The sequence below is a fragment of the Nicotiana sylvestris genome, chromosome 8 (assembly GCF_000393655.2).
Source record: "Nicotiana sylvestris chromosome 8, ASM39365v2, whole genome shotgun sequence".
NCBI classification, from domain to species: Eukaryota; Viridiplantae; Streptophyta; class Magnoliopsida; order Solanales; family Solanaceae; genus Nicotiana; species Nicotiana sylvestris.
Window position 1 is genome coordinate 200,455,331 of NC_091064.1, and position 72,089 is coordinate 200,527,419.

The 72,089-nt window shown below is 38.0% G+C and overlaps 2 protein-coding genes across 2 annotated transcripts; both read right to left on the minus strand.

Annotated features, from left to right (window-relative positions):
• Positions 1 to 24,755: 24,755 nt before the first annotated feature.
• Positions 24,756 to 25,708, minus strand: LOC104225648 (ethylene-responsive transcription factor 2-like). Its single transcript, XM_009777493.2, has one exon. It carries the CDS (start codon positions 25,588 to 25,590, stop codon positions 24,862 to 24,864), a length of 729 nt encoding a protein of 242 aa, XP_009775795.1. The 5' UTR covers positions 25,591 to 25,708; the 3' UTR covers positions 24,756 to 24,861.
• Positions 25,709 to 52,730: 27,022 nt separating this feature from the next.
• Positions 52,731 to 53,993, minus strand: LOC104246744 (ethylene-responsive transcription factor 2-like). The gene has a single exon (XM_009802620.2). It carries the CDS (start codon positions 53,671 to 53,673, stop codon positions 52,828 to 52,830), a length of 846 nt encoding a protein of 281 aa, XP_009800922.1. The 5' UTR covers positions 53,674 to 53,993; the 3' UTR covers positions 52,731 to 52,827.
• Positions 53,994 to 72,089: the final 18,096 nt, after the last annotated feature.

Sequence of the window (72,089 nt, forward strand, 5' to 3'; positions counted from 1 at the left end):
AAGAAAAAAAAACGTTTAAAGAATTTTTTACTTTTGAATCTCTATATAAATCTTTTATACATTGATACATATATAGAGTTACTTGATTTCATTTATCATATAGTCACATATTTTGTTTTGCTAAAATTTTCTTATATTCAACTAAAAATATGAATAGAAAAGTAAAGAAACAAACAGAAAGGAAAATAAATAATAAACTGAATTGCATTTTCTATCGATATATCTCAAGATACTGACTATCTTTTCCATAAGAACTATAAAAATCTAACCAAATAATTCGAACTTATGATTTTAATGTGGCAGCTCCAATTTAATTATTTGCTCAGTTACAAACAAATAAATAGGAATAAAGATAAAATAAGTGAATGGAAATAAAATAAAATTTTGAGGGACAACAAAAATATGAGAATACTTAATGTGTTTACCTTATGTTTATGTTGATTATATCAATCATCAATAGGGAATATATAAAAACTGTTCATTGACATGGAGAAATTCAAAAGCTCAGTAGTAGTACTATTTATCAAAAACTATAGAAATTGATAAGATAAGTAAATGGCAAAAAAATAAAATCTTTGAGGAGCAAAAAAACATTTGGGAATATTTAAGATGAAATATAGTATCAATCGTTAACATGAAAATAAGGTAAACATTTTAAAAATCAATAGGGAATAAAAATTATTCTTTAACATGAAGAAATTCAAAAGCTAAAAATGTTAAAAATAATTTAACTTTTGATCAATGAAATATCGTAGGAGAATTTGAATAAAAACTACGAAAGGAGTGTAGGTAAGGAATTTCATGAAACTAACTTTAAAATAGTAGTTTACTCATACGGTGCAAATAATTAAATGAAAATTTTATCTCAAAATATTATGCCTACTTGAGAAATCAAATTATTTCTTGTACTACAAGAAGTTGATCCAATATGGCAGAAGGAATCATAGAATTGGAATAAAAAATTGAAGATAAAATATGTATAGCAATATATTATAAAGCTGAAAGAACTGGCAGAGGGTTTCAAGAAGAATTACTCTTTCTCTTCTTACGGTGATTAATTTATTTAGTACCGTAAAAAGATTGTGAAAATAAAGCCAACGGTTAAGTTAGATCTTCAACAGAAGTTAGTTGCATAAGCTCTCTGGAAAAGGAACTTCAAATTGGAAGGAATACTCATGGGAGATGCATGCTATGTATTCTAACAGATTTTTATTTCATTAGCATAAGCAATATTAAAAGTTGAACTCATTGATTGTGTTACTGCTATATTTTCTTCAACCGTATCTTTTGTAAGTTTCATTTGTGCATTACTAAAGTATACATGGTAAAAAGCGTAAAATATATTGGGGGAAAAACAAAGAATTACGAATATTGACTTCAAAAAATAAATATACCGGAGCATATCAGGAAGATTTATTTCACCAGTGAATGATATTTGCACCTAATGACCTTTTATTATTTCAAACTGAGAAATTCAAACACCATGAATTTTAAGCAGTGCAGACATCTTGTTCGGTCGAAAATGACAGACTTTGTTATTGTTGAGAAATTGCATATATGTGGTGGCCACGCTCTAGAACTCATTTGGTTACTTTCACGTGAGAAAGTAAAAGAGGTCATTGTTGAGATGTAGAAGACAGATAATTAAGATATAGAAAAATGGGCAAATAATACTGAAAAGTGAACTTCGAACATAAATGTCTTTGCAAAGCCTATAAGGCATTTCATGTGTAGTTATTTAGGAATAAAAGAGAAAACGTTTGGATAAAGAGGAAACGTTTGGACTCTTTGTAAAGTCTGTTAGAAGAGGCATTTAAGGTGTTGTTATTAGGAATTAAAGAGGCAGATTTCGGCTAAAGATGCAACGTTCGGAGGTCTAATATATGAACATCAACTATTTTAAAAATAGAGAAAAAAGAAAAAGAGGTGAAAGAATGGCAAAAAAATGAGAAAAAAGATAAATGTGATTCATGGATAAAGAGACATGCCACATCACCTTCTCCATTCCCAACTTTATACATAGATACATAGATTCATAATGTCTCGATTGTTGTACGATGAATAATAATATAATTATTATTATGTCAACTAGGGTTGTGCACGGATCGGATCGGATCGAATTTAGCACATTTCGGATTCTAGAAAATGCAATCCGAATCCGATCCGAATTATATCGGATCGGATCGGATTTTAAAATTTGGATCGGATCGAATTTCGGATCGGATTATTATGTCTCAAAGTTGCAAACTAATATGTATATTTTCTTTCAAAAGAGGCAATACATTAAGAAAAATTCATGTTTATGCAATTATGAGAATATTATGGTGTTAATATAGCTAAATCTAGCAATTGTAAAGGTAATAACTTGGAAGAAAATGTAAAGGAAGTACTGACTATCCGAAATTAAAGGGTAGTATTTATACATGCCCTAATAATTTCGGATTTCAGATCGGATCGGATTAAAATATACCAATCCGAATCTGATCCTAAATCCGAAATTTTAATAAACACAATCTGAAATCCTATCCAATCCAAAATCCGAAATTGAATGGATCGGTTCAAATTTCGGATATCTGCCACACCTCCTTTTTCACCTACACCCCCGTAAGGGCATAAAGGAGTTTTTCTAATTAAAGGACAATCAGAACGAGATTTTTTATTATTATTCAGAGTCGCCACTTGGGAGATTAATGGTGTCCCAAGTCACCGATTGTATCCCGAACCGAGGAAAAATATGACTTTGTTAACAGTCCGCGAACCAAAAATCCGAGTAAGGAATTCTCTTAATCCAGGAGAAGGTGTTAGGCACTCCCGGGCTCCGTGGTTCTAGCACGGTCGCTTAACTGTTGTATTTGTTTTTATCTGATTTTAATACATGCTAGCTTATGTGCCTTTTATTTACAAACTGCTTTTATCATTATTTTAAAAGAATTGCAACGTCGCGAAAATGCGTCTCGAACCACGTCGCAATCAATGGACCCGTGGTTGTTAACACATTTTGACTCCGTTGAGATTTGGACTTGGGTCGCATCAATGCGCACCCGAGTTTAAGAAGGTAATTTTATTAAAATCGTGCTTAAAGAGTCTAACGTAATATTATTTTGAGGAAGGCCGTGAATTCGCTAAACGGCTCATCCCGAAGTCTAAAGTTAATACAATATCTACTGAGGGCCCCGCAATTTGTGGTTTTATTTGGCGAGGCTCGTCTCATTTTATTTAAAGGTCAACCCTGAAGTGACTATGATTTTTCTATTTATTTTTGTCTCTAAAGAAATAAAGAAAAGAGTCCTAATTAGTCATTATTTAGCAGAACCAAAGCCCATCAATTATGTATCACCAAACTAATCGCCCCTTGGGCATTGGACCCAGACAGCCCATGCCGAGCGTCCCAAGCGGAAACTCCAATAACCCGGATTGGGCCTGAGATCAGCCCAAACTCACAGCTAGCCAGGTCGTGTGGGAAGAGAGCTGAGGGATCGAATCCTCTGAGCCGGCAGGCCTATTAATTTGCTCAGCTAATGCTGGACTTCTTACTACAAACCACAGTTGGTTACTCAAACCACTTATTGCAAGTAATGTGTGAATTCTACAACTCCAGTTCTAATTGAAATTTATAACAATTTTTACGAACAAAATCAGGCTTTCTTGTTTACTTCCTACTTATAAGCATGGTAACGACATGAAATACTCAAAGGTAACTATATCCCTTTCCCGGGCAATTTAGCACGACTAGGACAAAATTTGCACAACTCTTTTTGATTACAGATTGAAAGCATGCAGCTACTAGAGGTCCATTTCATTACTTTCAAATAAACTCCAGAAACAAACTGTTAAACCAATTAACCTGACTATTCCATTATCCTAACATAACACTAAATGCAACTAATGCTCGAAATCAAAAGCTCTCATACATTCAAAACATATCAGATGCCAGTATAGCTCATAGAGCACAGTTTCAGTCCATTTACACTTTAAGTATTAATTACAGTATTCAAACAGCTCAAAGCCAAAGAGATCTAATGTAAAATTAAACTATCACGATGGTAGAGCCAAAACAGTGATAGATCTTCATTTTTATTTCACTTTCAACAGGAAATGCTACATCAAAGGCTTGACGGGTACCTGTTTTATGAAATGGAACAGAGGAATGGTCAGTCAGCAGCAATTCAAATGCAACAAACCAATGGATGATCAACCAAACACAAATGCACAGCCCAGAAAATGAGATCACAGCCTAGAATGAACTCGAAACCAGATTAAAATGAGATATCGACCACAAATCAACTGAATGCACCCAAATAAATCGAAATTGAGCTTGAATTAACCCAAATTGAACTAATAGACCTCAGAAAAACTACAACACATTAGAATCAAGCTATGAGACTAAGAGAAACTATTGAAATTTCGAGATTGAGCCAAAAGCTCAATGTAACAGTACTTTTGCTGATGATTTTTTTTTACTGCATTTTTTTTCTTTTGACACTAAGAATTTAGAAGAAAATTTGAATCTGAAGTTTTAGTTTCAGATCTGGACTGGGAGAGTTTTGTTTTTTTTTTTGGAATATTGGGGCTCCCAAAAAAACCTCCCTTATTAAGGCATGCCTTTTATAGGCAGAGCTGAGGGCAGCCCTTATTTTTGTTTACAAATCAATCCCTTATCTATTTATTCATTAGTACCTTATTTTCTAACTTGTTACCCAAGTAATACCACTAAAATTATTGAAATCTACGCTAAAGTACCACTCTAGAAGGCCCTAGAAGATTCTAGTTTCAACTACCATGTGCTGCCCAATCCTAAATATCTAAACTACCCTGAACTTAAGCTAAAACTATAGCTATAACCAAGACAGTTTCTTAAACTCTGAATATACCCCAATTTAAACTCTTGTTGAATCTATCGATTGAACTCAGAATTAATGACCAAATTAACTACCAAACGACGACTAATTAAACTGAAACTAAACTAACTAGTAATTAACCTAAACTAAAGGAACACCAGAAATTAATTCAAGCAAAACTTAGTAAAACTAATTAACAAAATATCAACGGCTTAACTAAAAATCAAACTATGATAAGGAATTGGAACATATTAAAATCAAACAAACAACTAGACTTAATCAAATCAGGACACAAGATTAGAACAATATTGACAAAAATTAAAACGCAAATTAAACTAGACATTAACCATGGAATTCACACATGCAAAAAATCAGAAAAGGAAAAAGAAATTGAAAATAAAAGAAAATACCAACAAGAACACACTGACATCAAAGAGCTCCGGCCAGTGGTTGTTTCTCCAAATCCCCCAAAATTTCTGACCCGTAATATCCCTAACCACGTATTTTCATAAGAAAACACCTGGTTAGGGTTGTTAGGGTCCGAAATCATGGAGACTTTGCATTAGGGTTTTGGTCGGAAACCTTCAATTTGATATTTGAGTTGTTCCAGGTAGATTCGAGAGATAGGGCTATGAGGGTTGGGTAGAGGAGGCCCAGGCGGTCACATGGTGTTAATTTAGTGGTGATTGGGTTACTTTGGGTTTTGGCCGAAGAATCTTTGATTGAAGATTCGACGAGCTAGGGTTGGATTTGAAGGAAACGGGTGGTGGATTCATGACGAGGGAGAAGAGGAGCTCTCGTGGTGTTATTTTGGTGGTCGATGGCATAAGTGGTATTCGCCGGCGGTGGGGTTCCGGCGAGGTAACAGGGGGTACGAGGAAGGTGAGTTATGTTTTAGGGTTTGGGAATATTTCGGACATATTTATCAAGTTAACAAGAAAGCACCACAACCGTTGGATTATGGAGAATGAAGGGCTGAGATTGATTTGCTATGAAACGACGTCGTTTGGGCGTCTCTGGAGATGGGTTGTTTGGACCGGGTGGGGGCTTGGGCCTGCGTCGGGGAAAGAAACAAAAACGTTGGGCTTGGGTGAAATGAATTGGGCATGGCCCAAATCGTGGGCAGCCCTTTCTTTATTTCTTTTTGTTTTCTTTTTCCTTTTCATTTGTTTCTTTTATCTATTCTTTTTTTGTATATTTTGTATTTTTTTGATTTTATAAAATTGCAACAATTAAAATAAAGTCCTAATATATCTCACTAATTTATTTCTAAAATTATTTTAAAAACTATTTCGGAACGAATTCACAATTAAACAATTAAAAATGCAAATGCATATTTTGTATTTTTCATATGAATTAAAATGCACATATAAATGCAACAATTAGCAGAAAATGACACCAAAATTCACAAAAATTATAAAATAATAAAGAAATTGTTTTGTTTGAATTTCTGGGAATAATTTGCTTTGGGCAAAAATCACGTGCTCACAGTTGCCCCTCTTTGCTCGGAAACATGAAAAGTTTTCGGGCAAAGATAAATGAGCAAATATGAGTGATTTTTGCCCTTTTGAATATTCCGTGTGAGGCATTTTGAAAGAGTTGACCGCACCCTACTTCGGAGGTTGCCTACATATCCTGGGCTAAACAGGAATCAGGTCAGTGTAGTTCAGGAGTGTCTGGTAGCTGGGACTATCATGAGCTATGATTTCACTGCGATTGCTGCTGCTACTACTTGCTGACCTTCCTTATTACACCATGGCAAAATAAATGAAGTTAAACTAAACTATGACTTACGAATTACAAAATCCTATCTAAATTCTTCAAACTTGTTGTTGTACTTCCTCGTTGCCTTGTTGTCTTGTGTTTTCTTGGTAAAATCCCTTGTTGCCATTGCGAACTATAAACTGAGGTGTTGTTCCTTTCTTCAAATTGTTGAACTTGAATGTATTCCCTTATTGTACGGGTGGGCTCCCGATTACTAAAACTTGAACTGTATGTCTTTGTTCTCCAGGCGGACTCCTGACTTCTGAATCTTGAAATTGAATGTATTCCTCTGTTATCCAGGCGGGCTCCTGACTACTGAACTTGAACTTGAATGTATTCCTCTGTTATCCAGGCGGGCTCCTAACTGCTCAACTTTAACTTGAATGTATTCCTCTGTTATCCAGGCGGGCTCCTGACTGCTAAACTTGAACTTGAACTTGAATGTATTCCTCTGTTATCCAGGCGGGCTCCTGACTTCGAATAGACAAAACAAAGAAAGTTTTCTTCCCCAGTTTGGTGACTGAGGACATATGTGACTCTAAAACTAAACCATATTACCAAGTATTACTAAGGATTTAAAAGCTAGGTCCCATTATTTAGGGGGGGTCCTGACAACTCTTGACTACACGACGATTTAAAATCTAAGTTATATCTTCTACAGGTGTGACTTCTACTAAATCATGCTATCTAAGAGGATCTTTAAACTACTCCCTATTATCCAAGAGGGTCCTGAAAATCAAAGGTCAAATTTTATCTTAAGGGTGACAACTTTCATGTCTGAATTACACTACCCTACAACAGAGTTTACGCTAAATGTGGTTATCTAATTGAAATCTTAAAGCTAAGTCCCATTATTCAGGAGGGTCCTGGAAACTTCTAATTGAATTTTGTCTCGAACATGCACACTTCTAAACCAACTTATACTCCTTTAGGGTACGTTTATGCTAGATTATGTTATTTTTGAACTTTAAACTAGGTCCTATTTTCCAGGAGGGACCTGAAAATTAAAAAGCAAACCTTTTGGTGACTGCCTTTCTCCATAGAGAGTTCCTCTGAAACAAACGAACTTTTCTGCCCCTGTTTTAATCAAAGAAAATTTGTCAGTTCAAAATGGTGGTTAGTTGGTGGCATTCTTGCTGGAAATCTTTATGCTGCATTGTTTTGTTCCGACTGGCTTCCCGAACTGGCCCTGAATCGCTTGCCTTTCTTCCTGACTTTCAAACCCCTGACTCTGATAAACCGAGTGTTCTATACCCATGTTGTTGTTTCACACCTCTGACCCTTTTCTGAACCTTTGCACTTCCCACGACATTTCCTAATCATTCCACTGATGACACTTCCGGTGATTCCCTGTATTCCACCTTTCATCACATTGTTTTTGACATAATCTGACCACATCGTGCTTTACACTTTCCGGAATCTGGTAGTGAGTTTTGAAATCCCTTTCCACTTGCTTTGAAAAAAACTAACATTGAAATATTTTAGACAGATAAAACCCCCCAAGAAAATGAAATGCAATGAGTTTACGAGTTAAGGATAAGAAAAATCCAAAACTGGATGACTGCTAAAAGAAAAGGGAAAGAAACCTATCTGACCGGAACAGCCGGTACCAATCGTCATGACATGCATTTCGGACTAATCGGCCCAATCTGTCCAACTAACCAACTCTTGGTCGCCACCCTTTGTTGCCCTAGAATTTCCATCACTTGATTACTTTATCCAAACCTTAGCCTTGTTCGTCCCGTGGTGCCTCGAAACAATTTTCCACCAACAAACCTTTCTCCATTAATCATTTCTCAACTCACTTTCGCCTCAAGGTGCCCGCGAGAGTTTTCACCAATAAGACTCTCTCATTTTATTCTTTCTCTCAACTCCCGTCGCCTTACGGTGCCTGTGCAGGTTTTTACCAATAAGACTCTCTCATTTTTATCTTTTTGCTTTTCTTGCTTAAACCAGAGTGTTGCCCCAGACATGAATTACATTTACCTGCTTGACTTGGCATTTCTCAAAGATTGATCAGAAGGTCTTTCTTTGGACCGTAATGTGGGCTTTGGACGGGGCTAGAAAGAAAGGGTATGAAAGGCATCAAAATAATTTCAAATGGGTTAAAATTACAACTTTCGAAATCAGATTTCTCACAACAACCACGACTTCTGCCCCAGCTTCTTGCTTGGGGACTTTTGGATTTTATTTTGGTATGACTGAACCTCAGCGAGGCTGCCTACGTACCCTTGCGGGATCAAGTCAAACGTAGCTCACTTCATAGAGACTACGTTGTTGTTTTTATTTTCTGCTTTTCTTTTCCTTTCTTTTCTTCATTTTCTTTTTTTTCCCTTTCTTTTCTTTCTTTTTTTCACCTTCAATTTTCCTCTTCTTTTCTTCCTTCTTCTTCTTTTTTTTCCTTTTTTTTCTTTTTTACTCTTTTTTTTCTTTTCATTTTCTTTTCTTCCGCACTCGCGTTTCTTAATGGTATCATTGATTCTGAAAGAGGGATATGAAAGAGAATAAATAAGGCTCAAAGGGGATGACAAGGGGTAAAAGTGTTTAGATAGCAGAACAAAACGCCTTCGTCATTTCAATCTTTAAAATATGCCAAATACAAGCAAGTACAATCAAAATAAAGAAATCATACATAGTATCTCTTGACCGCATCGGAATTGATGGCCATTTCTACATATTTTCCTTCTATGTCAGTCAAATATAGTGCACCATTAGACAACACTCTGGTTACAACAAATGGCCCCTGCCAGTTTGGGGCGAACTTTCCTTTTGCTTCAGCCAAATGAGGCAAAATATGTCTCAGTACTAACTGTCCGACTTCAAACTTCCTCGGACGCACTTTCTTGTTGTACGCTCTTGCCATTCTTTGCTGGTACAGTTGACCATGACACACTGATGCCAATCTTTTCTCGTCAATCAAAATCAACTGCTCAAGGCGGCTTTTCACCCATTCATCATCATCGATCTCAGCCTCTACTATGATTCGAAGAGACTGGATTTCCACTTCTGCGGGTATCACTGCTTCCGTGCCATATACCAAAGAGTAAGGAGTTGCCCCCACCGAAGTACGAACAGTGGTGCGGTATCCCAACAATGCGAAAGGCAGCTTTTCATGCCACTGTCTAGATCCTTCCACCATTTTCCGGAGTATTTTCTTTATATTCTTATTGGTTGCCTCAACCGCACCATTTGCCTTAGGGCGGTATGGAGTAGAATGACGATGAGTAATCTTAAACTGCTCACATGTCTCCTTTATCAGATAACTATTAAGATTAGCCCCATTGTCTGTGATAATCACCTTCGGTATCCCAAACCGACAAATAATGTTCGAATGCACAAAATCTACCACAGCTTTCTTGGTCACAGACTTGAATGTCTTGGCTTCCACCCATTTGGTAAAATAATCTATAGCTACCAGAATAAACCTGTGCCCATTTGACGCTGCGGGAACAATTGGCCCAATAACATCCATGCCCCAGGCAACAAAAGGCCATGGTGCGGACATCGTATGTAGTTCTGATGGCAGAGAATGAATCAAGTCTCCATGCACTTGGCACTGATGACATTTACGTACGAAACTGATACAATCTCGCTCCATAGTAAACCAATAGTAACCTGCCCGTAGGATCTTCTTTGCCAAAACATATTCGCTCATATGCGGTCCACAGACTCCTGAATGTACCTTAGTCATGATAGATGTGGCATGCCTCGCATCCATGCACCTTAATAGTCCGAGATCTGGGGTTCTTTTATATAACACTCCTCCACTAAGGAAGAACCCGCTTGCCAACCGTCGAATCGTTCTTTTCTAATCACCGGTGGCCTGTACCGGGTATACTCTCATTCTGATGTATTCCATGATGTCGTGAAACCACGGCTAGCCGTCTAGCTCCTTTTCTACCATATTACAATAAGCATGGTGATCACGGACTTGAATCTGCAACGAGTCCACATAATCCTTATCTAGATGATGTAACATGGACGCCAAAGTAGCCAAAACATCGGCGACCTCATTATGAATCCTTGGAATGTGCCTGAATTCTATTGACTGAAACCGCTGACAAAGCTCATGCAAGCATTGTCGGTATAGTATAAGCTTTAAGTCCCGTATTTTCCATTGTCCTTGAATTTGGTGTACCAGCAGGTCCGAGTCACCCATGACCAAGACTTCCCGGACACCCATGTCTACAGCTAATCTCAACCCCAAGATACATGCCTCATATTCTGCCATGTTGTTCGTACAATAGAAACGAAGTTGAGCTGTAACAGGGTAATGTTGCCCTATTTCAGAAATAAGCACTGCTCTTATTCCCACGCCTTTCATGTTTGCAGCCCCATCAAAGAAAAGTTTCCATCCTAGCTTCTCAACTTGTTCCAATTCTTCAACATGCATCACCTCTTCATCAGGGAAATAAGTCTTCAAAGGTTCATAATCCTGATCAACCGGATTCTCGGCCTAATGGTCCGTCAAGGCCTGTGCTTTGATCGCAGTCCGAGTCACGTAGACAATGTCAAACTCTGTAAGCAGGATCTGCCACTTTGCAAGCCTCCCTGTGGGCATAGGCTTCTAAAATATATACTTTAATGGGTCCAAACGAGATATGAGGTAAGTGGTATAAGATGACAAATAGTGTATCAGCTTCTGTGCGACCCAAGTTAGGGTGCAACATGTCCTTTCAAGATGAGTATACTTAACCTCGTAGGGTGTGAACTTCTTGCTGAGGTAATAGATGGCCTGCTCCTTCCTTCCAGTGATATCATGTTGACCCAAGACATAGCCGAACGAATTGTCCAATACCATTAAATATAGAATCAAAGGTCGCCCTGGTTCTGGCGGAACCAACACGGGTGGATTTGACAAATACCCCTTTATCTTATCAAACGCCTCCTGACATTCGTTTGTCCACTTGACCACAACGTCTTTCTTTAACAGCTTAAAGATAGGCTCACAAGTTGTCGTGAGCTGGGCAATGAACCTGCTGATATAATTCAATCTCCCCAGCAAACTCATCACCTCGGTCTTGTTCCTCGGAGGTGGCAATTCATGGATGGCCTTGATTTTTGATGGATCCGGTTCAATACTCCGACGGCTGACTAGGAACCCCAACAACTTCCCAGACGGTACCCCGAACGCGCATTTTGCAGGATTAAGCTTGAGATTGTACCTGCAAGCCTTTGGAAGAACTTTCTCCGATCCCTGACATGGTCAGATTGTTGTCTAGACTTTACAATCACATCGTCCACATACACCTCAATTTCCTTGTGTATCATATCATGGAATATTGTTGTCATTACCCTCATATAAGTTGCCCCAGCATTTTTCAAACCAAACGGCATGACCCGATAGCAGTATGTTCCCCATGGCGTGATGAATGTCGTATTTCTACATCTTCATCGTCCATTAAAATCTGATGATAACCCGCGTAACAATCCACAAAAGAACCAATCTCATGTTTGGCACAATTATCAATCAAATGTGGATATTCGGCAGCGGAAAATTGTCTTTTGGACTTGCATTGTTAAGATCCCGATAATCGACACACACCCTGGTCTTGCCATCTTTCTTCGACCCAGGCACAACATTAGATAACCAGGTGGGATACTGTGTAACCCGAATGACCTTCGCATCGAACTGCTTGGTGATCTCTTTTTTTATCTTTACACTTATGTCCGTTTTGAACTTTCTCAGCTTCTGCTTGACAGGAGGGAATGCCGGGTCAGTGGGAAATTTGTGAACCACCAAATCAGTACTTAACCCCGGCATATCATCATACGACCATACAAAAATATCCTTGTACTCAAACAATGCTTTGACTATCCCCTCCTTGAGCTGTGACTCCAGATGAACACTTATTTTAGTTTCACGAACATTGTCTGGGTCACCTAGATTAACTACTTCTATGTCATTTAGGTTAGGTTTGGGTTTTTCTTCAAAGTGACTTAATTCTTTACTAACTTCCTCATAGGCCTTGTCATCATCATATTCCACCTCATCATGACACTCGATTTCTTGCACTATTATTTCTGAATTAGAATGGCTTTTAAAACTAGGCCGAAGATTCTTCATGCATGTCATGTCATCGATATCAGCATAAAGAGAACTGTACAGAAAAGAAAAAGAAAAAGAAATGGAAACAAAATTAGGAATTGAGAAAGAAAAGGAATTGCATTTCATTGAATGTAAAGATAACAGGGTTTTAACTCATCCAAACGGACGGAACATAGCAACTGAATTACAAACCCTGGAATAATCCAGGTGAACAAAAGGAAAACAAAACCCACTACCGCGACTCCCTCCGAGATGGAAGAGGAGTGGCTTCCCAGTTGTTGACATTAGCATGTGGCCCGATGTACTGTATATCTGCTTTGCTCGACCCTTCCCCAGCCTCAACCATGTTCACCTCAGCAAATACCTTCTCAAGCCCTTTCTCCAAGTTCCCATCCGCACCAATCAGTGGACAAGACACCTTTGCCAATAATTGCTTCCCGATACTTGGCCTGACGAAGGATCTGGACAGACGTGGAATTAGTTTGGGAAGAACCCAGCCTCTTTTCTTCATCTTGCGGGCTCGTCTTACATTCGTTGTCGTAGGCTTGAAACCCAGCCCAAAGGTATCCAAATTCTTGGGCAAATACACTGGATGAACAATACCTTGCAAATCAGCACCCAACCATTTGCCTAATACAAACCCGTTTTTCAACATTTCAGAGGCTACCATGACAGTTGCAGCTATTATTCTGGGGACCGGGACGCTTTTTCCCTCAGGAACCTTTTCTACCGAGACTGTATCTAAAACCTGGTAAACCCACGACCCCTTATCATCATCTATTTCTATGAAGGGTACGAGGGCATCACTTACAATGCTCATGTTGTCTTCCCCATGTACTACGATCTCTTGTCTATCCCACTCAAATTTGACCATCTGATGTAGTGTAGAAGGCACCGTGGATCCACGGTCGCCCCAACAGAAGATTATAAGACACCGCCACGTCTAACACCTGAAACTCCATGGTGAACTCGACCAGACCAATTGTTAATTCAAGTATGATGTCACCCACTGTGCCTGTACCACCACCATCAAACCCCCGAACGCATATGCTATTCTTATGAATTCTTTCATCATCAACCTTTAACTTGTTTAATGTAGACAAAGGACAGATATTGGCACTGGACCCATTATCAATTAATACTCGAGTGACTACTGAATCTTCACATTTCACGGTTAAATAAAGAGCTCTATTATGTTCTGTACCCTCTACGGGTAATTCATCATCAGAAAATGTCACTTTGTTTACCTCAAAGATTTTGTTCGCGATTTTCTCCAAATGATTCACTGAAATTCTATCGGGGACATGAGCTTCGTTCAATATCTTCATCAGAGACCGGCGATGTTCATCCGAGTGGATAAGCAATGAAAGCAACGAGATTTGGGCTGGCATTTTTCTTAGCTGCTCAACAATAGAATAATCTTACACTTTCATATTTTTCAAGAACTCTTCTGCATCTTCTTCCGTAATAGCTTTCTTAACTAGCACCGAATTTTCCTTGGGGGCCCTGGCCTTTCTCAACTCTTCGGGGGAAAAACAACGTCTCAAGTGAGTTAAACCTTGTGTGTCACAAACTTCCTCTTCGATTTCCTTTCCCTTGTAGGTCACAACTACCTGTTCATACTTCCACGGAACGACTTTACTGTCAATCACTGGTAACTGGGTTACTGGCTTTATGACAACTGGTTCTATGTGAGCCCCCTTCACGACTGCCGCAGGTGTGATTGATACTACTCGAACCACTACCTTGATCGGCTCTGGTTTCTTCGCAACAACGGAAGATCCTTTCCCCATCACCACAACTGGCTTGTTGTCTATTTTTTTCAACTGAACCGCTGGTTTCACACTAGCTGACCTTTCATTCACTTTGGCTTCACTAGAATGGATCATCATGACTGTCTGTGAGGGCTTCTTAAATTCTGCTCCCTTATGTATCAGTTCAATCATGTTGGCCCCATGATGCGCTGGCAACGGGTTCTGGTTAATATTGGGTGCCTCAAGGGCTTGAACCTCAATCCTGTTTGTGTCAATAAGCTCTTGCACAGCAGTTTTCAATCTCCAACATTTCTCAGTATCATGTCTGGGAGCCCCTGAACAATACTCACAGCTCACTGAATGGTCCAGATTTCTAGGAAGGGGATTTGGCATTTTGGCCTCAACCGGGTTCAACAGGCCTACCTGTCTCAGTTTGTGGAAAAGAGTGGTATAGGATTCTCTCAGCGGAGTAAATGTTTTCTGATTCTGCATTCTCTCGTTTCTGAAAGCCTGGTTTGGGCGGAAGCCGGATCTTGGCCTATAAGCCCTCGGGTGTGGATATGTGTTTTGTGGAGCTGGGTATGTGTTTTGGGTAGCCGGCGCACGCCATTGCGCGTGAGCCAGAGGCTGGGTATAAGTTTGGGCATGATGGACGGAAAAGTGTGGCTCTGGTGGTGGATAATAGTGTTGAGGAGGGCCATATGGGGTATACGGATAATTTGGGTGATGGGGTCTGGGTTGGTTGTAATATGGTGAAGGGCTTCTAGACCTGGACCATACTCCGAATTCGACAATTGCCACCTCTTCTTTCTTCTTCTTCCCAAGCACACCCCCAGTGCCGTTTTGAATGGCTTGGGTGGTTGCTTTGATTGCTGAATAACTCATGATCTTATTGGATTTGAGTCCCTCCTCAACCATGCCTCCTATTTTCACGACTTCATTAAAGGACTTTCCCACTGCTGACACCAGATGACCAAAATAGGTGGGCTCCAAAGCCTGCAAGAAATAATCAACAATTTCGCTCTCTTTCATCGGGGGTTCAACCATCGCCGCTTGCTCTCTCCAACGGAACCCATATTCTCGAAAGCTCTCACCGAGCTTCTTCTCGATTTTTGTCAATGACATTCGATCTGGGATGATCTCAAGATTTTATTGAAACTGACAGGCGAAGGCTTGGACCAAGTCATCCCAGGTGTACCACCTGCTATGGTCTTTTCTAGTGTACCATTCCAACGCCGATCCACTCAAACTTTGGCTAAAATATGCCATCAGCAATTCATCTCTCCCTCCTGCTCCTCTCATCTTGCTACAGAATCCCCTTAAATGTGCTACTGGGTCGCCATGCCCATCGTACAAATAAAACTTAGGCATCTTGAACCCGGCCGATAACTGAACATCTGGGAACAGACATAAATCTTTATAGGCCACACTTACTTGGCCCCCTAACCCCCTCATGTCTCGGAATGATTGCTCCAGGCTTTTGACCTTTCTGATCATCTCCTCCTACTCAGGGTTTTTGGGCAGCTTCTCAGTGCCTGCCGTGAGATCAAGATGAGGGGTATAAGAGTAGGGTTCTGGAATTTTGAAGGTAGGTTCAGGGGGATTATACTGATTGTCGTGCGTCTGGAACAGAGGTTTACTGGGGGATCAGTGTAGGGTAGCAGGTGGAGGTGCCACAAAAACGAGAGTGATTTGGTGGAGGAGGGTATGAGACTTGTTTGGATGGAGGAGCCTGTGATGTATGAGAAGTGGTGCCTTGGCATTGTTGGTAGAGGGGAAATGCTGGAGATGAATTCACAGTGGGTGGCTCCTGAGGCTGAGCCAATGGCGGGATATAAGCGGGGTTAGTGGGATAAACTGGCGGTGGATGCCCTTTCGCCCAGGCTTGGTATATTTCAGCCATCTATTGTTTCAACTTATACATTTCCTCCCTCATTGCATGAACGTCCATTTCTTCTACTTCTTTTGATGGGTCAACAATACTCGTATCAGATTCCGGGCCAGTCATGTTCACTTTATTCTTAGACCGGGTGTTGTATGGATGAGTTGCCAGAATGCCAAACAACTAACCACCTACCTGGACTCACACATTTAGACAACAATTTCGTTAGCGATTAGGCTTTAACAGATTGGATAACCGCACATTGGGCATGAATGCACCTATACAGTTAACCATTTCTATTATGCATTTGTTCGACCGCATGCGTCATCCCGACATTTCCTTAGTTCCAACTGTAAGCTTTCTCTTTTCTTTTGTTTTCTTATCTCTTTCTTTTCTCTCTTTTTCTCCTCTTTTCTTTTTTTCCTTTTCTTCATCCTTTATTCTATTCCTTTCTTTTTTTTCCCGCTCTTTTGTTTTCTTTTCTCTCTTCTCTTATTTTCATTCATTTTTTCCTCGTCTCTCCGCCTTTCCCTTTCTTCTTTCCCTTTCTTTGTTTTCTTTTCTTTACTTGGTTACAGTCGAATTCTACGGAGATTTCCTACGTATCGTGACCCCGCACGAATCAGACCAGGCGTAGTTCGTGAAAATAAGTGCCAAAAGGAATAAATTTTGGGGATTTTCAGATTTTCATTACCACAACATTCTATTACAAACTAAAAAATTTGAAATGGAAAATAACAGACTCCAACTAAACTCAAATACAAACTCCGAACATACTAGCATACTTGGCCGTAAAAAGAAAACAGACTGACAAACAACAAACTCTAGAATGGAAAATACAGACTCGATCTATGAATACATTAGTGCTTCCAAAGTGGGTGCCCGCGGGGCATCGTTCGGCCTCGCCGCGGGCTAAGGTTCCAGATCCCTTTCAAGTTGCTCCAGTTCATACATGGTTCACTTGACATAAATCATTACTGCCGAAAAGAAGGTAGTGCGAGTCATGTCTTCACATGCCCAACATCTCCTGAGGATGGCGTGGGAAATGGTCTCAATCCTGTCTCTTGTTCGACCCTTTTCTATAAGCAATCACCTTACTTGATTATTGTGAGCCTCCAACACATGAGATCCTGAAGATGCTGATCCTGCAGCTGCTGTATTTCTACTTTCATTCGGGCCAGTAAATCATAGCAGTGTCCACTTTTAGTCTCAAAAGCTTTAGCTTGCTTAGCTACTTTATCCTCAAGGGTGACCACTTTCCTTTTCAGACTAGCAATGGTCTTTTCATAATCCTTCTTTAATTGTTGCATGTAATGGGTGCGTTCTTCTGTTCTTTTTACCTACTGTGCCCGAAGTTCCGCTATGGTGCCTTCAGACTTTTTCAGCTCATCCCAGCACTCACTAATTTCCTTTTTCAGCCCTTTTATCAACCGCTCGTCCGACCGGCTCCTTTGCTGGTTATTGGCAGCTATCCTCATTTGCTGGATTTGGGCCCTAAGCGCCTCGTTTTCTTGGGCCAACCTGTTATTTTCCTGATCAGCAGCAACTTGCACACTGTTCTCAAATTTCAGAGCTCCAATCTGTTGTTTCAGCTTGCTGATTTCAGCCTGATAGCCTTCTTCTTTTGCTAGCCAACCTCATTGCTCTTGTGATGATTCAGTGAAATCCTGGATGTGGGGTCTTTTAGCTGGCCTCTGATGCTCAAGTTCTCTTCTATACCATGCGAGGTATTCTGGCGACATTTCTCCTTTGGCCTGATCCTGCACACAATTATCTGCTTGTAGATATTGACATTCATTCCAAATCTCGCGGATTTTTGTTTCGGGAAATTAGCCCATGGCTAATCTCAATTACTTGAGCACTAAGATCTTCCTCCCGTGGCACTGTTTGTCATCTCCCGAGTTGTCTCAGAACCCGACATGGAGCATAAGGCTGGATGCTCTTAAGTCCCATCAAAAGAAAATGCGACCTAGCTGCTGGCATGTATATGCTTTCTTCAACATGCAACCATCCCAACGTCTACTATATCTGACTGTCCGTGAGTGTACGAAAGTATGATATCCATGTTGTTACTCATTCAGGCAGACTAACCCCGTCAATCCTTGTGTAAAACTCTGCTATACATATTTTATCAGACGAACCATAACTCAAGAGCTGGGAACGGTGGCATAGATGCTCGGTCATCCACATTTGTAGCAACAAGTTACACCCCTCAAAAAAGTTGCCTCCAGTTTTGCAGGCAATGAGAGCTCGGAAAATGTCAGACACGATCATAGGCGCAAGAGTGCTTTCATCTTGAGTAAGCAAGGTACTGACGACCCCGACTACTTTTATATCAATATTCTCATCTTTCCTTGGGAACACCAAGAGGCCCAAAAAGGTTATCATGAAAGCCACCCGTCTATGCTCATCCCATTTTTGACGGTTATTTTTACTGCATAGCTTGATGTCCGTCTTGTTAAACCCTCCCACGTGGCCGTACCTGTCGTATATGAAGCGCAGAGTGCAGAAGCCTTTTGCCAAATCTGGATTATGGACTGTCCTGGGTATCTTTAATGAGTCTAAAAACCGATGCACCGTGATGGCTCTTAGAGCAACCAGATATTTTCCTCTTAATGGAACCTCAGCATTTCCGATGTACCCGGCGATTTCCTCCAGAGTTGGGGTGAGCTCAAAATCTGAGAAGTGGAAGACATTGTACGCCGGGTCCCAACGAGTGACCAACGCTCTTATAATATCACCCCGAGGCTTGATTTCCAATAAACCTGTAAGACCTTTCAGATATTTCTTGACTTCGTCTTGTCCTTCTTTGCCTAAATCGTTCCACCATAGCCGCAACTCGAAATGGATTTTAGTCATTATTGAGAAAGGTTTGTTTTGCATCATGTTCATCCTGCACATTTATTAAAGTGATTTAAGCAAAAACAAAACTTTCATTTGACTCAAAACAAAATTAACTATTTCCTTTTCCAAATTTAAAATTGAAAGACTCGGTTTTCGAACACGGCCTTTCAGCACTCCCAAGGACGAAGATTTTAAGGCTGTGAGAGTCAACTGGTCAAAAATCAAAATTGACCAAAGGTGGCCGTCTTTGCAAAGTCAGCCTTTCCGCGTCCCTTTCGGGAACATTCGGCTATTTTTTGACAAAAACAGCATCACCTAACTTATTTACGATGAAGATTAAAAATTTGATATATTTATTTTTTTTGGTTATTTTTGCAAAGGGGAGGTTGGACCCGATGAGGGTTGCCTACGTATCTCACGCCCTGTGAGAATCAAACCTGCGTAGTTCGGGCTGAGAAACTAACTATATTTTGAAAACAAGACCCTTTTTTCATTTTCCATTGCAAGACAAACTATTTTTCCCTTTCTATTTTTTTTGAAAACAGGACAAAATAACGACTCTTTTTTTTTCTTTTTCATTTTCGACAAACAATAAACAACCTATTTTTCCCAAACTAAAATAAAAACCTTTTTCCTTTTCCCTTTTCAATAAAAGACTCTTTTTCTATTTTTCTTTTGCTTTTAGTAAAACAGACTATTAAAAATAAAGCATTTTTCTTTTTCTTTTTCTCAAAATTTCGGCAGAGTTTCGACAGTATTTGGTCATTCTTTTTTCTAAAATAATCAATTAACCCCCTAACTGTTATCTCTCTCTTTTCTTTTTTCCTCTTTTTCGCAATTTTCCAACATTCCCGAGATTCAAAAGCCGGTCAACATGCTGGTTCGAAACAAATATATGTACAGAACAAATCGGATGCATCAGGATGGTCTTTTCATTTCAGGTTGCTAGCCCTAGACGGACCCAACCCCTGTGTTGAGTCCCCTAAGTCAAATGCAGCATGATGCAATTAAGCGCTCCTACTAGGGATCCGGCATGAAGTCAAGTTATTCTAGGTTCAAAATCTGGGTATGTGTTCTAAACAGTGCATTCGAGCGGACAACTCGAGTCGAGGAGGAGGCAGCGTACCGGGGACCCGCGAGATCGTCCGGCTTTGCAACTTATTTGAGCCTCTTTTTTATTTCAGGGTATGACACTAACAGAATAGGGAGTCTCAACCAGTAAGCACATCCCCGGAGGTGAAGAGAGAAGGGTGTCGGCACAGTTGATATACAATTCAGATGATATCAAAGCGGTAGCATTTAGCATATTCAGCACAAAACATGTAGGAAAATCAGATATACCCAAATACAACAATTTATCTAAGCTCGAATTTTGAACCCTAAACCAGAGATTCTAGGTTCAGTCCCCAGCAGAGTCCCCAGAGCTGTCACACCTCCTTTTTCACCTACACCCCGTAAGGGCATAAAAGAGTTTTTCCAATTAAAGGACAATCAGAACGGAATTTATTATTATTATTATTCAGAGTCGCCACTTGGGAGATTACGGTGTCCCAAGTCACCGGTTGTATCCCGAACCGAGGAAAAATATGACTCTATTAACAGTCCGCGAACCAGAAATCCGAGTAAGGAATTCTGTTAACCCGGGAGAAGGTGTTAGGCACTCTCGGGCTCCGTGGTTCTAGCATGGTCACTTAACTGTTGTATTTGTTTTTATCTGATTTTAATACATGCTAGCTTATGTGCCTTTTATTTACAAACTGCTTTTATCATTATTTTAAAATAATTGCAACGCCGCGAAAATGCGTCTCGAACCACGTCGCAATCAATGCACCCGTGGTTGTTAACACATTTTGACTCCGTTGAGATTTGGACTTGGGTCGCATCAATGCGCACCCGAGTTTAAGAAGGTAATTTTATTAAAATCGTGCTTAAAGAGTCTAACGTAATATTATTTTGAGGAAGGCCGTGAAATTCGCTAAACGGCCCATCCTGAAGTCTAAAGTTAATACAATATCTACTGAGGGCCCCGCAATTTGTGGTTTTATTCGGCGAGGCTCATCTCATTTTATTTAAAGGTCAACCCTGAAGTGACTATGATTTTTCTATTTATTTTTGTCTCTAAAGAAATAAAGAAAAGAGTCCTAATTAGTCATTATTTAGCAAAACCAAAGCCCATCAATTATGTATCACCAAACTAATCGCCCCTTGGGCATTGGACCCAGACAGCCCATGCCGAGCGTCCCAAGCGGAAACTCCAATAACCCGGATTGGGCCTGAGATCAGCCCAAACTCACAGCTAGCCAGGCCGTGTGGGAAGAGAGCTGAGGGATCGAATCCTCTGAGCCGGCAGGCCTATTAATTTGCTCAGCTAATGCTGGACTTCTTACTACAAACCACAGTTGGTTACTCAAACCACTTATTGCAAGTAATGTGTGAATTCTACAACTCCAGTTCTAATTGAAATTTACAACAATTTTTACGAACAGAATCAGGCTTTCTTGTTTACTTCCTACTTATAAGCATGGTAACGACATGAAATACTCAAAGGTAACTATATCCCTTTCCCGGGAAATTTAGCACGACTAGGACAAAATTTGCACAACTCTTTTTGATTACAGATTGAAAGCATGCAGCTACTAGAGGTCCATTTCATTACTTTCAAATAAACTCCAGAAACAAACTGTTAAACCAATTAACCTGACTATTACATTATCCTAACATAACACTAAATGCAACTAATGCTCGAAATCAAAAGCTCTCATACATTCAAAACATATCAGATGACAGTATAGCTCATAGAGCACAGTTTCAGTCCATTCACACTTTAAGTATTAATTACAGTATTCAAACAGCTCAAAGCCAAAGATATCTAATGTAAAATTAAACTATCACGATGGTAGAGCCAAAACAGTGATAGATCTTCATTTTTATTTCACTTTCAACGAGAAATGCTACATCAAAGGCTTGACGGGTACCTGTTTTATGAAATGGATCAGAGGAATGGTCAGTCAGCAGCAATTCAAACGCAGCAAACCAATCGATGATCAACCAAACACAAATGCACAGCCCAGAAAATGAGATCACAGCCCAGAATGAACTCGAAACCAGATTAAAATGAGATATCGACCACAAATCAACTGAATGCACCCAAATAAATCAAAATTGAGCTTGAATTAACCCAAATTGAACTAATAGACCTCAGAAGAACTTCAACACATTAGAATCAAGCTATGAGATCAAGAGCAACTATTGAAATTTCGAGATTGAGCCAAAAGCTCAATGTAACAGTACTTTTACTGATGACTTTTTTTTACTGCATTTTTTTTCTTTTGACACTAAGAACTTAGAAGAAAATTTGAATCTGAAGTTTTAGTTTCAGATCTGGACTGGGAGAGTTTTTTTTTTTGGAATATTGGGGCTCCCAAAAAAACCTCCCGTATTAAGGCATTTAGGCATGCCTTTTATAGGCAGAGCTGAGGGCAACTCTTATTTTTGTTTACAAATCAATCCCTTATCTATTTATTCAATTAGTCCCTTATTTTCTAACTTGTTACCCAAGTAATCCCACTAAAATTATTGAAATCTACGCTAAAGTACCACTCTAGAAGGCCCTAGAAGATTCTAGTTTCAACTACCATGTGCTGCCCAATCCTAAATATCTAAACTACCCTGAACTTAAGCTAAAACTATAGCTATAACCAAGACAGTTTCTTAAACTCTGAATATACCCCAATTTAAACTCTTGTTGAATCTATCGATTGAACTCAGAATTAATGACCAAACTAACTACCAAACGACGACTAATTAAACTGAAACTGAACTAACTAGTAATTAACCTAAACTAAAGGAACACCAGAAATTAATTCAAGCAAAACTTAGTAAAACTAATTAACAAATTATCAACGGCTTAACTAAAAATCAAACTAAGATCAGGAATTGGAACATATTAAATCAAACAAACAACTAGACTTAATCAAATCAGGACACAAGATTAGAACAATATTGACAAAAATTAAAACGCAACTTAAACTAGACATTAACCATGGAGCTCACACATGCAGAGAATCAGAAAAGGAAAAAGAAATTGAAAATAAAAGAAAATACCAACAAGAACTCACTGACAACAAAGAGCTTCGGCCAGTGGTTGTTTCTCCAAATCCCCCGAAATTTCTGACCCGTAATATCCCTAACCACGTGTTTTCATAAGAAAACACCTGGTTAGGGTTGTTAGGGTCCGAAATCATGGAGACTTTGCATTAGGGTTTTGGTCGGAAACCTTCAATTTGGTATTCGAGCTGTTCCAGGTAGATTCGAGAGATAGGGCTATGGGGGTTGGGTAGAGGAGGCCCAGGCAGTCACATGGTGTTAATTTGATGGTGATTGGTTACTTTGGGTTTTGGCCGGAGAATCTTTGATCGAAGATTCGACGAGCTAGGGCTGGATTTGAAGGAAACGAGTGGTGGATTCATGACGAGGGAGAAGAGGAGGTCTCGTGGTGTTATTTTGGTGGTCGATGGCATAAGTGGTGTTCACCGGCGGTGGGGTTCCGGCGAGGTAACAGGGGGTGCGAGAAAGGTGAGTTATGTTTTAGGGTTTGGGAATATTTCGGACATATTTATCAAGTTAATAAGAAAGCACCACAGCCGTTGGATTATGGAGAATGAAGGGCTGAGATTGATTTGCTATGAAACGACGTCGTTTGGGCGTCTCTGGTGATGGGTCGTTTGGACCGGGTGGGGGCTTGGGCCTGGGTCGGGGAAAGAAACAAAAACGTTGGGCATGGCCCAAATCATGGGCAGCCCTTTCTCTATTTCTTTTTGTTTTCTTTTTCCTTTTCATTTGTTTCTTTTATCTATTTTTTTTTTGTATATTTTGTATTTTTCTGATTTTATAAAATTGCAACAATTAAAATAAAGTCCTAATATATCTCACTAATTGATTTCTAAAATTATTTTAAAACTATTTCGGGACGAATTCACAATTAAACAATTAAAAATGCAAAAGTGAACTATTTTTGTTATTTTCTTCATATTTTATTCTAAAACAAATTAACCCCTAATTAATACTAAAATATGAAATTAAATCCTAAATGCAAATGCATATTTTGTATTTTTCATATGAATTAAAATGCACATATAAATGCAACAATTAGCAGAAAATGACACCAAAATTCACAAAAATTATAAAATAATAAAGAAATTATTTTGTTTGAATTTCTGGGAATAATTTGCTTTGGGCAAAAATCACGTGCTCACAATGTTCGATCCGAATGAACAACCCTAAATTGTCAAGATCGTTTAATTGTTATTTCGCATTTTATCACTTATGAAAAATAGTATAATATTAGTAACACAATAATTGGTTTCTAATATATGCATTTGTGTTGTATTAATTATGATAAGAGAATATATTGCTAATTTAGTATTTCATACTGAAAACTAAATTTTACAGTATCAAAATGAGGAATATTATTTAAGGAAACAAATATGTACATTCGATTACTTAGACGTAATAAGTTTGGCTCTTTTTTTCCTTTCCTCAGTACACAATATAATTTTTTCTGGGTAATTGGCTTAGATTATCGTTAATTTCCATATATGAATTATTCAACCACAGCCAAAGAATTAAAGAAGGAACAAATCCATTACTTCAGCCAAAAAAGACACAAATCCCTCGGATAATTCTTTTTTTTTTTAAATTATTTATTACTATACAGGACCCACTTCGGACCTATAGCACCGGTAGCTCCGTCTCTTGAGCAACCTTCTTCCTCCTCTTCATCGGCGGCGACGACGACGACGACGATGATGAAGAAGAATACTCCGGCGACATTGATGACCTTTTAGAACCAACTCTAATGGGATCAGGCTCACCAGAATTAATCCTTAACGGGAAATTAAGCAATGCACGTGACCCCCGCATGCGAAACGCCGCCTTGTCATAAGCAAACGCTGCGTCCTCCGCCGTCTCATACGTACCCAGCCACACCCTTGCCCCATTCTTTGCCGGATCCCTAATTTCCGCTGCAAACTTCCCCCACGGCCTCACTCTCACTCCCCTATAATGCTTTGCCTTTTGCGGCGCCGGTGGTTCCAGTTTCACCTCCGCCGCCGTCTCCGGCGGCGCCACAAACTCCGGTAAATTCCATATTTCAGGTGATTGTACAGTCATTTCTGGCTCCAATTTGATACTGGGGAGTGTAAATTCAGAAGCTGGCTCAAATCCATAGCCAACAATGCCTTCATTAAAGATATCGTTAAAAAACATATCAGCTGTATAATTATATTCATTGGGCAAGCAATTAGGAAACATGTTGGACTCAATGCTATTGCTTCGGCTTAAATCAGAGGCTGTTGAGTTGTCGGAGCTCGTTAATGGAGCTTCCCAGTCTTCAAGTAAGTGAAGCCTAATTGATTCAAGAATTGCAAAATCATTTTCTACTTCACAATTCCCATACATCTTTAATAATTTTCTTGAATATTGGTTGTGAGTTTGTAAATTTTGTGTGGTTGAGAATGAATTATTAGTAGTAGAAAAAACAGAGAGAGCAGAGAAAGTTGTGAGCTTTCTTGTTGAATGGGGAGATGGGGTATTTATATGAGAAATGATGCATGCACGGGTGGGAGAGGAACGTGGTTAGATGATTTAAAAATTGTTTATTGAAAAATTGTTAGATTTTTTTCTAGGGGATTTTGAGCTTCCTTGAACCTTCTAAATAGAGAAAAATTCTAGTAAGTTATTAGAGGGAGAGAGGTTTTCAATCACGTGGTGTATTTGGAATTTGGAAAATTGGGTTACTAAAGATTTAGTAAGTTTGAGTCAGATTTACTAATTGAATGACCCCAAGAGCAAGCTGGGGAATTCTCGGAGAAAAGGATGTCGAGGCTCTATCGGAAATAGTCTTTCTATCCCAGGGTAGGAGTAAGATCTGCGTACACATTATCCTCCACAGACTCCACTAGTGAAATTATACTGGGTTGTTGTTGTTGTTGGGTTACTAAAGATTTAACACATAAAGAAAAGTAAAAAGAATAAGATAAAATCATAGGGGTATTGACGTCTGAAATGAATTTGTTGTTTTCTGTTCGTGAGCTGCAAGAAGTTTTATTGTACGCCTCACACAACTGACATTAGTTGTGTGAGACCCCTTTTTGTCTCACATATTTGTGAATCCCAATCTTACATTTTTGGGTTCACAAAATTGTAATATATAGAAGACCATCATACAACTAGTGTATCAGTTGTACAACTAGTGTCATGAGCTGCTTTTTCGTGAGTTAAAAAGTTAAAAAATTGCGTGAGCTGCTTTTTCCCGCACTTCGCTATCGCAGTAGACATCTGGACCATGACTTCCACCAAATTCTTCTTTTGCAACATTTCTTTTGTATTTGTAGCTTTGTAGGGGTTGGGCAATAGGCAATCGAAAGGGTGTGCAATAGATTGGAAGAAATTATCCAGCAACTATTCGTCGAATTTGAATATGAGATATTATGATTCTCAGCTCACTTTATTGATTATTAGATTACGCATTTGGATACTATGATTATAATAAGTTGTTTTAAACAATAGGGGTACTATAGAGTAAAAATTCTTACATATATGATTTAAGTACAAATATTTTTCTTTTGTTTTTGGTTGAGAGCTGCATAAGGCTCACAAAGGGGAAAAGTTCACTATCTAAAGTTCTTTATTTCCATATTCGAACTTTAAATATACATTTAAGGATAGAGATGTCATCCATCCCCACATCCTTGGTGGTAAAATATAGTTTGTCTTAAACATAAGGCACTTAAAACTTTCCATATGATAAAATTTCTTTATAGAATAGTTTGCATTATCTCCTTCAGAAAAAACAGTAAGGTGCACAAAGTATTTTGTGTTCATGCAAGATCCGGAGAAGGATCGCATTTCAAGGGGTATGATGTAGACAGCTTACCCTAATGCACAAGAGTGTGTGGTCTAAATTTTTTATTTTGAAATATAACAAGAGTGTCTCTAACTAAGGACCCGTTTGGTCATGAGTTTTGCCAAAATAAATTTGAGATTTATTTGGCAAACTCATGTTTGGCCATAAATTTTTGCCCACGTTTTGGCAAAATTCCAAACCCCAAAATCACCCCAATTGCTGATTTTGGGCAAAAATCCCAAAACTTGGAAATTATATACATGTTTTTCCAAAATAAAATTGGAAAATATGCTTTGAAAACGTATGTCCAAACACATTTTCATCTTCAAACCAAACTTCACCCAAATCAGATTTTTCAAAATAAATTGGGGAATCTATGATCAAACGCTAGCTAATTAAATTCAGAATAATTTGACGTGACAACAAGAAATATGATATTGAAAATGAGAATTGTATTTCATCAAGTTACTTACTATCAGACTCATCCGTTAAATCTAAACCATCCTACTTTGCAGGCTAGTAGTTCATCTTAAAATATCAATCTCAATTTTTCTACCTTGCATAAAGGTCAGTGCCTTGTTTGATTTGTCTGCAGATTAAGTAAGATATTTCTCTTGCACAAGAAAATGTGAAACACGAAAAGTAAGTAAAATTTTCTACTTTTTTTTATCTTGTAGGTTAGTAGTATACCATTGAAAGTAAATAGGAAGTTACACTTGTAAGTTCCAAGCCAAGCAATAACAACTTGCCTTGTAATTAATATTCTCCCTTTTAATTTCCATGTCAAGAGAGCCAAAATGTTTGGACACTTACATGGTTCATTGTTTTTAGACAAATTGAATACATTATCGGGCATTATTTTTTCTTGGTTAAAACACAGGAATATACCACTTGGCACTTGCTATATAATTAAGTATGTGTAAGGTTGCTATTTAAGTAGGAGTATATACTTTAGCCTAGTGGGTCTCTTTTGTCCATGTCTCCCACATTTATTTGTTCTTATACATTTCCAAGTTTCTATCAGAATTTTGTCTTAACCGTCGACTGATTCTATGTCAGCATCAACGATGGCTATGGCGTTATTCTGGGCGTGAACATGTGAAACCAAGCTTTTGCTTTTAAGTAAATTTTTGAAACACTTTTTATTAATTTTATTTTACATTTGCAACAATGGGTTTTCGATCTTTTGAACCAAAAATCTTTTTGATCTTGATATGTCCTTTTACGTAATAGGAACATGTATTACCCATATATCGAGCCGACAAGTTATGTATCAGCGGAGTCAGGATTTGAAATTTATAAGTTCTGAATTTGTCACATGACTCATGTCTTAATTATGATGTTCTTCATTAAATATTTATATATTTAATGAATTGCCTAGTACAAATATAATATTTACGTATATATAACTGGATTTTATCGAACCCGCACCTAACATGCTAGCTCCGTCTCTAAGTCATAACACAGGACGGATGAATCATGAATGTTCAATTTTTATTTCTATTGATCAATCCGAATGTTAAAATTACGGGTGTACATGGGTCGGGTTGGTTCGGATTTTGCAATTACCAAACCAAACTAATTGTGTCGGGTTATTAAATCTAAAGACCAAACCAAACCAATAAAACTCGGGTTTTCTAGTGTTTTCGGGTTTTTCTGATTTTTTCGGATTTTTTTTCCGGTAAAATATTTGTAGCACAAAACATATCACTTGTGCTCAAAATATTTCTTTAATCCTAGTAAGATACAACTATATAAAATATTTTCAAGAAAATAATACAAAATATGATATGTGTCGTAGCATTATCCTAAAATATTCAACAATAAAGACAATAAAATTATGTAATATAAATATTGCTAATTAAAAAGCTATAATAAAAATGAACATAATTTGAAAGTACTAAGTCATGCTAAAATAAGTAGACTAATAAGGGAGTATTAATTACATTACTAAGCGCTAAAGAAAAAATAAAAAGAGATTATGCATTTTTTATCTAAATTATTGCAAAACAAAAAGTAAATATTTAATACATTGTCGTTCGTAGTATTGAATTGAATGTCTTTTATTAGCATTAATATTGATTTGATTTTGGTTTGGGCTTTTGTTAGCATTATTTAAGTTACTAATATTAATAGCTATAAAACTTATTGGAACATTCAAAAGTTCTAAGTCCAACCTTAAAATAATACCTTAAAAGATAAAATTATGAAAAAGTTTAAAAAATATTTATAAATTACATCACAATAAGTATATTTATAAATTAAATATATCTAAAATTTCTATATATGTAATGTCGGATTGGTTTGATTTCGGTTTGACTTTCTTTAGTTAAAACCAAACTAAACCAAATATGATCAGGTTTTTTTCTCTAACACCAAACCAAATTAAACCAAACCATAGTTTGCTTTTGACTTAGACGTATGTTACCACATTGCAAGTGAAACATATGAATCTTAACTTAGACCAAACCAAAATAATCAACACCATCTTACATCAACTAAACCTCCAGATACACAAACATATAAGATAATTATAAGGCGATGGCGAATTGGCAGTATACTTTTATAAAAAATTCTATCATTTCCTATATTGATTAATAATAAAAACTGTACGAAGTTTTTTCCAAAACTTGACCTACAACATTAAAATATTATATCTACTATACATATCATTTGGACATCATTGTGTTTTCCTCTTTAACCGGGTATAGATGAATTAACAATTACAACTACTTTATTAAATTTTTTCTACCCATTTTGAAATGCACCTATCTTTTTTGTTTTTTGTTTTTGTGAGAATATATTTTTAATAATTGAATATGCTTGTCCAAATGAGACTCTGTGAATATTTTTACTTTGTCGTGGAACAACCGTCTGGTAGGACGATTGGCACATACAATACAACAATGCACCCCAAATTCTGATTGTTCTACGCTTTGACTCAGATTTTTAACTCTTAAATATGAAAGAAAACCATAATACGGAAAGAATACGAAGACAGAGTCTACTTGCCAAAAATGCCCAAAACGTGCATTTGGCCGCAATGTTTGAGGCACTTTAAGCTTTGAACTTTTTATTTTTATATATGTATAGTATTTCTGGTTTCCAATAAAATTGACCGGAGGGTAAAAATTAATTACATTTGCAAGCTAAAGTGTTATTTATATATATATATATATATATATTAGTTTTAGAGTACGCATGTTGTGTGTGTACCCTGATTAATGAAGACATATTGTTTTAAAATCGACATAAATAATATTCGAAATATATATTTGAGATAATTAAAAGAGTTGTTTTTAAATATGTATCTAGACTTTGTAAAAAAAAATGCTAAATATTAGGTATTGAAGAAAAAATTACTTTGAATTTATAAAATAAATTAAGCTACATCAAAGGAGGTTTATTTTAGACTTGTTTTCCAACCCAAGTAGAATATTTATTAATTTCTGCCCGATTAAAAATAAAGAGTCAAATTCATAATTAGATAGACAATATAACTAATTGATATGTAGTATATATCATATGTTTACATTAAATTTATTACTATCTAATATCGTCTAAAATGATAGATTTACTCTAACAAAATAAAAATTAAGAGACAAAAAGTTGGAAATAAATTTTTTTCCTAATCATTTCTAAAATAAAAAAAAAAAAAAAAACGTGAGACCGCTTCCCAACCATTCAAAATATACTACTTTTTCGGACAACTACGAATCAAAAGTCTTAATATATGATTTAATTAGTTATGTTTTTAAATTTTTAATTATCTTTTCAATGAAATAAAAGTTTCTTATATTTGAACATCAATTTTGTAATAGCTGATCTGTACAAAATCATGAGATGCTGAATCTAGAAAAGAATTTATATAAGTAAGATCTTTTTTGATTTTATATTCCTAAATATTAAGAATTCCTACATAATTTAAATAAGGAAATAAACTTTAATTAAGTTCGAAGTCCAAAATATTAGAGAAATAATAATTTAACTTTTAATGTGCGTATGTTGTGCGTACCTCTCGTATTAATGCCAAAAAAACTTCTACAAGCAATACAAGTACACAAATTTGCAAGTTCTAAAATAAATTTTTATGTCGATCATGTTTAAGAGATTGATCTACTTTAGTGATTATTTATTAAATTTGTTCTAGTATATGCTCCATCATAAAAAAATTCATAGAAATATCGTTTGATTGAACGATAAAACGTGCATTTATTTTTACGTGATCACTTGAATATGTTTGATATTACAAATTTTATGTTTGATAGTTTACCAATAATTACCAAAATTAGAGAGTGCTAAATTTATTCGAGCCTTTCATATTTAATTATTAAAAAGAAAGACTCATAAACCTAAAAGGAGTACAAAGTGTTCGACACTACCCTAATGTGAATTTGCAATATTTGTTAATTATTCCCTTCTTTAATCTATCTTTTACTTCTTTTTGTTTGTTTTAATTTTCTCTTCATAGTTTTTGTTTATTTCCTTTTTCATCTATTTAATTTTCTTTTGGTGAAAAACCCCACGGGAGAAATATAGAAAATTTGCCTAGACTTCAAATTTTAATTTCTTCAATTATTTAATATTTAATGAGAATACACATACCTTACATGTCTTAAAATTTTTAGAATTATACTAATAATTTTATTAACAAAAATTATTCCTAAATCTACCAAGATGTTCGAAACCCAAAAACTTGTACGATAACTATGTTAAATTTGCAGTTTTTCTTTTTAATTTTTTTTTTATAGATTCTAACCCTACAAACGTGGACTTCATTCACAAGTATGGTTATATAATCTTTTACAAATATAGTTATATATTAAAATAAGGAAAAACTTAATACATAAAATTTAGTTAATTTTGAAGTCCTAAATATTAGAGAAACAATTAAAGTCCTAAATATTAGTAAAATTACAAATGACTGTTTTGTCGAGTGTAATACATATTTTAAAGAATAAAAAAACCGTACGACATTTTGCTAGGGCCTTCTTGCTTTTATATATATATATATAAATTTGATATTTTTAGGTAGCGACCAAAATATGCATTTCTTGAATATGTCGAGGAAATGTTTAATGTTTGTAGAATGTTCTCCAAACTCGCAATTTGAATGCCCTTAATGGCATTTCTAGGGTTCGTAATGGTTCTATGGGTTGTAATATTACAAGGCGAATTCAGGATTTAAATTTTATGAGTTCAACCGTTAATGTTCTTACCATGAACTCATTGTATTTATAAAATTATTGGTTCATGTCTACTATTCATTACAATTTTAGTAAATTTTTGCATATAAATTTATGTTCCACATCAAAAATTATGGATTCAATTGACGGAATGTCATTAAGCTGATACGCCTTTGACTCGGAGTCTACTACTATTTATATAAAAATTTCAATTTATTGAAAAAAGGACTAGTCGGAATACGTAAGTTTGACGAGTCCGGAACCTAAATAATGTGTGTTTGGACTCAAAACACACAAATAAGTCTATTAAAAAAAACGACATTTATATATATAGCGTGCAACAACAACACGCTATATATTAACGGTAACGTCTGCCGTTAAGTATAGCGTCTTGTTGTTACACGCTATATGTATAGCGCACAAACAGAAAACGATATCCTCTGATTTTGGCCCCACCAACTGACAATCACAATTATTTCAATGTATAGCGTGTGTTTAGAAAACGCTATATACCTCCCGGACTAGCCATTTCCTATATAAAGTGGTCAGAGTATTTGGAAAAATCGTTCACATACAATTCTAGTTCTCTTCAATATTTTCTTATTGTTAAACTCTGAAGCATTTTTTTCGCAATGTCTGAAGAGCGTAGAATAAGAGTTTTATTATATTGGGGGGGGAGGGGTGAGGTTGTGATGGAGAATAACTTTGTGAGGTATAGTTTATTTCCACAGGGTCATGTTAAATTACCACTTACACTAGAGTACGATAATTGATATCGTTGTTATGCCAAAAAATAGGAAAGAGGAAACGTTCAGTGATACTTAAAGTAACTGGAAGATATCCGTATTCCGTCACTCCGCATGGGGCTGCTTCTTACTTGGATTTAAACATCTACGATGATGAAACTTTGAGGGATTTTCTGAGGACTCCAGATGAATACCGGGAATATCTTGTAATAAATATGTTGGATATGTACGTCAAGGTCGAAGATGTTCCAAACAATGAGGTGGCCGGACATGTTCCGGATAACCCGCAATCATCGGCTGGCTATTCTGGAGGAGTTTTTGCCGGACATGTTCCTGATGAAAGAGTTTTTCTTGATTTAAACTTATCCCCGCCTGCTTTACATAATTCACAAGACGAGTGGTAAGCTTCAATTTTGCTTTGTGGTACGATGTACAATTTTGTTGTATTCAATTTGTATTAACGCTCATATATATTTAACAGGGGGTATATGCCGGATATGAGTTTTATAAATAATGAACCCGAGCATAGTTTTGGTGTGTTGGATCAAAGTGGTCCATCCGGGAGCTATCACCTACATGAAAATGTCCATCATAGAATTTCATCACATTATGACTTGTAAGTGAAGTGATACGTCTACTTGAAAAGTATTTTGTAAATTTAGCATCTTATTAATTTTTTGATTGTATAGTGAAAACGAGCAAGTTGAAGCAAACATACTCATTCAATTGCCCGAAGACGACGTATTAAATTAGGATCTGGCAGATGCACAGTGAGGAAGAGAACAGTGATTACGACAACAATGCTGATGAATCTGGAGACGGTACACCCTTTCATCGTGAGGATGGTGATGAGGAGGATGAGAAGGAAGGACCTGATTTGACGAGAGAGTATGCTCCACCCCCTAGACGAAGAGTGCATGAGTCCCAAGTGCCGTTTCATTCAAGGGAGGTTCCTTACCTTGATAACTTGCCAAACATGCCGGATGTGGAAGCTCTAACAAGGGATTTTGATGAAATTCGGACAACAATGTGGGATGAGTCTAGACCAACGGTGCTGGCAAAGGGCATGCTTTTTCCTGATAAAGCGCGCCTAAGCAGGGCTTGTAAAATGCACAACGTAAAAGAGTGTCGTGAGATGACGGTATGGGAGTCAAGTCCGGTTGTATACAAGGTTGTTTGTCGCAGGTGGTTTTGGCCATGTCATTGGATGTTGCGTGCGATGAAGAAGAAGACAGGTCTGTGGAAAGTGGGTAAATACATTCCCACCCACACATGCGAAATGGACACATTCAACGGGAATCATTTCAACTTGGATATTGACTTGATTTCTCTTGTTCTTATTCCACACATCGAAGCAACCATAAGGTATAAAATCAAAGAGTGCATTACAGCAGTCCACCAGGAACATGGCCATACAATTACTAAAAGAAAGGCATATCTCGGGCGGAAAAGAGCGTTTGAAATAGTCTATGATAACTGGGATAACTCATTTGCAGATCTCCCTAGGTACATGGCTGCACTGCAGCAGTTTAACCCCGGGACGGTTGTTGAATGGAAGCTTGAGCGTATTCCAGGTAAACCAGAATATATGTTCAATTACGTTTTCTGGGAGTTTAAACCAGCAATTGATGGGTTTTCGCATTGTCGGCCCTTAATATCCATAGACGACACTCATGTCTATGGAAAGTACGATATCAAACTGTTGATAGCCGTGGCAGTAGATGCTAATGGACAGATATTTCCTCTAGCTTTTGCTATTTGTGCCAATGAAAGCCAAGAGACGTGGACGCTATTTTTGAACCACTTGAAAGAGCACATTGTGAAACAACATTTCGGTAGTTGTCTAATATCCGATCGGCACGGTGGTATCTTAAGTTCTGTGGAGAACTTGCCTGTATGGCAAGAACCTTATGCCTATCATCGTTACTATGTTAGGCACTTTAAAGCTAATTTTCAGAAGGCATATCCCAACAAAGATCTCCATGATTTGATGTGGATGGCAGTAACAAACCACCAACAGCATAAATTCCGGATGCACATGGAATATATTAGGCAAGAAGACGAGGCAGCCTATCGTTGGTTAATGCGACATGACTCTGAAAAGTGGACGTTGCATGCGGATGGTGGAAGACGATGGGGAACTCTGACTACAAATGTGTCAGAGACTTTCAATGGGTTATTGAAGTCTGCAAGAGGATTGCCTGTCACAGCCATAGTGCGGTTGTCGTTCAAGCAGACAGCGGAGAGGTTTGTTGAAAGGTGTACAACTGCAACATCATTGATGGAAAAAGGGTGTTGAATTTATGCCAGTACCTATGCAAAGATTTGAGAAATATAGACGGCGAGTGCATTGGCATTCATTTTTGCAGTATGATAATGAAAGAAATGTTTTTGAAGTTCGCACCTCTATCCATCAAAATTGAGGTAATAATGTACATACTGTAAATGAATCTAGAAGGTTATGCTCTTGTGAAAAATGGTCCATCTACACATGCCTTGCTCACATGCCATCAAGTGCTTTCAACAAGTTGGTTTGGGTGTACCCAAATATGTTGATCAACAATATAGTATTGCGAAGTACGTAAACACATATAGTAGGCAGTTGCAGCCAGTGGGTGCTGAGCATTATTGGCCGCGTGAACCATTTAAAATGGTGTGTAACAAGTCCTATTTGCGTCGAATACATGTGAAGAAGAGAACGCGTATACAGAATCAAATGGATGTTAGTGAAACCATGTATGCGCGCAGATGTGGTATATGTTCGCAAACAGGACACGACCGTAGAAAATGTCCTTTGGGTGGAAACAGTAATCAAGCTCGGGGTGAGTGTTCTTCTAGTGTACCTAACTATCCATGAGTTGATGTTGTAATAATTAGTTGTTATGCCTATGTTGCAAGATTTATGAAATAAAATTATGCTTGTTAATTATGATTTGTATTTTTCCATTTTACCTATTTAAATAATAATTTAATTTAAAATTGTCTTGTCAACATCATGACATAAAGTTGACAAGACATAAAGTTGTCTGAAATAAAGTTGACGAGAGATAAAGTTGTCTGAAATAAAGTTGACGAGACATAAAGTTGTCTGAAATAAAGTTGACAAGACGTAAAGTTGTCTTGTCAATATCATGATATTTAACACGCAAAATATAGCGTTATTACATAGTACATTATGTATTTAGCGCGGTTGAACACTACGTTATGTGTATGTTGTCTCGCCTATAAATAACGGGCTCATTGTAGTTATTTTGTGTGCTCAAAATTTACCAAAAGCAAAATTTCATTAAAAGTAAGGTTTTTTTACTAAAAGAAAATATTTCCCAAATGGCTCAACCTCTTCGTCCACCAAAGTGCAATTGTGGAAATGCATGCTTGATGCAAAACTGTTGGGACGGTGGTGAGGTTGGACGCCGCTACTGGCACTGTATGAATCAGTTTTATAAGGTCCCCGTCGAACCTATTTGTGCTTTTGAGGAATGGGTTGATGAACCATGTTATCAGGATTGTTACAGAGAACAACTGCAGTTTCTTCATAATATGTGTTTAAGACAACGGGAAGTACAAAAAGAAAGCGATAGAATTATTGCAGACTTGAGAGCGAAACTGAAGGAGGTGGGAGAAGAAAAATGGAAAACACAATGAAATTGTGATGCACAAAAGGAGCGTAAAGAAAAATATAAAATGGAACTTGCGGAGGTGAAGGCAAAACTAAAAGAGGTAGAAGAAGAAAAAGAACAACTGGAAGAACGATTTAAGTGGTTGGAGCAGAGAATAAATGGCAACCAGGGCTAAACATTGGCATGTATGTGTTTAGTGTAATTTTCATATTTCATGTATTTTTATTATGTTGGCCTGCTATGTTTGTGTTTGTGCTAGTATTTGTACTATGTGTTTAGTAATGAACTTTTCTTTCAGTCATTGTAATGGAATTTTACTTCTTTACGACTTGTGTTTTTATTGCAGTACGAAACTAGCTACTTAATAGAGAAATCAAAAAGTAATTCACATATTATATAAAAGTTGTTTTAAATGTACATATAATGCCAAATAAAAATGAATAAAATTAGTGTGTCCCGCATCCAGTGTGCCTCAACGCAGCCGCTGTCCTGAGGCGCATCGCATCCCGCCTGGGACGTGTCACTACCCGTATTTCCCACCCTCGGGAGTCGTGATGGCGCCTACTAATGCTAGCTAGGCAATCCAATCCTTAACTGCTTACTTCATTAACAGTTTCTCCTTTTAACAATTATCAGTGACAACATGAAAGCAACAGAATTTAAATAATTATGCGGAAGACTTAAATTAAAGAACACGAAACAATAATGCGAGAATCAACATATGCCTTTACCCAAGAACTGGTGTTACATTACTCACGAACTTCTAAGCGTACTAAATACAACCGTTTGAAAGAAAAAAAATAAGTTGTTTGTCTCGAAATACAGGAGATAACAGACTGGAATAAAAGATAGAGAAGATGTCGGGCCTGCGGACGCCTGCAAGGCTACCTTAGCATCTCACTGGACTGAAAACTGGCCCCCGCGCTACTGCTGCTGTCCAAGACCTGGATCTATGCAAAAGAGCACAGAGTGTAGTATCAGCACAACCGACCCCATGTGCTGGTAAGTGTCTAGCCTAACCTCGGCGAAGTAGTGACGAGGCTAGGACCAGACTCCAAATAACCTGTGCAGTTCAAATATCTATATGTACAACGGAAAAGAAATATAGGAAATAATCAGTCAATGTGGGAAGGGGAAACATGCTGTGGGGAGGTAACAATTCCAAATAGAAAACCTTAATAAAAGAAAGAAACAAAAAATCCAGAATATCAACAAGAATCAGAAGTCAACAATTTGCACGGCATCACCCTTCGTGCTTTTACTCTCATTCTCACCAAAAAAATACACGGCATCACCCTTCGTGCTTTACGCTCTTCCTCACCCAAACAACAACCACAAGGAAAATAGGGTACGGGAATCTATAACGTCGAAGTAAAACAAATAACAACAAGTACTGAAATAAACAACATAACTCGGATATCAATAAGGAATCAGGGATCAACAAATGCACAGCATCACCCTTCGTGCTTTTACTCTCGTCCTCACCAAAACAATCATGTAATAAAAATATGCAAGACATCACCCTTCGTGCTTTTACTCTCTTCCTCACCAAAACAATCATGTAATAAAAATATGCACAGCATCACCCTTCGTGCTTTTACTCTCTTTCCTCACCATATAATCAATAAAATCGGCACGGAATGGTACATCGTGCAGCACGACATCACCCTTCGTACTTTACACTCTTTCCTCACAATAACAAACAATGCACGACATCACCCTTCGTGCTTTAACACTCTTCTTCACCCAAACAACAATCCCAAACAAATGGGCAAGGGAGTAGAAAAATAATGGTAGAAATCCCGGCAAGGGAACACAATTAAGTAGTTAACTCCCGGCAAGGGAACAATATCAATACTCTCAGTTTCCCGGCAAGGGAGATAATCAACAAAACAACAAACATCCCGGCAAGGGAGCAATTTAATAATTCTTTCTCTTTCTTTCACTTTCACTTCTCATCTCACTTTACCACCTGAGCCAATGCTCCATAGGGGTTCAATCATCTCGTACACTTTCACAATTCGTATTATAACTAGAGCCAACACTCCTCGAAGTGCAGGGATCAAAATTTCTTTCACATGCTTGTTACACTATATAGAAAATCATCATTAAGGCATGGAAGATACAACAAAATCAGAATATCCGTAATATAAGGACTCACGGTCATACTAGATACCAACGTATAGATACTCGTCACCATGCCTATACGTCGTACTTGACAACTAACACGTAGAAAATAAGACTCAACTCTTAATCCCTCAAGCTAAGGTTAGACCAAACACTTACCTCGAAGCTTTGAACACCACTCAAGCCTCAATTATAGCCTTACCCCTTGATTCCACCACCAATCCGCTCGAATCTAGTCACAAGTTACTTAATTACATCAATAAGTGCTAAATGAATCAATCCCAATGCATGAAAATGAGTTTTCCCAAAGTTTTACTCAAAAAGTCAAAATCACCCCCGGGTCCACGTGGTCGAAACCCGAGGTTCGGACTAAAACCCGTTTACCCATTCCCCCACGAATCCAAATGTATAATTTGTTTTGAAATAGGACCCCAAATTGAGGTTCAAATCCCCAATTTTTAGAAAAACTTAGGTTCTACCCTAAACACCCATTTTCTCCCATGAAAATCTTTGATTTTAAGTTGAAATCATGTTAAAGATGTTAAGAAGTGAAGAAAATGAGTTAGAAATCACTTACCAATCGTTTTGGAGAAGAAATGTTATTTAGAAAATCGCTTCTTATGTTTTGGGGTTTTGAAAAGTGTAAAAAGAACTGAAATTCACGTGAACTTATACCTCTCTGAAGCCCCCACCGCGGACCGCGCTAAGCCGATCGCGGCTGCGCTGGCTCCTCCTGAAGACCTGCAGATCTTTGCCTTGCGCGGACATATTCGTGTGATCATATCATCAATATAACATCATGAACATCGAATTAAGCCTCAAGATCAATGAATGTTTCTCATATTTCCTTTTAAACATCAATTTCCCGATTAGGGTCCGGATCACGTCAAATGACGTCCGTTTTAAACCAAACTTTACAGGAGTGATTCAAAACATATCTAAGACTTGTATCGGGCGCCGGAACCAAAATACGGGCCCGATACCATAGTCTTCTAATCAAATTTCATTTCCAATTTCCTTAATTATTTCAAGAAAACAATTTCACTCAAAAATTCATTTCTCGGGCTTGGGACCTCGGAATCCGATTCCGGGCATACGCCCAAGTCCCATATTTTCCTACGGACCTTTCGAGACCGTCAAATCACGGGTCCGGGTTCGTTTACCCAAAATGTTGACCGAAATTAAATTTATTCATTTTAATATCAAAACTTAGCTTTTTTCACAGAATTTCAAGTTTAAGCCTTCCGGCTACGTGCCCGGACTGCGCACACAAATTGAGGCAACCCTAAATGAGGTTTTCAAGGCCTCAGAGACATTCTCCATCTCTAAAACAATCGTTCGTCCTCAAACAGACAAAAGAAGGAAGTACCTGTGTCGGAAAATAGATGAGGATAACGGCTCCGCATATCGGATTCGGACTCCTAGGTCGAAGCCTTAGGGGGCTGACCTTTCTAATGAACACGAACAGAAGGGAGATTCTTGTATCTCAATTGACGAATCTACCGGTCTAGAATAAATATCGGCTCCTCCTCATAGGACAAGTCCTTGTCCAACTGGACAGTACTGAAATCTAACACGTGGGATGGATCGCTGTGATATTTTCGGAGCATAGACACATGAAAAACTGGATGCACGACTGATAAGCTAGGCGGCAATGCAAGTCTATAAGCCACCTCTCCCACTCTGTCAAGAATCTCAAAAGGACTGATAAACCTAGGGCTAAGCTTGCCTTTCTTCCCAAATCTCATCACACCTTTCATAGGCGACACTCGGAGCAATACCCGCTCACCAACCATGAAAGCCACGTCTCGAACCTTGCGATCTGCATAGCTCTTTTGCCTGGACTGAGCTGTATGAAGCCTATCCTGAATGATCCTGACCTTGTCCAAGGCCTCCTGAACCAGATCCGTACCCAACAACCGAGCCTCTCCTAGCTCAAACCATCCAATTGGAGATCGACACCGCCTACCATATAAAGCCTTGTAAGGAGCCATCTGGATACTCGACTGGTAGCTGTTGTTGTAGGCAAACTCTGCTAAAGGCAAAAACTGATCCCACGAACCTCCAAAGTTAATAACACAAGCCCGGAGCATATCCTCCAATATCGGAATAGTCCGCTGGGACTGTCCATCCGTCTGAGGATGAAATGTTGTACTCAACTCAACCTGGGTGCCTAACTCTCACTGAACTTCTCTCCAGAAGCGCGAGGTGAATTGCGTATCTCGGTCTGAAATGATAGATACTGACATACCATGAATGCGAACAATCTCCCGGATATAGATCTCAGCTAACCTCTCGGACGAATAGGAGACTGCCACATGAATGAAATGCGTTGACTTGGTTAGCCTATCAACAATGACCAAACTGCGTCGAACTTTCTCCGAGTCAGCGGAAACCCAACAACGAAATCCATAGTGATCCGCTCCCATTTTCACTCGGGAAGCTCAATCCTCTGAAATAAACCACCAGGCCTCTAATGCTCGTACTTAACTTGCTAACAATTCAAACACTGTGCCACATATGCCACAATATCTTTCTTCATTCTATACCACCAATAATGCTGCCGCAAATCCTGATACATCTTCGCGGCGCCCGGACGGATAGAGTACCGGGAACTATGGGCCTCCTCTAAAATCAACTCTCGAAGCCTATCTACATTAGGCACACAAACTCGACCCTGCAATCTCAGAACTCCATCATCACCTAAGGTAACCTGCTTGGCACCTCCACACTGCACCGTGTCTCTAAGGACACACAAATGGGATCATCAAACTGCCGATCACGGATATTCTCCAATAACGAAGAACGAGCGACCGTGCAAGCTAATACTCGACTAGGCTCAGAAATATCCAACCTCACAAATCGATTGGCCAAAGCCTAAACATCCAAAGCAAGCAGCCTCTCACCGACTGGAATATAAGCAAGACTACCCATACTGGCTGACTTTCTACTCAAAGCATCGGCCACCACATTAGCCTTTCCCGGGTGATATAAGATAGTGATATCATAATCCTTCAACAACTCCAACCACCTCCTCTGCCTCAAATTCAATTCCTTTTGTTTGAACAAATACTCAAGACTCTTGTGATCGGTGAACACCTCACATGCCACGCCATACAGATAATGCCTCCAAATCTTTAATGCGTGAACAATGGACGCCAACTCTAAATCATGCACTAGGTAGTTCTTCTCATGAATCTTCAACTGCCTCGAAGCATAGACAATGATCTTGCCCTCCTGCATCAATACTGCACCAAGCCTAATGCGAGATGCATCACAATAAACGATGTAAGGTCTTAAACCTATAGGCATGACTAACACCATTTCCGTAGTCAGAGCTGTCTTAAGCCTCTGAAATCTCACCTCACACTCGTCTGACCATCTGAACTGGGCACTTTTCTGAGTCAACCTGGTCATCAGGGCTACAATGGATGAAAACCCCTCAACGAACCGACGATAGTAGCCTGCCAATCCCAAGAAACTCCGAATCTCTGTAGATGATGCTGGTCTAGGCCAGTTCTTGACCGCCTCATTCTTCTTCAGATCAACCTAAATACCCTTTGCGGATACAATATGACCCAGAAATGCAACTGAACTCAACCAGAACTCACACTTCAAAAACTTAGCATATAATTGACTATCTTTTAGAGTTTGAAGAACCACTCTGAGATGCTGCTTGTGCTCCTCCCGGCTGCAAGAATATATCAAAATATCATCAATGAAGACGATTACAAATGAATCCAAATAAGGCCTGAACACTCGGTTCATCAAATCCATAAAAGCTGCTGGGGCATTTGTCAACCCGAATAACATGACCAAGAACTCAAAATGCTTGTACCGAGTGCGGAATGTTGTCTTAAGGACATCGGATGCCCTAATCCTCAACTGATGGTAGCCAGATCTCAAGTCAATCTTTGAAAATACCTTGGCACCCTGAAGCTGATCGAACATATCATCAATCCTCGGAAGTGGATACTTATTCTTGATCATGACCTTGTTCAACTGCCGGTAATTAATGCACATCCTCATCGAACCATCCTTTTTCTTAACAAACAATACCAGCGCACCCCAAGGCGAAACACTGAGTCTAATAAAACCCTTTTCAAGCAAGTCCTGTAACTGCTCCTTCAATTCTTTCATTTCAGGCAGGCCCATACGGTATGGCGGGATAGAAATGGGCTGGGTGCCCGGAGCCAAATCAATGCAAAAGTCGATATCCCTGTAGGGTGGCATACCCAGCAGGTCTGAGGGAAAAATCTTAGGAAACTCCCGAACAATGGGCACAAAATCAATAGAAGGGACCTCCGCACTAGAATCATGAACATAAGCCAAATAGGCTAAGCACCCCTTCTCAACCATACACCGAGCCTTCACATACGAAATAACACTTCGGGTAGAATGACCAGGAGTCCCTCTCCACACTAAACGAGGCATACTCGGTAAAGCTAAGGTTACAGTCTTGGCATGATAGTCCACAATAGCATGGTAAGGTGATAACCAGTCCATTCCTAAAATAACGTCGAAGTCGACCATGTCTAAAAGCAATAAATCAACACGGGTCTCAAGACCCCCAATCACCACAATACAAGAGCGATGGACTCGATCGACCACGATAGAATCACCCACTGGTGTAGATACGTAAATAGGGACACTCAATGAATCACTAGGCATGACCAGGTACGATGCAAAATAAGAGGATACATACGAATACGTAGACCCTGGATCAAATAACACTGAAGTATCTCTATCACAAACCAGAGTAGTACCTATAATAACTGCATCTGAAGCCTCAGCCTCGGGCCTAGCTGGAAGGGCGTAGCATCGGGGCTGGGCCCCACTACCCTGAACTACCTCTCTGGGATGGCCTGCTGCTGGCTGGCCTCCACCTCTGGCGGCCTGAGCTCCACCTCTAAGACTTCTACCTCCACCTCTAGCACCTCTACCCCCACCCCTAACTAGCTGGGTGGGCTGTGGAACACCTGGTGCCTATACCATCGCATGAGAACCTTGATGTTGAGAGCTACCCGGTGCTCGAGGGAAAAACCTGGCAATGTGACCTAGATCACCACAAGTGTAACAAGCCCTCGGCTGCTGAAACTGTTGGCCCTGTCAACCTGAATGACTACCTCGGAAACTCTGAAGCAGTGGTGCACTGATGGGAGCTAGTGGTGCACTGTAAGGCTGCTGATTAGAATAATGCATCTGAGAACCACGACCACCTGAAGTACCATGAGAGACTTGGAGAGCTGACTGAAAGGGCCTAGGAGGATGGCCTCTACCATATGAATCTCTACCTCCAGACGAGGTACCATTGAATCTACCTGAATGACGGGGCCTCTTATCCGACCCATGACCACCTCCCTGTGATAGAACCATCTCAACCTTGCGGGCCACATTGGCTGCTTCCTAGAAAGTGATCTCACTCCCGGCCTCCTTGTCCATCTGAAGACGAATCGACTGAATAAGACCATCAATAAACCTCCTCACCCTATCTCTCTCGGTGAGAAGTATGACAAGAGCATGGCAAGCTAGATCGATGAACCTGGTCTCATACTAGGTGACCATCATGGAACCCTGCTGGAGGCGCTCAAACTGCCTCCGAAAGGCCTCTCTCTGAGTCACGGGGAGAAACTTCTCCAAAAATAACGCTGTGAACTGCTCCCAAGTCAAAGATGGTGAACCGGCCGGTCTAGCTAAGCAATAATCCCTCCACCAAGTCTTGGCGGATCCAGGCAGACGAAAGGTAGAAAAATCAACTCCATTGGTCTCAACGATCCCCATGTTCCGAAGAACCTCGTGACAACTATCCAGAAAATCCTGGGGATCCTCAGTAGATGCACCGCTAAATGTAGAAGTGAAGAGCTTGGTAAACCTATCCAGCCTCCACAAATCATCGGCGGACATAGCCGCTCCATCGCCGGTCTGAGCTACTCCACCCGGCTGGACCACCACAGCTGGTTGAACCGCTAGAATCTGAACCTGGGGAGTTACCTGCTCTGGAGTGCGCGTAGTAGGAGTTTGAGCCCCTCCTCCAGCCTAAGAAGTGGCTGGTGCTACTGGAAGCAAACCTGCTCGGGTGACACTCTCCATGAGGCCTACCAATCGGACCAGAGCATCCTGAAGAACTAGGGTGGCAATGAACCCCTCTAGGACCTGAGTTGGGCCCACTGGAACTGCTGTGGCCGGAACTACCTCCTCAAAATCAACCTGAGGCTCTGCCACTGGTGCTGCTGCTCGGGGCTGAGCTCTGCCCCTACCTTGGCCTCCAGCACGGCCTCGGCCACGCCCTCTGCCCCTAGTGGGAGCTGCTGCAGGGGGCTCGGGCTGCTGAGCGGTAGATGAGGAAGCGCGTGTTCTCTCCATCTGCGAAGAACATAGTAGAAGTTAAATTAACATTTGGGGAACAAATCTGCACGACAAGAAAGAACAAAAGTGAGATTTTCCTAACTCTGTAGCCTTCGGGGGATAAATACAGACGTCTCTATACCGATCTCTCAGACTCTATTAAGCTTGTTCGTGAGTTGTGAGACCTATGCAACCTAGGGCTCTGATACCAACCTATCACGATCCGTATTTCCTACCCTCGGGAGTCGTGATAGCGCCTACTAATGCTAGCTAGGCAAGCCAATCCTTAACTGCTTATTTCATTAATAGTTTCTCCTTCTAACAATTATCAGTGACAACATGAAAGCAACAAAATTTAAATTATTATGTGAAAGACTTAAATTAAAGAACACAAAACAATAATGCGAGAATCAACATATGCCTTTACCCAAGAACTGGTGTCACATTACTCACGAACTTCTAAGAGTACTAAATACAATCGTTTGAAAGAAAAAAAATAAACTGTTTGTCTCGAAATACAGGAGATAACATACTGGAATAAAAGATAGAGAAGATGTCGGGCCTGCGGACGCCTGCAAGGCTACCTTAGCGTCTCACTGGACTGAAAACTGGCCCCCGCGCTACTGCTGCTGTCCAAGACCTGGATCTGTGCAAAAGAGCACAGAGTGTAGTATCAGCACAACCGACCCCATGTGCTGGTAAGTGTCTAGCCTAACCTCGGTGAAGTAGTAACGAGGCTAGGACCAGACTCCAAATAACCTGTGCAGTTCAAATATCTATATGTACAACGGAAAAGAAATATAGGAAATAATCAGTCAATGTGGGAAGGGGAAACATGCTGTGGGGAGGTAACAGTTCCAAATAGAAAACCTCAATAAAAGAAAGAAACAACAAAGCCAGAATATCAACAAGAATCAGAAGTCAACAATTTGCATGGCATCACCCTTCGTGCTTTTACTCTCATTCTCACCAAAACAATACACGGCATCACCCTTCGTGCTTTACGCTCTTCCTCACCCAAACAACAACCACAAGGCAAATAGGGTACGGGAATCTATAACATCAAAGTAAAACAAATAACAACAAGTAATGAAAGAAACAACATAACTCGGATATCAACAAGGAATCAGGGATCAACAAATGCACGGCATCACCCTTCGTGCTTTTACTCTCGTCCTCACCAAAACAATCATGTAATAAAAATATGCACAACATCACCCTTCGTGCTTTTACTCTCTTCCTCACCATATAATCAATAAAATCGGCACGGAATGGTACATAGTGCAGCACGACATCACCCTTCGTGCTTTACACTCTTTCCTCACAATAGCAAACAATGCATGGCATCACCCTTCGTGCTTTAACACTTTTCCTCACCCAAACAACAATCACAAACAAAGGGGCAAGGGAGTAGAAAAATAACGGTAGAAATCCCGGCAAGGGAACACAATTAAGTAGTTAACTCCCGACAAGGGAACAATATCAATATTCTCAGCTTCCCGGCAAGGGAGATAATCAACAAAACAACAAACATCTCGGCAAGGGAGCAATTTAATAATTCTTTCTCTTTCTTTCATTTTCACTTCTCATCTCACTTTACCACCTGAGCCAATGCTCCATAGGGGTTCAATCATCTCGTACACTTTCACAATTCGTATTATAACTCGAGCCAACACTCCTCGAAGTGCAGGGATCAAAATTTCTTTCACATGCTTGTTACACTATATAGAAAATCATCATTAAGGCATGGAAGATACAACAAAATCAGAATATCCGTAATATAAGGACTCACGGTCATACTAGATACCAACGTATAGATACTCGTCACCATGCCTATACATCGTACTCGACAATTAGCACGTAGCAAATAAGACTCAACTCTTAATCCCTCAAGCTAAGGTTAGACCAAACACTTACCTCGAAGCTTTGAACACCACTCAAGCCTCAATTATAGCCTTATCCCTTGATTCTACCACCAATCCGCTCGAATCTAGTCACAAGTTACTTAATTACATCAATAAGTGCTAAATGAATCAATCCCAATGCATGAAAATGAGTTTTCCCAGAGTTTTACTCAAAAAGTCAAAATTACCCCCGAGTCCACGTGGTCGAAACCCGAGGTTCGGACCAAAACCCGTTTACCCATTCCCCCACGAATCCAAATGTATAATTTTTTTTGAAATCGGACCCCAAATTGAGGTCCAAATCCCCAATTTTTAGAAAAACCTAGGTTCTACCCTAAACACCCATTTTCCCCCATGAAAATCTTTGATTTTAAGTTGAAATCATGTTAAAAGATGTTAATGAGTGAAGAAAATGAGTTAGAAATCACTTACCAATCGTTTTGGAGAAGAAAGGTTATTTAGAAAATCGCCTCTTATGTTTTGGGGTTTTGAAAAGTGTAAAAATAACAGAAATTCACGTGAACGTATACCCCTCTGAAGCCCCCACCGCGGACCGCGCTAAGCCGATCACGGCCGCGCTGGCTCCTCCTAAAGACCTGCGGATCTTTGCCCCGCGCGGACCGCGCAAAGCTGACCGCGACCGCACAACACCCACCGCGGACCGCGCAAAGGCGACCGCGGCCGCGCTGTCCCCTCCGCGGCCGCACGCGATTCCTCGCGGGCCGCGCTAGAGGGTTCAGAGGCCTACAATATTTTCCTGAACCTGCAACATCTGGTCTTTTAAGCCTACAACATCCCAGAACCTACTCGGAACTCATCCGAGCCCTCGAAGCTCTAACCCAAGTATGCACACTACCTCAAAAACACTCTACGAACATATTCGTGTGATCAAATCATCAATATAACATCATGAACATCGAATTAAGCCTCAAGATCAATGAATTTTTCTAAGATTTCCTTTTAAACATCAATTTTTCGATTAGGGTCCGGATCATGTCAAACGACGTCCGTTTTTAACCAAACTTTACTGGAGTGATTCAAAACATATCTAAGACTTGTATCGGGCGTCGGAACCAAAATACGGGCCCGATACCATAGTCTTCTAATCAAATTTCATTTCCAATTTCCTTAATTATTTCAAGAAAACAATTTCACTCAAAAATTCATTTCTCGGGCTTGGGACCTCGGAATCCGATTCCGGGCGTACGCCCAAGTCCCATATTTTCCTACGGACCTTCCGAGACCGTCAAATCACGGGTCCGGGTCCGTTTACCCAAAATGTTGACCGAAATCAAATTTATTCATTTTAATATCAAAACTTAGCATTTTTCACAGAATTTCAAGTTTAAGATTTCCGGCTACGCGCTCGGACTGTGCACACAAATCGAGACAACCCTAAATGAGGTTTTCAAGGCCTCGGAGACACAAAAATCAATTAGAGGCCGGTGATGACCCTTTGGGTCGTCACAGGACGCTATCAGGATCGTCATCATCAAATCGCCGCCTTATAGCCGGATGCGCCGCTGCATGAACATCAGTGGTGCTGACAGGATCAGTAGAAGAGGCTGTCAGTCCAGTAGAAACCTGCATAAGAGTCAAAAGCTTTGAATAGCAAAGTATATAATTCGTCAGAACAATTTGAATTGTCGTACCACTATTTCCTCGGGCTCTTGAATGTAATCATCAGTGGCAACCATGTCAAAATTGCGTTCAGCCTTAAAAAGGAAATAAACAAAGTTATGGAAAAAAAAGACAAATTATAATTCAATACGCTATGAAAACCATACCTGCGAATGTGATGATGAACCATAACTCAGCCGGCGCCCACCACTTAAATCTCGGATTGGCCGGTCCTCAACAATGGTAGACGGGCCTGGAAAGTATGTATCCCAATCAACTCCAGAAAACTGCGTGCCCGTGATCAATAATTGACCTGACAGGGTCACCTGCGAAGTCCATAGAGTGAGATCCGTCGCAAGGCCACCCGGCATATCGGCAGGAACATAATCAGCAGGGGCCTCAACTCCCCCTTGCTGGGGACCACCACCACGTCGTCCGGCACCCCCGCCTCGTCGGGCACCACCACATCGTGCCACACCAGGACCTCGCTCGTACTGATCTGGCTCCATATAATCAGGAATGTGAGTCAAACACTGATCCTCCCGGGCTCGCTGCAGTGTCCGGGCAGCCAACTCTATAAATCGACGGCTATAATCCTGCAAGGCATCCGTAGGATCTCCGATATAATCCTGCATCTGCAGTCCCATCTGCTAGACTGTGTGTAGTCCAATAGCCTACACAACGTATAAAATATAAAGTACGTATATTGCACTAAAATATTGTTATATGATGAAAAAAATAGAAAACATACCAGGGCCTCGTGTCGCCCGGCGTATGGAACGTACCGACCGCCAGCCTGATGAATAGGGTTCCCGATAAAAAGTCGGGTGACGTGCCGGTACCAAGACATATACCTCTGAATATCCACCTCCTGGTCCCATGTATGTGGGGCGGAATCATCTCCTCTCGATGGTCCCAACTCTAGATCTGCCCGGCTAACCATGCCATAAATGCGTCGTCCGCCCGGCTACGATCATCCCTCTGATAATGCGTAGGCTCCCATATAGGCACCCTCGGTATATACAGTGGGCGGCCAAACTGTCGAAGTACCCGCTCCGAGGCATGATGCTCCACAATATCAAGGCATATGAGTGGGGCAGAAGTGCTCCAAATATGTCGACCAGCCGAGCAATAAGGTGGCAGGGAAACTATCAAATCCTCGTTGTATGGCGTCCAGATGAACTATCAAATAAGAACATGAAACGTGAGTATGCGCAACACTAAGTTAATTCACACAAGGTAAGTTTAGATACATATTTACATGTGCGCCCTCCAGTAGATCCAACACATCCTTGCAAAGGGGGAGATTATGATGAGCATCATACTCTCGTAGTAATCTACGGCGGAGAACCCACCTCCTGGCAAGAGGGAGAAACGGAGGTGCTACAGTAGGAGGTAATTGTGGTCGCGGTGGTTGAAACTGCAAAAACCGCTCCCAGGCCCAAACCTAACATACAAAGTTGACGTAATGGTTAAGATAAAGTCTAACTAGGTAAAGTTGGAAATGATGAACACTTTACTGAAATATGTTGTCACCTGTAGAAGCGGTATAAAACCACAAACATCTCTCTGAGTGGCCATGCTCGCCCGACACATCTGCCTATACATGTAGCCGAGAACAACAGCACCCCAGCTATAATAGGGTAACTCATCCAGCAGCTGAAAATGATGCAAAATCTAAGATTGACGAGGTTTCCCGAAGTATTAGGGAACAAGACCCCTCCAAATAGAAGAAACAACAACAACCTCGTATAATGGGTGATATGCTCCTCATCTGTATCGTCAGTGATATCGGGGTGGAGTAGCTCCAGGTGCTGTCTAATAGGGGTCAAAGCCAACCGACTAGCACCAGACGATGCAGCCTCGTCCTAAGGCCTAAAACCAGTGAGCTGATGCAGCATGTCCAAATAATGATCACGCGACATATATCTCATAGCAATAGGCAGTGAAACGGCCATGCCATCAGCGGGCAGGCCATATAAAACCTCAACGTCCTGTAGCGTGACGGTAGCCTCGCCAATGGGCAAATGAAAAGTATGCATCTCCGGTCTCCACCACTCAATCAACGTCGTGGTCAACGCCCAGTCAACCTATATCCGGCCGATCTAAAAAATCGTATAGAATCCCGTGGCATGGAGGCGATGGACTACACGCTCGTGGAGAACTCTGTCATGAAGAAAATCCCACGGGTCGTCCGCTCTCCTAGCGCGGAGAGTCTGGGAAAGTAACTCTCCATTCCATATATGGGCGGACCTATGATCACCCTGAAGCACTAATAGCTCACGGGAGTAAGGGCCGGGATGTATAGGCGCGTCCATGTCGTCAACTGTAAATTAAACAACATTAATTGTATGTTAATTATTAAATTGTACAAGGTATATTTAACAATTTGGGTCCAGACTCGATATTTTAGGCCCAGTAGCACCAAATTTTAATGAATATTTATGTGTGTCAATTTTAGTTTTTTAATAATTTTGTGTGTTTGTTTTATAATTTAAATTCTAAATTTTTTTAGAGATTTAATTGTACAAAGTATATGTAACAATTGGGTTCTAGGCTCGATATTTAAGGCCCAGTAGCACCAAATTTTCATGAATATTTATGTGTGTCAATTTTAATTTTTTAATAATTTTGTGTGCGTTTATTTTATAATTTAAATTTTAATTTTTTTAGAGATTTAATTGTACAAAGTATATGTAACAATTGGGTTCCAGGCTCGATATTTAAGGCCCAGTAGCACCAAATTTTCATGAATATTTATGTGTGTCAATTTTATTTTTTTAATAATTTTGTGTGTGTTTATTTTATAATTTAAATTCTAATTTTTTTTAGAGATTTAATTGTACAAAGTATATGTAACAATTGAGTTTCGGGCTCTATATTTAAGGCCAGTAACACCAAACTATCGTGAATATTTATGTATGTCAAATTTAATTTTTCGATTATTTTGTGTGTATTTGTTTTATAATTTAAATTCTAAATTTTTTTAGAGATTTAATTGTACAAAGTATATGTAACAATTGGGTTCCAGGCTCTATATTTAAGGCCTAGTAGCACCAAACTATCGTGAATATTTATGTATGTTAAATTTAATTTTTCGATTATTTTGTGTGTGTTTGTTTTATAATTTAAATTCTAAATTTATACAAAGTATATATTTTCATCTACCATTCTAAAATTACTTAAACTACAAGGATTCTACGCTAAAATACTATACAGTTTACTACGCTAAAAATTTCTACATTTTACTACGCTAATAAATAAACTAAATATAAACAACATATATATTTTAATCACATAACATTAAAAAAAATAGCTACAACAATACTAGATTCACAAATAAAAAACACATAATGACATAGAAATACTAATATCTAAATACTTATATTAACATAAAAAATTAAATCTAAATTTTACACTAATATCTACGCCCGGATAAATATAACATACTAGTTTTGCAAATACAACACAAAAGGACATGGAAACACATTCAATAGGCAGTGATATACATTATTATAGAAGTTTGGACATAAAATAAATCGAAATACCTCGATGTTGTGTGTGTATTGCATGAAAATTTGAAGACGAGTGAGATAAACCACGAGTCCAGAATGCTCTACTACGATGTAGGACCTACGTTCCTGACCTTTTGTGTGACGGGAAGGGCCCACAATTTTTTTTTAGACGGGCGAGCAGTTGGGGGTGGGGGACCAGGAGCCGGGATGGTTTGTAAAAAAAATGGGGGAGGGCTGTCGAGGAAGAAGACGAGTTCAAATTAAACGCTATATATAGCGTATGATTTGAAAACGCTATATATAGCGTTTAATTTGAACACGCTATATGAGAAGTCAAATCTCTGACACATATAGCGTGTAACAACAAGACGCTATAGTTAACGGCAGACGTTACCGTTAATATATAACGTGTTGTTGTTGCACGCTATATATATAAATGTCGTTTTTTTTAATAGACTTATTTGTGTGTTTTGAGTCCAAACACACAATATTTAGGTTCCGAACTCTAAGTTTGACCATTTATCTTTTCTCAATATCTCAATAATGCCTTTTGGATAATTATCTTCCATTAATATGATCGTTAATGCCCATAGATATATGATTGATTCAATTTCAACCACAGTCAAAAAATAAATAAATAACAAATTCATTACTTCAGCCAAGTAAAAAACAAATTCCCTCGACTAATTCTATTTTTCTTAATCACTACACAGAACCCAGTTGGGACCTATAACACCGTTAGCTCCGTCCCTTGAGATACCTTCTTCCTCCTCTTCGCCGACGACGCCGACGGCGAAGAAGAATGCTGCGGCGACATTGATGATCGTTTCGAACCAACTCTAATGGGTTCAGGTTCACCAGAATTAACCCTCAACGGGAAATTAATCAATGCACGTGACCCCCGCATGCGAAACGCCGCCTTGTCGTATGCCAACGCTGCGTCCTCCGCCGTCTCATACGTACCCAGCCACACCCTTGCCCCATTCTTCGCCGGATCCCTAATTTCCGCTGCAAACTTCCCCCACGGCCTCACTCTCACGCCCCTATAATGATTTGCCTTCTGAGGCGGCGGCGCCGTCATCACTACTGGTGGTTCCATTTTCACCTCCGCCGCCGTCTCCGGAGGTGCGACAAACTCCGGTAAATTCCATATTTCAGGTTCCAATTTAACATTGGGGTTTGTAAAATCAGAAGCTGGCTGAAATCCATAGCCAACGCCTTCATTAAGGATATCATAAAGAAACGTATCTGCTGCATCAAATTCATCGGACAAGCAATTAGGAAACATGTTGGACTCAATGCTGTTGCTTCTGCTCAAATCCGAGGTTGTTGAATTGTCGGAGCTTGTTAATGGTGTTTCCCAGTCTTCAAATAAGTGAAGCCGAATTGATTCAAGAATGGCAAAATCATTTTCGAATTCACAATTCCCATACATCATGAAAAAATCTTTAATTTGGTAATGAATTTTCTTTCTTTTGTTGAGAATGAATTGCAGAGAAAACAGAGGAAGTTGTGACTTGTGAGATTTATTGAGGAAAGGAATGGGGGTATATTTATATGAGAAATGGTACATGCACGGGTGGGAGAATGAACATGATTGTAATGATTAAAGTATTGTTTGTTGAAAAGATTGTTAGATTTTGCTGAGGGGATTTTGAGCTTCCTTGAACCTTCTAAACGGAGAAAAATTCTAAGTTTTTTTTAGAGGAGAGAAGCTTTCAATCACGTGGTTTATTTGGAAACACTGGATAAAATTATAGGTTATTGACGTCTAAGTTGATTAATTGAATTGTCGTTTTCTGTTACTGAGCCGCTTTTTGCCGCAGTAGACATCTGGACCATGACTTACCCCACACCCTTGGTTGCTACCTCCCTTTCTACTATATATCTTTATAATTTGGGAGTTCCTTATCAAGTCTTGTACAAATTGCACGAATTATTTGGTATTTTATTGCTTTTGTTAAGATTTGAATTTGAAAATCATGATTCTCAAGCACTTCATTAGTCACTAAATCACTTTATAGAATGTTATGATAACATGTTGTTTTAAACAATATTTATAGAATAGAAATTCTTACAATATATGATTTATCGCAAATATTATTTTTCTTTTTGGTTGTTCACTGTGTAGGATTCACTAAAGGAGAAGAGATCACTATCTAATTTTTTTTATTTTTTACTTTTAGAACTCTAATACGAAACTTAGAAGAGAGATATGCCATCCATTCCCATCCTTTTTGGTGCTAAAGCTTAAAGAGCAGGCACTAAAACTTTACAACAAAAATTCTTGTATAAAATATATTGTGCGATTTCCATTGTGAGGTTTATTTGTGATTTGAAATATAACAAGAGGTTTATTTGTGATTTGGAATATAACAAGTGTGTCTCTAACTAAGTAAATTTATAGTAATTTGAAGTGACAGTAAAAATAAGATAATGAAAATGATAATTCGTGTATGTTAATGATGAATATTCAGGCTCATCCGTTAAATTTCTACTTTGCTTAAAGGTGATTAAGTAAGATATTTCTCTTGCACAAAAAAAAGTGAAACACGAAAAGTAAGTAAAATTTTCCACTTTTTTTGTACACCATTGAAAGTAAATGCTAGGAAGTTACACTTGTGAGTTCAAAAGTAATAAAAACTTGCTTTGTAATATTCTCCACTTCAATTCCATGTCAAGAAAGCCAAAATATTGGACAAGGAAAAAGGCAATATCTTCTTGGACCCTCCATAGTTCATTGATTTTAGACAAAATCCATTCTTTATTGGGCATTATTATCTTGGATAAAACACAGGAATGTCCACTTGCTACTTGCTTTTATATAAGGTTGCTATTTAAGTACTACTAGTAGTATACTTTAGCCTAATTTGTCTCTTTTTGTCCAAGCGTCCCACATTATATTTTATTTTTAAACTAGAGAATTCGTAGCTGCTATTCGTTGGGTGTGTTCTGGGTGAACCCCGTTCCAGTAAAATAGCTCGTAAACCCACTGGAGAGGTAAATCGCATTAGACAAGTCCTGTACGATGAGTTTAACTGGGATAGAATGTAGGGGTTTCAATCCTACGACCTCCCATTTGGGAATCTCCTGCTCAACCAACTCGATCACCCTTCCGTGTTGTCCCACGTTTGTTTTTTCTTATAAATTATAAATTTTCAAGTCTCTATCAGACTTTCTCTTAACTGTTTAATTCTATGTCAACATCAACGATGGCTAAGGTTCCAAATCCTTAGCCATCTATGTCAGAAAGCAATTGTATGTTTATTGGTTAGGTTCTGAATTTTTTAGGCTAAGGTAATTATCGTCCATAATGTTGCGATAAGAGTTATAAAAAGATCATGCTATGCACCAATTAATCGGAAATTGTTATGCTTAGAATGATACTGTAGAACAAACTGAGTAAACTAATCAAAAATCTTGTACATTCTTAATATTTTGCATGTTATATTAACCTGAACGTGAACATGTAAAACCAAGACACTTGAGACTTCACATAAAATGAATAGAAAAACAATTTTTGTAAGAACTTGAAATTAACTTTTCTTTTTGGAAATATATATGGATATTTTATTTTCCATTTTTCGAATCAAAGATATTTTTTGTCCATCTAGGAACATGTATACCCATTATCGAGCCGACGAGTCGTGACACAGAACTGATGAATCTTGAATTCTTATTTCTATTGATTGATCCGAATGTTAAAATATAAAATTGCTACTATTTATTATTTTGTCGTTTACATGATGAGCACTAAACATAAATAACAATATTTCGTATCTGCTCTCGACTTTGACGTAAGTTGCCAAATTTGCAAGTTTTAATTAGGAAGCATATGAATCTTTAACTTAAAATAAACCAAAGAGCCCTCTAAATAATCAACAAAATAATATCAACCAGACCTCCCGAGTCTAAAGACACATCTCTAAAGGTAAAAATTTACTCACACTCAATATTTATTAACACTTACAAAACAATGTTAAAACGATGGTAGTACTATAGCAATGCATGGTGGTACTATATTCCTTTAGACAAGTTATTACTATCATTTTCTATATTGAATTATTGATTAAGAACAGAAACTGTACCATGTTTTTTCTTTTTCTAAAATTTGACCTGCTTCATTTCTTAATTAAAATGATAGGGAATCTTTTTGTTATATAATCATAACTACATTACATCTACTATGCATCTCATTTAGACATCATTGGTTCAAAAACATTGACCTATTTTGAATTGTAATACCTATCTTTTATTTATTGTGTGCGTAGAGAATTTGTTTTTAATACATAGAATATAGTTGTGGAAATAAGACTCCGTAAAGCTTTTACTTGGTCACAGAATAACCGTCTGATATGAATGAAGATTGGCACATTTGACAATGCAGACCAAATTGTGTTTGGTCTATGACTTTGACTCCAATTTCTGTCACTTAAATTTAAATTAAAAGAAAACCCTAAGATGGAAAGAAAAAAAGGAGAGACATTCTTTACTTGCCAAAAATGCTAAAATGTGCAGTTGGCCGCAATGTTTGAGGAAATTTAAGCTTTGAACTTTGTATATTTTATTTTTATGTATATATACGAAAATGTATTTTTGAAAGAGGAACTCGTGAGTCTTGACATTCTCGGTGTTGGTATTTAAAATAGAGTTTAAATTTTATACCTCAACGGCGTAAAAAATGTGTAAAAGAGAATTACTGTTTAAAATAAGTGCAGCTAGTAACGTAGAAAAATAAAGCGCACAATATGTCAGTAATGTCGAAGTATAAAAATTAAATTCTAAAAAATAAATAGCTCATTCATTTAGATGAATTATTTATAGGCGTCGATCTTGATCAATTTCATTACAACAGAAAACAATTTTCCTTTTAAGTCAAAATTAGAGGTTTTAATACTAGAAGTCTAGAAGTTCTCAAAATCTTATAATTTTTCCCCATTATACATATATTCTCTAACCAAACTTATAAAACAATTCTGGGGAAACATGGGATCTGATATAAAGAAAATATTTGGTGAAAATCGGACAATAATTGCACTTCTAGAATATAACATAACAGCTAATTTGAAATTGAATTATCATCCAACACTAGTTTTAAAAAAATAAGATTTAAATGTATACAGCATTTTACGCTTCTTATAATATGAGTTTCTTTTTCTTTGTGAAGTAAATGTCCAGATTACTTGTACCCCTGGCCCAATTTAGTAAAATAATTTTTACATATCAATTAAATTCATAAATCCAAACGTGATAAAAGGGAAGCTGCAGGTAATTTTCTTAGCTTTGTTTTGTACGGACAAGTTGCATGAGATATTATAATCCGAAGAAGAAAAATAGAACAAAAGGCTATATAAACTAAAGGGTTGCACTTTTTATATAAATTAATTACAAGTGGGCAATCAAGTTGGGTTTAATAATGAAGCAGCATCTTCTTGGTTCTTTCCAGTGTATGCTATTATTGATCAGGAACTCCTGCTATATATTAAAGTTGATTAATCTTAATTTAGTCAATACATAAATAAGAAAAACTTTATTAGATTCTGTTATCACTTACTTCCTTTAAGTAATTTGTATTGGATTTGCATCAATTTTTTCCTGTTATGAGCGGAACTATATGGACGTACCCACTCTAGGGAGATCATAAAAAAAATGAAATAACTTTGAATTGATTAATACCAATACCATTGCAAGTCAGAAATTATATTTAAATGAAGAAAACGTAAATTTTGCTTTAGTAAAAAGAATTGACATGCCAAGTTTGTCGAAATGTTTGGGATACAATACTTCATATTAAACAGAGTCATTAAAGTGTGCTTGATCTGTGAGGCAGCTTAATCCTTGTTCGTTGGATGGACTTGGCTACCCTTCCTCCATCTCATTTAAAATAAGGGGAATTGAAAATAGCCATGTTATCCCATGATTAATTATTCTACGTGTGACATACGTAGTTATCTTGTATCACGACTCAATTTCACCTATATGACGTGATCTCTATTTTAAAAAGCAGAATTGGGATTCGCTCGGGACTCATCCCGGGGCGGAGAACTCTTAAAACGTCCCTAGGCTTATGTGTTGGGCTTAGTTCCGTGAGACTTATGTCACACCTCCTTTTTCCGCCCCCACGTGGGGACAAGGGAGTTTTTCCAATTAAAGGACAATCGAAACGGGATTTGTTTATTTATTTCAGAGTCGCCACTTGGGAGATTTAGGGTGTCCCAAGTCACCAATTTAATCCCGAATCGAGGAAAAGAATGACTCTGTATTACAGTCCGCGAACCAGAAATCCGGATAAGGAATTCTGTTAACCCGGGAGAAGGTGTTAGGCATTCCCGAGTTCCGTGGTTCTAGCACGGTCGCTCAACTGTCATATTCGGCTTGTTTATCTGATTTTATACAATTATGAGCTAATGTGCAAGTTTTAACTTTTAACCGCTTTCGTCATTATTTATATATTTTTTCAAGAATTGCAACATCATGGAAATACATCTCCAACCACGTCACATCAATGCACCCGTGGTTGTTGGCACATTTCAACTCTGTTGAGATTTGGATTTGGGTCACATAAATGTGCACCCGAGTTTTAAGAAAATTAAATTATTAAAAGGCGTGCCTAAAACGACTAGCGTATCATTTACTTTGGGTAGGGCCGTGAAATTTTGCTAAACGGTCCATCCCGAAGTCTAAGCAATTTTAAAGCATATATTTACTGAGGGCCCCATAATTTTGTATTTTTATTCGGTGAGGCTCATCTCATTCTTATTTTTTAAAGGAATTTGCAACGTCATGGACATGCATCTCGGATCACGTCACAATCAATGTACCCGTGATTAGAGACACATTTCGACTCCGTTGAGATTTAGATTTGAGTCATATAAATGTGCACCCGAGTTTAAGAAAGTAATTTAATTAAATCGCGTCTAAAGAGTCTAACGCGTTATTATCTTTGGGGAAGGCAGTGAAATTCACTAAACAGTCCATCCCGAATTCTAAGTATTTATTATGACCAATTATTGAGGGCCCCGCAATTTGCATTTTTATTTGGCGAGGCTCGTCTCATTATTTATTTATTTTTTTTAAAAAAAATAATCTTAGAATGACTACATTTTTTATTTTTCGTTTTTCTCTAAAATAAATGAAGAAAAATGTCCTACTTTATTTACATACTTTCGAGTTATTATAGTTAAGTTTCGAAAGTGAGTCGTTTAAAGAGTTTACATGGGCAGCGCATAGAATGTTTTACATACAAACAGTAAAAGAAAGAAAAGACTACATTAAACTACAACTTCAAATCTTTCTCATTTTTTGCATTCATGTTTCGAGTAGCTTACAAGATGAACCAGTGTATCGTTTGTGTACCTGGTATTGTCAATACAAGAAGAAGAAGGTCAGCAAAGTAGTATGTAACACAGCAACATACAGCAGCATAAAGCCCAACACAGTAGCTTCAACACCTCAATCCAGAAATCCCAGCAACACGGAGAAAACTAGTAAAAATGGAGAAGAAAAATAGTGCGGAAATCTCTCTTTGTTTTTCTTTCTAGATTTGAACTCTCTATGGTGTTCTTCCGCTCTCAATATTTCAGAAAATTTGGTTATATCTTTTTTACTCTCTCCAAAATGAATTCTGTCCCTGTATATTCTGTGTATCCAGAGTGTATATCGAGTGTATACCACTCTCTCCGCCCCCTCTTTTCTTCTTCTCTCTATCTAGTTTTTCCTCTTTTTTCCACCTCCTTCTTACTAAATTTTCTCTTCTATTTATAGCAAAATTTTCGAAATTTTCAGATTTGTTTTTTATTATTTTATTATTTTTTTAATTAAAAGAAATCCCACTTACAAATTGCTTTTATTTTTTTAGAAAAAGAAATCCCACCTTTATTTACTTTTATTTTTAAAATTCCAACTTTAATTACTTTATCTTATTTAAAATACCACTTTTTATTTTTTTAAAAGAGAATCTCACTTTATTTAACTTTTCTTTAAAAAACAAACCACTATCTTTTCTTTTTCTTTCAAAAATGCTACTTTCAATTACTTTAAATTTTTCAAATTTTCAGATACATTTATATTTATTTTTTAATCCCAACCTTCTTTTACTTTTAAATTTTTTAAAAATTTCCACAAAACTTTTTATTTTTTTAAATTTTCTACATTCTTTTACTTTTTTTTTAAAAAAAAAAAAAAAAAAAGAAGAGAATTTCACCTATTTTTACTTTTATATTTTTTTATTCAATACTTACCTTTTTCTTATTTATTATTTATTTTTTTAAATCATTCCCGAAATTATTATATATTTTAAAAAAAATATTTTCGGATTTTTTATATATAAAAAAAACAAAAAATAAAACTATTAATAGTGATAATTCACCTTTTATTTTTTATTTTTTTGGTTTTGTTTTGTGTTGGACAAAAATGAAGAAGGGGTGTTGGGTTAATGGAGCGGACCGGGTCGATCCGGTTTGAAGTGGACCGGGTCATGGGGAAAGTTGGGCAATTATTTGGGCCTGTAGCTTGAATTTTGAAGAAGAGGCCCAATTCCGACTTTCTTTATTTTTTGCTCTCTTTTCTTCTTTTATTTTTCTAAAACTAAATTATAAAAATACTTAAACTATTATTAAGAACTAAATTAAGTTATAAAAGCGCAAATTAACTCCCAATAACAATTAACGCACAATTAAGTAATAATTAAGCATAAAATTGTATATTCGGACATTAAATGCTAAAAATGCAAACGATGCCTATTTTTGTAATTTTTATTTTTTGTAAAACAAACTTAATTACTAACAATTCTACATGCAAAATGCGACATATTTTTTTATTTTTATTAATTTAACAAATAAACATGCACAGACAAACATACAAATAATTACACAAAAATACCACAAAATATCACAAAAATTGCACACCAAGAAAAATTATTTTATTTTTGAATTTTTTGGGAGTAATTCTCATATAGGGCAAAAATCACGTGCTTACAGCTGCCCCTCTTTGCCCGAAGACACGAAGGGTTTTCGTGCAAAGATAAAGCGAGCGATTTTTGCCCATCCGAGTACTCCGTGTGAAGCATTTTTTGAAAAAGATTTGACCGAACCTTTGCTTCAAAGGTTTCCTACATATCCTGGGCTAAACAGGAATCAGGTCAATGTAGTTCGGGAAGTTTTTGGTAGCTGGGACTACCGTGGGACTGCATTGTTACTGTTGTTGCATGCTATTACCACTGCTTACCGATCTCCTTGTTACACCATGCTTAAAAGAAAACAAGAAGCTAGGCTAGAGTACAATTTGTTTTTGTTGCCTTGCTTCCTTGTCTGCTTGCATTTCTTCCGGTGTTTTTCTTCTTTTGACACATGTACTTGAGTTTGTACTGTGACCTCTTGTTGCAACCTTCTGTTTCCCAGTGTCGGGGAATTTTATTGTCTCCTGCTGGGGATTCCTGTTGTAACCCTCTGTTTTATTGTCCTCTGACTTGATCTTGAAATGTATGCCTCTTGTTCTAGGGGCGGGCTCCCAACTTCAATACTTGAAATTAAAGACTGAATGTATGCCTTTGTTATCTGGGCGGGCTCCCAACTTCAATGCTTGAAATGTAAAGACTGAAATGTATGCCTCTGTTATCTGGGCGGGCTCCCAATTTCAACACTTGAAAATTAAAGACTGAAATGTATGCCTCTGTTATATGGGCGGGCTCCCAACTTCAATGCTTGAAATGAAAAGACTGAAATGTATTCCTCTGTTATCTGGGCGGGCTCCCAACTTCAACTCTTGAAATGTAAAGACTGAATGTATGCCTCTGTTATCTGGGCAGGCTCCCAACTTCAATGCTTGAAATGAAAAGACTGAAATGTATTCCTCTGTTATCTGGGCGGGCTCCCAACTTCAATGCTTGAAATGAAAAGACTGAAATGTATTCCTCTGTTATCTGGGCGGGCTCCCAACTTCAACTCTTGAAATGTAAAGACTGAATGTATGCCTCTGTTATCTGGGCGGGCTCCCAACTTCAATGCTTGAAAAGTATGTCTCTGTTCTCCAGGCAGACTCCTGACTTCAACAACAACTTTGAAAATAAATCGCCATTCCTCTCTTCAGGCGGGCTCCTGACTTCAAACAATACATCGCCATTCCTTTCTTTAGGTTGGCAAGATTTCAACAACTTTTAAAAACGCCTTTCCTCTCTTCAGGCGGGCTCCTGACAACAACTTTGAAATTAATCGCCATTCCTCTCTTCAGGCGGGCTCCTGACTTCAAACAATACATCGCCATTCCTTTCTTTAGGTTGGCAAGATTTCAACAACTTTTAAAAACGCCTTTCCTCTCTTCAGGCGGGCTCCTGACGTCATACTTGAAAAGTATGTCTCTGTTCTCCAGGCGGACTCCTGATTTCAACAACAACTTAGGAGGAAATGCCTCTCCTATGGGTAAAATAAACTTAGGAGGAAATGCCTCTCCTATGGGTAAGACTAAACTTAGGAGGAAATTCATCTCCTATGGGGTGAAACTAAACTTAGGAGGAAATGCCTCTCCTATGGGTGAAAACAAACTTAGGAGGAAATGCCTCTCCTATGGGTGAAACTAAACTTAGGAGGAAATGCCTCTCCTATTGGTTCAATAACAACTTAGGAGGAAATGTCTCTCCTATGGGTGAAACTAAACTTAGGAGGAAATGCCTCTCCTATGGGTGAAACTAAACTTAGGAGGAAATGCGTCTCCTATTGGTTCAACAACAACTTAGGAGGAAATGTCTCTCCTATGGGCAAAAACAAACTTAGGAGGAAATGCATCTCCTATGGGTGAAACTAAAACAAACTTAGGAGGAAATGCATCTCCTATGGGTAAAAACAAACTTAGGAGGAAATGCATCTCTTATGGGTGAAACTAAAACAAACTTAGGAGGAAATGCATCTCCTATGGGTAAAATCTAAACTTAGGAGGAAATGCATCTCCTATGGGGTAAAAGTAAACTTAGGAGGAAATGCATCTCCTATGGGTGAAACTAGACTTAGGAGGAAATGCCTCTCCTATGCGTGAACCATTTCCTTCTTCCTGAATTATTTACTTACCTGTGTTGTCTTCCCTCGAAACTGCTGGGGATTATTTTGCTGGGGATGACTTTTCCTTTTCTTCCTTACCCACTCTGGGTTGCCCGAAACTCTGTCGAGGATGCTTCTACATCTCGATGATCCACTGGGGATAACACTGTTGTGGATAACTCTGCTGAGTAAATATGTTATCTTACTCCTTCCAAAATTACTTCCTTTTGAGTAGGATGTTTCATTCCTCTGCAAACTACTTCCCCCTTTTTCTTTCTTTTTTTGTTTTTTTTTTCTTTTTTTCTTTTAAATGAAAAGACTGAATGTATTCCTCTATTATATGGGCGGGCTCCCAACTTCAACCAACAAATCACCATTCTGTTCTTCAGGGGGCTCCTGACTTCAACCAATAATGTCAAAAATAAAACGCCATTCTGTTTTTCAGGGGGCTCCTGATTACTTAAAATTTGAATTGTATTCCCTTATTCTCCAGGTGGGCTCCTGATTGCTGATACTTCCATTGTATTCCCTTATTCTCCAGGTGGGCTCCTGATTGCTGATACTTCAACTGCTCTTCTTTGTTCTCCAGGTGGACGCCTGATTGATAATACTCCAACTGTTCTTCCTTGTTCTCCAGGTGGACGCCTGATTGCTGGGGATAATACTACTGGGGAAGCCTCCTTTCTTCCCCTCCTTCAAATTCCACTTTTTTTCTTTTTTTCTTTTTTTTTTCAACATAGCTGGGGATAAAAGTGTTATCTTCTCGGGATAACGTTGTTGAGGATAACGCTGCTGGGGAATTTTATCCTTTCAAAGATGCTTCATTCTTCTGGAAGCTGCTGGGGATAATAATGGCTCTTTGCTTTTCTAAGCACAAGTGTCATCCCTTTGTTCTGTCTGTTGGGGATAACTTCCTCCATTGAAACTTATTATGTTGGGGGCAACATTGGTTCTAAGACCATTTCCCTTGAGATTGGTGTTATCTTTATTCTTCCCCGAATGGGTACCTGACTTCCAGAAAATTTTCTAAATGAAAGGAAAATTTTCTGCCCCAGTTTGACAGTCTCCCTTATGGCATGCATTTCTGTCATCAATGCCATTTCCTTTACCTGTTTCAAATCAAACAAAATTTGTTAGTTTAAAACGTGGTGGTTGGTTGTGATATTCCTACTGGGGATGGTTTTTCCCTTTTTCCTTCTCTGCTCTACGTTCCACAATTTGTTGGGGATGATATTATTTGCTGGGAATGATCCCTTTCTGCTGGGGATATCCCTCTTCTTTTGTGGCACAGCTCGGAAACTGGCATTTCCCTGACCTTTTAGTCTCGCATGAATTTCCCAAATCATGCTCATTGCTCTCCCTGATTTGTCCACGGGCCTCGGCCTTGAGGTTTATAACCTTTGATTTCGGCAAGGATATCCCTCTTGACACTCGTCAATCCTTTTGTCAATTCCCTTTTGCTGGGGATATCTTTTTTGACACTGGCCTCGCACTTGTTCCTTGCTGACTATACCACTTGGATGTACTAGTCATATCTCATCTTGCATAATTGGAAAGCTGATGGCATATTTTGAAGTCAATTCACACTTGTTCTGACCAAACAGACTCTATTGGGGAATTTTTCTATGAAAGGAAAAAGATAAAAGGGAACAGAATAAAAAGACAAAGGAAAAAGATGACTCTTTAACAAAAGAAACTATAAATAAAAACCTATCAAACGCAGATACCGACTCTAATGGTCATGACATGCATATGTGGCCTATCCTCCGCCGTCAATCATCTTTCAAGACCTTCAATTGGCAATTCCCCATCTGATTCTCAATCTTATTCGACTTGTAGTGCCCAAAAGGTTTTCACTATCAAGTCTCTCTCATTTTGGTTTTTCTCTCAGCTTTCATCGCCTTACGGTGTCCGTAAAGATTTTCACCGATAAGACTCTCTCATTTGTATCACTTTCCAGCTGGGGATTTGAAGTGTTGCCGGTATGACTCTTTCTGCTGGGGATTAGAGTCCTTTCTGCTGTGGAACAGAGTGTTATATTCACCGGTAAGACTCTCATTTGTGTGACTCGGCATCTTTTGAAGACTGGTCAGAAGGTCTTTCTTTGGACCGTAGTGTAGGTTTTGGATAGGGCTAGAAAGAAAGGGTATTAAAGGCTCGACAAAAACAAAATAACTTTGGGGTTCAAAATTACAACCTTCGGAACCAGATTTATTTACAACAAACGCAACATTTGCCCCAGTTTCTTGCTTGGGGATATCTTAATTGATTATTTTTTTCATTTTTCAAAACTATGACCGAGCCGTGAAGTACCTACGTATCCTCTTTGAGGAATCAGGTCAAACGTAGTTCCCAATTCCTCTGTTTTCATTTGACTTTCCTTTATTTTTTTTTGTTATCATTTTTCTTTTCTTTTCCTTTTTTCGTTTTATTTTTATTTTTTTTCCTTTACCTTCCAGGCTCGTATTTCCTAGTCGTTGCTATTGATTCCGAACGAGGGGTATGAAAGAAAATAAATAAGGCTCAAAAGGGGTAACGAAGGATAAAATGTTTAGGTAGCAGAACAAAATGCCTTCGTCATTCCAGTCTTCAAAACATGCCAAGTGCAAACAACACAATTGATCATAGATTTATAGTCTCTTCCGATGGTGCTGGACTTGACAATTATGTTAAACACTTGCTTTTTCATTTGTCATTTCTAAAGCACCGTTGGGCGACACTCTCACTCTCATGAACGACCCTCATGCCAATTTGGCGAATCTTGCATTTAACGATTTTCCTTATGTTTTACTTGCCCCAATTCCACATGACTCGGGCTTCAAATAATCTCAAACCGTTCTTATTTCCTTTAAATGTTCTGATTGCCTTTTCGGGGTTTTATGATTAACTTTAAAGACTAGGTCCAAACTGTATGCACATGTCATGTTACTAGAATCGGCGCTGAACAAAATGATAAAAGGATCAAACAAAAAGATGAATGGAAATAATAAAAGACCGGATTTTGTATTAGACTACCGGTGAAATGGTTTGAATAACAAAAACAAACCAGAATAAAATCCTAAAACAACCTGGACAAACTTAAACAAACCGCTATGACAAAACGGAAAGATAAGACAGTTTGACACGAGACAATATCCGAATTACAACCCTAATAATCTGAACAACAGAAAATGACCACAAAATAAGCCACCACAAGCTTCTCTCTTGCTAACCAAGGAACGGAGCGTCCTTCCACTTTATCAAAATTGGCATCTTAGCCACTGAGCTTCGCATCAGTATTGTCCAGACCATTGCCAATTTCGATATCATCAACCTTAGTCAACAATTCCCCAATAGGATTCGAGTGCTTCTGTTATCAAGCCTGATCCCGCAAAGTGTGCTTTTGGGTCTTGTATTTCCGGCTTACCACAAACCAACCACCTAACTTTCTTTGTGATTCAAAGCGAAACAGGTTAGAATGGACTCTGTTGGTCCCCATTATTAATAACATCTTTTCCACTTTTTCATTTTCTTTTTCATTTTTTTTTTTCATTTTTTCTTTTCTTTTTTTTTCGATTTTTTTTTCATTTTTTCTCATTTTTTGTTGTGGTCGAATCTTATGGAGATTGCCTACGTATCATGACCCCGCATGAATCAGACCGAGCGTAGTTCGTGACCAAATGAAAGGTAACAACAATAAGACACATTTTTTTATCAATTTTCATAATAAAATAAACTGGGTTTCAAAGGTTGAAAGATGACCAACAAACTCAAAAATCAAACAACCCATATATTCTAGCCAAAAGATTTATAACCTCAAAACAAAAAGGCCAGCTTCCTTTCCCCGTTTGATAAATGCAACCAAACGGCTATTTTTGCAAATGTGCCCCTTCCAAATCTCACATGAATTTGAGGCCGGGGAGGATTATTTTATGACACTTTACACACTTGTCCATTCTTTTACGAAAATAACCTTTCGACAACTGACAGATACTCTAAGGTTATTTCGGCAAGAACGGTTCAGGACGCGGCCGAAGTTGGCTCGGCTTATTTTGACTAAAAAAATCCAAACGGTATTCACCTGACCGCTAACTCTTTTTTTTCTTTTCAAATTATACTAAAAACCTGATGTTGCGAACACGGCCCTTCAGCGCCTCGGGGACGAAGATTTATAGGGCTGTGTGGGTCAACTAGACCAAAATCCTAAACAGGACCCAAAAAAGTGGCTGTTTATGCAAAGTCAGCCTTCCGGCGTCCCTCTCGGGAACATTCGGCTATTTTTGACAAAACAGCATCACCCGACTTATTTATGACTCTTTTTATCATTTTTCGAATTAGAAAAGTCAATATTGCAAACACGGCCTTTCAACGCCTCGGGGACGAAGATTTTTAAGGCTGTGTGGGTCAACTGGTCAAAATCTTAAAAATGACCCAAAGGTGGCTGTTTATGCAAAGTCAGCCTCCCGGCGTCCCTTTCGGGAACATTCGGCTATGTCTTCATAAAACAGCGTCACCCGACTTCTCTATGACAAAATTAAAATTTTGACATGTTTTTTTTGTTTTGGCTATTTTAGCAAAAGGGAAGGTTGGACACCACCCGACTTATTCATGACAAGATTAAAATTTTTGATTTTTGGCTATTTTAGCAAAAGGTGGGGTTGGACCCGATGAGGGTTGCCTACGTATCTCACATCCGGTGAGAATCAAACCCGCGTAGTTCGAGCAAATTAACCGAACTATTTTAAAACATGACTCTTTTCCATTTTTATTTTTTCATGGCAAGACAATCTATTTTCCTTTTCTATTTTTGAAAAAGACAAAATAACGATTTTTTTTTCCATTTTCAACAAACAATAAAACAATCTATTTTTCCAAAAAATAAAAGACTCTTTTTTTATATATTTTTTAGTAAAACAAAATAAAATATTTTCCTTTTTTTTTCAAAATTTCGGCAGAGTTTCGCCAGTAATTGGTCATTAATTTTTTCTAAAATAATCAATTAACTCCCTAACTGATATATTCTTTTTCCCTTTTTTTCTTTTTTTTTTCTTCCATTTTCCAACATTCCCGAGATTCAGAAACCGGTCAACATGCAAGTTCGAAACAAATATATGTACAGAGCAAGTAGGATGCATCAGAATGGTCTTTTCATTTCAGGTTGCTAGTCCTAGACGGACCCAACCCCTGTGTTGAGTCCCCTAAGTCAAATGTAACGTGATGCAAATAATCGTTCCTACTAGGGATCCGGCATGAGGTTTCGTTATACTAGGTTTATAACCTGGGTATATGTTCTAGACTGTGTACCCGAGCGGACAACTCGAGTCGAGGAGGGGGCAACTTACCGGGAACCAAAAGGCCATCCGGCTTCGTAACTTATCCGTCCTCTTTCTTATTTCAGGTATTGACACTAACAGAATAGGGAGCCTCGACCAGCGAGCTTCTCCCCGGAGGTAAGAAGAGAAGGGTTTCGGCACAGTTTATATACAGTTCAGATAATATCAAAGCGGTAAAAGACAACATTTAGTATGTTATGTCAGAACATGCAATATATATCAGATAATAAAGCCAAATATAACAATTATTCTAAGCTCGAATTCTTGAACCCTGAACTAGTGGTTCTGGGTTATCATCCCCAGCAGAGTCGCCAGAGCTGTCACACCTCCTTTTTCCGCCCCCGCGTGGGGACAAGGGAGTTTTTCCAATTAAAGGACAATCGAAACGGGATTTGTTTATTTATTTCAGAGTCGCCACTTGGGAGATTTAGGGTGTCCCAAGTCACCAATTTAATCCCGAATCGAGGAAAAGAATGACTCTGTATTACAGTCCGCGAACCAGAAATCCGGATAAGGAATTCTGTTAACCCGGGAGAAGGTGTTAGGCATTTCCCGAGTTCCGTGGTTCTAGCACGGTCGCTCAACTGTCATATTCGGCTTGTTTATCTGATTTTATACAATTATGAGCTAATGTGCAAGTTTTAACTTTTAACCGCTTTCGTCATTATTTATATATTTTTTCAAGAATTGCAACATCATGGAAATACATCTCCAACCACGTCACATCAATGCACCCGTGGTTGTTGGCACATTTCAACTCTGTTGAGATTTGGATTTGGGTCACATAAATGTGCACCCGAGTTTTAAGAAAATTAAATTATTAAAAGGCGTGCCTAAAACGACTAGCGTATCATTTACTTTGGGTAGGGCCGTGAAATTTTGCTAAACGGTCCATCCCGAAGTCTAAGCAATTTTAAAGCATATATTTACTGAGGGCCCCATAATTTTGTATTTTTATTCGGTGAGGCTCATCTCATTCTTATTTTTTAAAGGAATTTGCAACGTCATGGACATGCATCTCGGATCACGTCACAATCAATGTACCCGTGATTAGAGACACATTTCGACTCCGTTGAGATTTAGATTTGAGTCATATAAATGTGCACCCGAGTTTAAGAAAGTAATTTAATTAAATCGCGTCTAAAGAGTCTAACGCGTTATTATCTTTGGGGAAGGCAGTGAAATTCACTAAACAGTCCATCCCGAATTCTAAGTATTTATTATGACCAATTATTGAGGGCCCCGCAATTTGCATTTTTATTTGGCGAGGCTCGTCTCATTATTTATTTATTTTTTTTAAAAAAAATAATCTTAGAATGACTACATTTTTTATTTTTCGTTTTTCTCTAAAATAAATGAAGAAAAATGTCCTACTTTATTTACATACTTTCGAGTTATTATAGTTAAGTTTCGAAAGTGAGTCGTTTAAAGAGTTTACATGGGCAGCGCATAGAATGTTTTACATACAAACAGTAAAAGAAAGAAAAGACTACATTAAACTACAACTTCAAATCTTTCTCATTTTTTGCATTCATGTTTCGAGTAGCTTACAAGATGAACCAGTGTATCGTTTGTGTACCTGGTATTGTCAATACAAGAAGAAGAAGGTCAGCAAAGTAGTATGTAACACAGCAACATACAGCAGCATAAAGCCCAACACAGTAGCTTCAACACCTCAATCCAGAAATCCCAGCAACACGGAGAAAACTAGTAAAAATGGAGAAGAAAAATAGTGCGGAAATCTCTCTTTGTTTTTCTTTCTAGATTTGAACTCTCTATGGTGTTCTTCCGCTCTCAATATTTCAGAAAATTTGGTTATATCTTTTTTACTCTCTCCAAAATGAATTATGTCCCTGTATATTCTGTGTATCCAGAGTGTATATCGAGTGTATACCACTCTCTCCGCCCCCTCTTTTCTTCTTCTCTCTATCTAGTTTTTCCTCTTTTTTCCACCTCCTTCTTACTAAATTTTCTCTTCTATTTATAGCAAAATTTTCGAAATTTTCAGATTTGTTTTTTATTATTTTTTTAATTTTTTAATTAAAAGAAATCCCACTTACAAATTGCTTTTATTTTTTTAGAAAAAGAAATCCCACCTTTATTTACTTTTATTTTTAAAATTTCAACTTTAATTACTTTATCTTATTTAAAATCCCACTTTTTATTTTTTTAAAAGAGAATCTCACTTTATTTAACTTTTCTTTAAAAAACAAACCACTATCTTTTCTTTTTCTTTCAAAAATGCTACTTTCAATTACTTTAAATTTTTTAAATTTTCAGATACCTTTATATTTATTTTTTAATCCCAACCTTCTTTTACTTTTAAATTTTTTAAAAATTTCCACAAAACTTTTTATTTTTTTAAATTTTCTACATTCTTTTACTTTTTTTTTTAAAAAAAAAAAGAAGAAGAAGAAGAGAATTTCACCTATTTTTACTTTTATATTTTTTTTATTCAATACTTACCTTTTTCTTATTTATTATTTATTTTTTTAAATCATTCCCGAAATTATTATATATTTTAAAAAAAATATTTTCGGATTTTTTATATATAAAAAAAACAAAAAATAAAACTATTAATAGTGATAATTCACCTTTTATTTTTTATTTTTTTGGTTTTGTTTTGTGTTGGACAAAAATGAAGAAGGGGTGTTGGGTTAATGGAGCGGACCGGGTCGATCCGGTTTGAAGTGGACCGGGTCATGGGGAAAGTTGGGCAATTATTTGGGCCTGTAGCTTGAATTTTGAAGAAGAGGCCCAATTCCGACTTTCTTTATTTTTTGCTCTCTTTTCTTCTTTTATTTTTCTAAAACTAAATTATAAAAATACTTAAACTATTATTAAGAACTAAATTAAGTTATAAAAGCGCAAATTAACTCCCAATAACAATTAACGCACAATTAAGTAATAATTAAGCATAAAATTGTATATTCGGACATTAAATGCTAAAAATGCAAACGATGCCTATTTTTGTAATTTTTATTTTTTGTAAAACAAACTTAATTACTAACAATTCTACATGCAAAATGCGACATATTTTTTTATTTTTATTAATTTAACAAATAAACATGCACAGACAAACATACAAATAATTACACAAAAATACCACAAAATATCACAAAAATTGCACACCAAGAAAAATTATTTTATTTTTGAATTTTTTGGGAGTAATTCTCATATAGGACAAAAATCACGTGCTTACAACTTACGCCTCGGCTATCGGGGATTATGCCCCGGACACGCCCAATGCCCAGCGTCTGGGCTCGCCTAATAGAACTTTATGCAATTGTATGCAACTAACATTGTAAATCCTCAATTTTTTTTAATAAATCGTTGACTATTCAAAATTACTTTTTTCTTAATAATAAATTATTAAGTTAAGAGTTATTTATGTCATAATTAAAATAGAAATTATTGCATATTTTTCACTAAGACTGCTAACTTAATTTTAAATAAATCTTTCATTTAAAAAATATTTATTTATTAACTTTTGTTTTGTCTTTACTATATAATAGTCCATAATTTTTTTATAATTAATTTTCTAAATATTATTTTTCCATGTTTATGAGATACAATAGTTATTAATTTAATAGCTCATTATTAACTACTAGCTATTTACATATAAATAGTTATCATGGTGAATTATGTTA

Excerpts from the sequence above, each read along its gene's own strand:
- LOC104246744 (XM_009802620.2), bottom strand. The coding sequence starts at position 53,673 with ATGTACCATTTCTCATATAAATATACCCCCATTCCTTTCCTCAATAAA.
- LOC104225648 (XM_009777493.2), bottom strand. The coding sequence starts at position 25,590 with ATGTATGGGAATTGTGAAGTAGAAAATGATTTTGCAATTCTTGAATCA.